Genomic DNA, 71,266 nt, shown 5'->3' with positions numbered 1-71,266 from the left:
TCTTCCTCTTGCTCTCTCTAACACTCCCAGTAGCCTCCTCTTCCTCTGTATTTGTCCATGTAATTTCCTGGGAATTCTTTCTTCGCCTTTTTCTGAAGCCACTTAATGCCGTGGGGCTGTTGGGAACTCCACTGGTGTCCTGATTACCTGTCAGTGGTAAAAAGGAGGCACACTTATCTTTCTTTTTCTTCTTCTTTCTTTTCACGTAACTCTCCCCATCGTTCTGGACAATCTCTATCCCACGGTTCTCACCCCTAAAAGCTTTTTCCGGTGAAATGTGTTTGTGTGGTTTTTTATGAACTTTTTCACACAGTTTATGTTCGCTGTCCTCTAATGAAAAACACAAAACGCCTTTCTTCTTTTTCTTAGTTACTTCACCATCCAGTCCCAAACTCAAAGCAGTGTTCTGTCTGCTTCGTTTAAAAGCAAATTCGTTTTCCTTAGCAGCACCTGTCGCACGATGTGAGAGCTCCACATCCCTGCTCTGATTGTTCTCCAGCGACAAGGAACAGCGGCACTGGGCCTTCTTTTTCTTCTTTTTGAGAATTTTAATTCGTTCCTGCGATTCTTGTCGAGATTCTGAATCCGGATGGCTCTCTATACTCACAAAGCTTTCTGAATGTGCTTCTTTCAGTAATTTAGAGCCAAGTTTCTTGTTCTTGTGTTTCTTCTTCTTCTTCTTCTTCAGTTCTAATTGGTCTAAGCATTCATCTTCTTTTAATTTTTCCTTTTTCCGTACCTTTGTTTTTGTCTCTGCCTCAGTTCCAATGTCGGTTTGAACACCTTTCTCGATTTCAATGATAGTCTGGCTCTTGCTGCTTTTCACCCTTTTCTTTTTCTGTACAGGTTCCTCAGGAACTCCTTTTCCCTTTGTCTTTATTATCATTCTGAAAAATGAAGCAAAGATGTTAGTGCGCTGCTGCAGCAGGACCACACAACAGCTGCTCGATTGGGTCTTCCTTTATTCTGAAGGCATTCCCGCCATGTCATTATCCCAACACCCTTTTTCCCATTTCATAACCTGCTCTCCACGATGGGAGGAACCAGAACTGCCCGCAGCACTGAGAAAATGCTCTACGGGAGTCGTCAAGGGGGATTTTTGGTCTTTTATTGCTGCCCTAGTTACCTTGTAACTCTGCATTTGTCTTTTTGACAGCTGCTGAGCGTGACATTTTCACAGAAATAGCTGCCTGCTCAAAATCTTCCCTAAATGACAAAACATACACATATATAAATCACTAACTATAGCTAAGGTGGTTTTTCACATGTGTGACTTCTCCCTTTTTAAGAGTGAAGTCCACATCACTTTATTGCCCACTTAACATTACAAGACCCTCTCAAGGCACCTCAGTTGTTACCTTGAATTAGATTCCATTTGCCGTTTCTCATTCTTGCTGTTCATTCCCTTTCTGGGGACATTTATGCCTTGAGCAGGTTACGGCAGAGAAGCCTTTGGTACCTGCCTGGTGACCTCCCAGCTGAGAAACCTACTTATTTCTACTTGATTTCCTATCTTTTAATCAATGACAAATGCACAGGATTTAAGTGCCTTCACAGAATCCCAGAGTGTCAGGGACGGGAAGGGCCCTGGAAAGCTCATCCAGTCCAATCCCCCCATGGAGCAGGAACACCCAGCCGAGGTTCCACAGGAAGGTGTCCAGGCGGGTTTGAATGTCTGCACAGAAGGAGACTCCACAACCTCCCTGGGCAGCCTGGGCCAGGCTCTGCCACCCTCACCAGGAACAAGTTTCTTCTCATATTTCAGTGGAACCTCCTGTGTTCCAGTTTGTACCCATTGCCCCTTGTCCTGTCACTGGTTGTCACCCAGAAGAGCCTGGCTCCATCCTCCTGACACTGCCCCTTTCCATATTGATCCCCATGAATGAGTCCCCCCTCAGTCTCCTCCAGCTCCAGAGCCCCAGCTCCCTCAGCCTTTCCTCACACGGCAGATGCTCCACTCCCTTCAGCATCTTGGTGGCTGCGCTGGACTCTCTCCAGCAGTTCCCTGTCCTTCTGGAACTGAGGGGCCACAACTGGACACAATATTCCAGGTGTGGTCTCCCCAGGGCAGAGCAGAGGGGCAGGAGAACCTCTCTGACCTACTGACCACCCCCTTCTAACCCACCCCAGGTACCATTGGCCTTCCTGGCCACAAGGGCCCAGTGCTGGCTCATGCTCACCCTGCTGTCCCCAGGACCCCCAGGTCCCTTTCCCCTACACTGCTCTCTAATAGGTCATTCCCCAACTTATACTGGAACCTGTGCTAAATCCCAAACACAGCCACGGACCAGCTGCTAGGAAAACATTCACCATCCCGGCCGCAACCAGCACCCTGACACCATCCTTCAATAAACCTGCAAACCGCGCTGCACCGGGAGCAGCGCTCATGGGCCAGGCGGCCGCTCCGGCGCTGCTGAACCCGCGGAACCGCCGGGCCGGAATCGCCGGTCAGGGGCCCCCAGCCCGGCGCTGGGAGCCGACGGGTCCCCCCAGCCCGCTGCGGTTCTTCCCCGCCGGATGGAACATGCAGACCCCGGTGCGTCCCGGAGCGCCCCGCTCACCTGCCGCGGCACACGTGCAGCCGCCGGCCCGCCGACCCGGAAGGGATCGTGGCCGCCCCGCCCCGCGGGGCTGGCGGAGCGGTTGCCGCGGTAACGCTGGGCGGCATCCGCATGGAGATCGACACGGGCATGGAGATCGACACGGGCATGGAGATCGACACGGGCACGGACACGGACACGGGCACGGACACGGGCATGGCGGCGGGCGGGCAGCCGGGCCTCTGGGAGCAGGTGTGCGCAGGTGGGACCGCCCGTCCCGCCGCTGCCGGGGTTGCCGGGGCTGGGATGGGGCGGCCCCGGCCCCGAGCGGGCTGCGGGTGCCATGAAGGGGGCCCTGGTCCCGAGCGGGTGCTGCAGCCCCGCGGGGGAGGGCCCGGGGCCGCCCCTGCCGCCTCGGTCACCCGGGTCCTCGCCGCCTCAGTCACCGGGGCTCTCCAGGGCCGCCCCCCGCAGCCGCCCGGGCCCAGGCCGGTGCCGCCTCTGCACCGCCCTTGCGGCTTCGTTCCCGCCTTAGCGCCGGCCCCGCTCTGGCCGTGCCCGCCTGGAGAGCAACCTCCCCGGCACACGGCGCCGGCCCGGCAGCGCTTTGCCCCTCAGCCTTAGTTACTTGTTGCTGCCACCTCCTCACAGCAGCACCGTGTGCGTGTGTCCGTCCCGCGCCTGCAGCAGCGCCAGAGCCTGGCCCAGGCTGCCCAGGGAGGTTGTGGAGTCTCCTTCTGTGCAGACATTCAAACCCGCCTGGACACCTTCCTGTGGAACCTCAGCTGGGTGTTCCTGCTCCATGGGGGATTGCACTGGATGAGCTTTCCAGGTCCCTTCCAACCCTGACACTCTGGGGTTCCGTGATGGGGTGCCGGGCTGTGGTGCCAATGAACACAAAACTCCCGTTACCAAAGGCCGATTCTCATAGCAGAAGTGTTGGTCTTCTCCTAAGAAACGAAAGCTCTGGGATCAGTGGGGAAGCTGAGCGGCCACAGCTCCGTGGTGCCCCATTGCAGGTCTCCCTTAGAACTTTGCGATGCCTTCAAGTAGGTATTTTGCATTAAAACGGCTGGTTTTAGTGTGGGAATAAAGTAGCTTATTTGAATGTGACTGAGCTGAGGCATCTGCACTACACATGGGAATTGCGATGCACGTAAACCTCCTATTTATAATGGTAAACCTGCTGGGTTTGGCTGCATGAATTTTCTGTATTCCGTAATCTGTTTTTTCATATCAGGTCCATTGTCCTCCTCCTTTACTTTTCATATCTTGATTCACTCAGTCATTATGTGAATTGTGTACGGCTTGTTGTTTTTTGTTGGTTTGAGGCAGTCATACTTAGCAATGTCCTGGGGATTTCATTGATTACAGAGGAATTCAGGTTGAAATGCGCTATTATATACTGGTAAAACAATGGTTAATTCTGTGCAAGCATCTGAGAACCTTGAGCTTGACTTGAACAAGACAAGAGGCTCGAAAGTTCTCAATTGTTTTAAAACATTAGATTTCATGTTAAACAAATATATATTGGGTACTAATTTTGATTTTTTTCAAACCAGAATAAGAACCTTTAGAAAGTTGTGTTTGTTTAGGAGAAAAATAAATGTGTTTTTAAAGTCTTCTAGGTAAATGTTGTATTTCTTTTCACTTTCAGAGTATGAAGCAGAACAGCCTCCGTTTCCAGATGTTCCTGAATCAAAATGTGCATCTGTGAGTGTCATTCGAGTCAAAAAATCTGCATAGGGCTGGTTTAAAAACATTTAACTCCATGTGAAAACCAGGTACCCACAGACTAGACTCGTCCATAGAGTGGAAACAAAACTACATTTTGCAAATAACTTTTGTGAATCATCGACTGTAATATTCCAAATCATTCCTTTGATTTAAAGCACCGTGGGTAGCACTATCTTAAAATGAGATTCCCATTCACGTGAATAGGAAATTAGTGGAATTAAACCTGATGGAAGTGGTTTGAAGACCAAACAAATTCAATCTAGGAAATTTTGGTGAAAAGAAAACCAGAACACATCACTTTAGATCTTTGCCCCCAGCAGTTCCAGGAGCAGCAAAATGAATTCTTTTGGGCATCACAGACTTAACTTTCATTTAAAATTGGTATTTTTGTAGACATTTCACCTTGTGTATTCAGGTTACTTTTTAATTTTAAAACTGTTTAAAGACTTTGTAGTTTAAATGGCCTGTTTAGACCTATCCTGCTTCCCCACATGAAACTGGCTTTGTTACGGGCCATTACTAAGTTTGAACAGTGAACGCTGCTTGGGGCATTAGTCTGGGCACAATATGTTGATATATTTGAGCACCCAAATGCAATAACACGCCTGTTTATGTTGTTGCACTTCTAAAAACGTTTCCCAAAGGATAATTTTGGGGTCTATCCGTGCTCACTGACATGCAGCGTGTTCTATGTGCAGCGACCTGATCCCACCACCTGCTTTTCAGTAGCTCATAAATCCAACTGAATTTTCCTAAAAACACACGTTAAATTGTGGACTATCTGTCTGTTTTCCTGATCTCCATCATTATTTCACTATGGGGAACCTTCACACTTGGATTTGCAACTGCTCTGAATTTATCTGGCCTTGTTTGGAAGTAAAAGTTTATTTTCTCTACAATTGTGATATCTCACTGTATTATCTTAAAAGCAATCACATACCTTCTGTTAGTTTTGGATGTTTTAATTGTGCTGGGAAATACAGAACTTTTGAAAGTGTAGTTGTTTTTTTGAAGCGCTCAAAAAATGCTGAAATCATTTAATATTTACATTAGAAGTTATAATGCTGTCTTTTTTAAGTTGGCCCTATGATTCTTCCTGTTGAGTTGGCATCTATGCTATTTTGCAGTCTGATGGGGGTATTTATATAGGTTCCGTTCCTCTTTAGGAAGTGCCTTTGGAGGCAGGAATGTTGCAGCCAGCACATATGGAACAATCGTATTCAGCCCCTGCCGCTGATCCTGTTGTCCAGCAGTTGCTGCCCTGCCCGGAACCACCCGACCCCCACACATGTAAGCAGGAGTCGATGATCATGAACCCTCCTGGGATGATTTTTCTTCTCTCATTTGTTGCATTTAAACCATTAACAGCTACAACACCTTTTCTTAAGTGGAATTTGCATGCTGAGTCCTCCGGTCTGTGCACAGGGAGCCAGTTTGGCTGCTTGGCCAAGGGAAGAAAGCTCACCTGGTGATGACAAATGGGTGGCATTGTCCTGCTGTTACGTTAGTTCTGTTCTCTTCTGAATAAATGACTTTTATTTAGCCACTAAAATCAGAGAAATGCGAGCATTTCTTCCTCTAATTTAATAATGAAAGACAAATAGACTACATAGAGACAATTGAGTTTGAAAACTGCTTTCAAACTATCTGATTACAAATTACGATGGAAACAGCTCTAAAGTTTTGTTCTTCCATTTTTATCAGTCTGTACTTTATAAAATTTACCAAGTAGCAATGCATTTTTATTACGTATTTTAGAACTCCTTTTTGTCTTTTCTTCCATTCAATTCACTAAGAATTCCTGTTGCTAGTCGGAAGCAGCTTTTATGTCATGTCACAGTATCACAGTATCACAGTATGTTTGGCATTGGAAGGGACCTCAAAAGATCATCTAGTCCAATCCCCCTGCTGGAGCAGGAACGCCTAGGTGAGGTCGCACAGGAAGGTGTCCAGGCGGGCTTTGAATGTCTCCAGGGAAGGAGACTCCACAACCTCCCTGGGCAGCCTGTTCCAGTGCTCTGTTACCCTCACTGAGAAGAAGTTCTTTCTCAAATTTAAGTGGAACCTCTTGTGTTCCAGCTTGATCCCATTGCCCCTTGTCCTATCATTGTTTGCCACTGAGAAGAGCCTGACTCCATCCTCATGGCACTCACCCTTTATATATTTATAAACATTAATAAGGTCACCCCTCAGTCTCCTCTTCTCCAAACTAAAGAGCCCCAGCTCCCTCAGCCTTTCTTCATAAGGGAGATGCTCCACTCCCTTAATCATCTTTGTTGCCCTACGCTGGACCCTCTCCAGCAGTTCCCTGTCCTTCTTGAACTGAGGGGCCCAGAACTGAACACAATATTCCAGATGGGGTCTCACCAGGGCGGAGTAGAGGGGAAGGAGGACCTCTCTCGATCTACTGACCACCCCCCTTGTGATACACCCAAGGATGCCATTAGCCTTCCTGGCCACAAGGGCACAGTGCTGGCTCATGGTCATCCTGTTGTCCACCAGGACCCCCAGGTCCCTTTCCCCTACACTGCTCTCTAATAGGTCATGCCCCAACCTATACTGGAACTTGGGATTGTTCCTGCCCAGATGCAGGACTCTACACTTTCCCTTGTTAAATTCCATCAGATTATCCCCCGCCCAACTCTCCAGCCTGTCCAGGTCCCGCTGGATGGCGGCACAGCCTTCTGGCGTGTCAGCCACTCCTCCCAGCTTAGTGTCATCAGCAAACTTGCTTTTCATTTCTGTGGCTGAACTTCTTCTGGTATCTGAGTTTCCTCATTTAAAACCGACGTCTCTGAGGCACACTGTAGTCTGCGGTGTTGATGCACCTTTAATTGGAAATTTACCCAAGTTTTTCTTGTCTTGGCTGAAGAGAAGTGAAGACAGACCTGTGGCTGTATCCGAACTGAATGAATCTCTTTAGTTCAAGCTGTAATGGTATTGATAAAATGACTGAGACATAGTTTATGATATGTAACATTTGTCTTTTTGTGAAATGTAAGTGCTTACCTGTAAGTGACGGCTGTACTGTTTTGCTCAGGTTCTCCTCGAGAATACTTGCAGTATTACGTATTTCCAGTACTCCTACCCGGCCTGGCTGAGCTTCTGCATCAAGCAGAGAAGGAGAAGTGTTTTGAGGTTAGTTTTCAGTCTTCGGTTCGAATCACTCTCAGGAAGCCACAGCCTTTTCTTTCACTGGCACTATTTCTTTATTTGGTCTTTTCAAGAAAACCAACCACAATAATATGAAATAACATATCATGAGTTGTTTTGGATCTGGCCTTGAATGTTGTTTTCTCCAGTAATTCGGAACAGATTGCATGCTACACACACTTGATCGTTATGACAGTCTAACTCGTAACAAACCCTCTGTAAATATCTGGTTGTATCTAGCCTAAGTAGTGTTGTATTTTAGAGAAGCGGGCTTCCTTTCAGATTAATACACATCACCCATTTGAGGGTGACGTAAAGAACTTGAATTTTACTTCATTACTCATTATTTTTGCTCATCTGGCATCCTATTAGAGGATGCTTTTTAACATTCTGTGTAAATTCCACTTAATTGGAAAGCAAGGTATTGGGCATTAATGAGCTTATAAAAATGGTACATTTTAAAAGTCATATATTTTCATAAATTTGTTTTCAATACGTGTGTGTGTAAATTGTATATAGGGAATGCTTAAAAAGACAGTAGAACCGGTGCAAAATAGAGCTCATTGTATCATCGTAGCCTCACTCACAGACCCCCAGCAATAGATACTGGAAGTATGGGGTCTTCCATCTTTTCTGCTGTTTTCTCCAACCATAGAAGTAATTATTTTTCTATTTCTTTCCTATTTTCTGCCTGTCATCCACACTTTCCAATGTAAAACTTCTCTATATTTTTATGCCTGCAGCTGAGCCTTCTTTTACTTGCAGCTACATAATATAAGGAGCAATTAATGCAAACGACAATGAAAATATCTCATATGTCCATTTTTCTACATGATCACATCTGAGGAATACAGTCTGTGTTTGTGGGGTTATAGATTGAAATGACAGCGAAGTGAGGAGGACTTTCTGTTACTAGTGGGTTATTAATCATCTCAGGTCTTGATCTACCTCCTCTCCAATTACGACATCAACGTATGATAACGGACATTGTGCAACAACTTGTAAAAAGTCCATGTCAAAAATACCCAAAGCTTAACCATGAGTACCCCAAACTTGCATTTCAAACCCAGATCTGTACATTTAATAACAATAAGTTATTTCAATTTTTGCTCAATCTTCACGAGATTTGTGTATGTCTATACACTGATTGATTTATAGGTGTGTGAATATATATCTATAATCCGGGATTAATACAAGTGAAATAGGAAGATGGTTCATTTACATGTCGTTATGGCACGACATCATTATCTTCATTCCTGCCATCACATTTACAATACCTAGCCAAGAGCAGAATGAGCATATATATTATTCATCACACTTTTAATGAAATCTATATTGATTTTTTTTTTTAAAGGAAGCACATATCCTTTAATAGGAAAAAGGCATGGCTTACAGCTGGTTTAAAATACAGCCCGTGATAGATGTTACATTTTTTCTGAAGGCAATAAAACAGCACTTAACACAAAAATATGAGACTTCTTAGAAACATTTCAGTTTTAAACTCAGGACAAATCTAAGGTTACTTTGTCTATTTTCAGTCTGAGAAATTTTGCAGAGCTTCAGTAGTGTGTAAATTAGAAAGTACCTGTTCTGAAAATGGATTGGATATGGGTCTGTGTGTTGCTTTATTTTCTAATGTATAGACGCTTCATAAAAATGAGCACATCTTATATAAAAGACACTGAGTGATTTATGTGTTGTATGAAGAGATGTCCTGCTACTAGGGAACACATTCAGGAAAGCAAGCTTGTGTCACGGGATCATTTTCCACCGTGACATCATTTCTTCCGGCTTTTGAACAATAACTAGTAAAACAATAGCTTTTTATGCTTGCCATACAACCAAATATTTGCATTATTTTCCACTGCTGTCCAGGTGCTCCATTTAAAATAGGCTTTCTTGCATTGTGTAGAGCACACGAAAAATCCGAAAAGCAAAACCTAGAGAAACCACCAGCTGCTGGATCCATTTGCAGACCTCAAACTGACATAAGGATAGGAACAGTCTGCAGAAGCTTTGTTTTTAAATTGGACATGAAAGAAACCGATTAGGCTGCCCTTGCTGATTTTTTTCACAGAATCACAGAATGGACTGGGTTGGAAAAGCCCTCAGAGCTCATCCAGTCCAACCCTTGGTCCAACTCCAGTCCATTGACCAGATCATGGCACTCAGTGCCATGGCCAATCTCAGTTTACAAACCTCCAGGGCCGGTGAGTCCAGCACCTCCCTGGGCAGCCATTCCAATGCTGACCACTCTCTCTGCACAGAATTGCTTTCTAATCTCCAGCCTCAATTGCCCCTGGCAGAGTTGAAGCCCATGCCCCCTTGTCCTATTGCTGACTGCCTGGGAGAAGAGCCCAGTCTCCCCTGGCTAGAACTGCCCTTCAGGTCGTTCTGGAGAGTGCTGAGCTCACCTCTAAGCCTCCTCTGCTCCAGACTGAACAAGCCCAGCTCCCTCAGCCTCTCCCCATAGGGCTTGTGTTCCAGTCCCTTCCCCAGTCTTGTTGCTCTTCTCTGGACCCGCTCCAGCACTTCCATCTCTTTCCTGACCTGAGGGCCCAGAACTGAACACAATACTCCAGGTGTGGCCTCCCCAATGCAGAGCACAGGGGAAGGATCACTGCCCTTGTCCTGCTGACCACGCTGGTTTGGATACAGGTTCCTAGCAGTTCTCCTGTGCTTTATCTTGTCAAATGTCTCCAGGGGGGAGACTATTTTCTTAAATCTTTTTTTGTATGAGAACTTACTAATGCATTTGTTTTTCAGCATTAAAACCAAACAATGTTTAAATGTTTTTATTAGCATAACTCTAATTTTTCTTCTGGTTAGCAACCACAGAACGAGTATGGGCAGGAACAACCCCAGGTTCCAGTATAAATTGAGGAATGACCTATTAGGGAGCAGCGTAGGGGAAAGGGACCTGGGGGTCCTGGGGACAGCAGGGTGACCATGAGCCAGCACTGGGCCCTTGTGGCCAGGAAGGCCAATGGTACCTGGGGTGGGTTAGAAGGGGTGGTCAGTAGGTCAGAGAGGTTCTCCTGCCCCTCTGCTCTGCCCTGGGGAGACCTCTGTAGTGGAATATATTATCTTTAAAAGTGTGATAGATCAGGGAAGTGAATGGAAGAAGGTTTCCTAGTGACTTTGCCATCTTCTGATCATCAGTATTTCTGCATGATTATTACCAAGCAAATTACATATAAAGTGAAAAATGGAAAATGAATTCTGAGTATAAATAGTTTATAAACACATCTGCGGATTAACAATGCACATTGTGCAGATATTTCCTGTGTTTATCCTGATTCATGCAGCACAGGAGGAATGTGTCAAAGGCGGGTCAATTGATGTCATTTTTTCCCTTTTGTAAATGTTGACTGCTGTGCAAGTAATGATTTAATTCGCTAGCAAAGTGAACTGTTTCCTGGCAAAATAATAACAAAATAAAGAAAATATTCAGCTTGACCAAGTTCCTCCCTTATAAGTTCACTGCATCTAACAAGGATAAAGAAAGATGATTTTGATTCCTTTGGTGATGACTGTTTTGATACTACTGTTCTGATTTCTTTTTTTCTCTTGCAAAGGAAAAGCAATTTACTTAGATTAAATGACAACTGCTAGATTAAATTGAATTTTGTTGTCAAGGTATAGAATTTATTCTCTGAAACAATTCACTAAGTAAAGGGACCCAGTTTCATGCAGTGATTGAGAATAGCTGGACAATCTATTTGTTTTCAGGTTCTGTTCAAGCCAAAATTGGTCCATGTAACATCTAAAATACCTGTAGAAAGCTCTCCATGTGTACGGAGGATAAGATTAGAAGCTTTCCTGGCTGTTGTCTGGAAATGCTGTGCAGTCTCGCTCCAAACTTCACATCCATCAGCACCTCACGGCCAATGTTCCTCTTCTTGTTCACCTACGGCTGAAGTCATGCACCAAATTGTGCCAGTGCCCCAAACTGAAACTGTTAGCCATGCAGAGCACTTTGGTATTTTTGTTCTGCCTCTCTGTACACATCCCTCAGTCCTTCTTGCATCAGATTGTTGTAGCACAGGGAGAAACACAGGTAGTCAGGGTAATGCCTGGAATAAAGTCATTCATCACGCAGTAAGCTTCCAATTACATATTTATTCTATTTTTTTTAAAAAGTGGTAGTAATACCTGGTGGCAACCAGTGACAGGACAAGGGGAAGTGGGTGCAAACTGGAACACAGGAGGCTCCACTGAAAGATGAGAAGAAACTTGTTCCTGGTGAGGGTGGCAGAGCCTGGCCCAGGCTGCCCAGGGAGGTTGTGGAGTCTCCTTCTGTGCAGACATTCAAACCCGCCTGGACACCTCCTGTGGAACCTCAGCTGGGTGTTCCTGCTCCATAGGGGGATTGCACTGGATGAGCTTTCCAGGTCCCTTCCGACCCCTGACATCCTGGGATTCTGTGATTCCATTTTTCCAACCAGAAGTCTGCGTTATGTTCTCCACATAATGGTTGCTCTGGTTTGTGATAAGCAGCATAAGCACCTGTTCTCATTGATACATTCCCTCTGTAAAGATGGAATGTGGAGAGGAAATGTCTAAGTAAAGGAAGGCCCTACTCAATTCTGTATTGAACAAAATTCATGCTTTGAACTTTGAACTTAAAATGTGTTTTCCAGCATGCAGCTAAACAGGCATTGACTTCACGAATCCGTAAGGATAACCCGCTGCAAAACATTCTGCAAAATTCTCTTTAGTGGTGAAGAAGTCTGAGAATTGGGAGCAAAGGGCACAAATGTTTTGCTCCAAAGCTCCAGGTTTTGACCTTTTTACCCAATTCTCCATAACGTCCATGGTGTCTGTGGTTGTGCACGTCCATATGCCTTGGTTCTGATTTCCTTTCTGCACCACCCAACAGAGGATTTTGTCTGAGCAAAACAGATGTGTATTCACAATACCTTCAAGCTGGTTCCATGCAGGAGGAAACATATTCCATTGGAGTTCCTTCTGTGCCTTGGAAGGGATCAAGTATTTTAAGTATGATAATAGAACTTCCAACAAAATGGCAAGTAATTTACAACATATTTTCAGATGACTTGTATTAAATTCTTTGCAATGAGATAGATTGCCGCTTAGAACACCAATCAGAGACATTTCTGATAGCTGTACTGCAGAAAATATTGATAGTATATGTAGAATTTTCGCTTTTTACTTGATTTGAAAGCATTCATCCAAGTTTGTAACATTTTGGTTGAGCCACTGACTGTTGGTGATAGCAAGATTAAAGCAGACAAAGTAATGTATATTTTATTTAATGCAAGCAGTCAATTCATCTTCTGTTCCTCTCCAGTTGTAAAAATGTGTGACCAATCCAAAGACAATAAATAATTTGAAACTATCTTCTTTCTTTAGAGAAAAAGGACCAAATTTATTGCCTGTGACTTCCTAACTGAGTGGTTATACAAGTAAGTTAATCATGGCTTTTACTGTTAATTATACTCAATGATTCAAAGGCAAAATTTGCAAATAGAGTAGCTGAAATTTAAATTAATATGAGTTTTCTTGGTTTTTTTTTTCCTGTTATCAGCAAGAACCCGAAGCGGAAAGACGAGTCATTCACAGAATTCTTTTCCATTCCCTTTGTTAGCAACTGGCTGAAGGACCAGTAAGTTACTGCAAAACTCAGAGTAACCTTTGCTTCTTCGATTCTTTTTTCCCTGCTATTCCAAAAAAGTAACAGAGTGTCGATGCATTACAATTGTGCCCTCTAAATGCCCTTTTGTGCATGCAACAAAGAACTATGTGATGTTTTCTAACTCGGTGGTGTATTCGTTACAGGGGATTTTGTACCAGAATTTTTCACAGCGAAATTAGTTTGGAATTCTTAAACATTTTAATTGTGCAGTGCAGGGCATTCAAATAGTCTGGTAGTATTATGAATATCTTTGTAGTAAGGAGCAGAGCAGAGTTTCCAATGCTGCTTCCTACTGTGGAAATCTTTGAGGATACAGAGTCTAGAAATTGCTCCGCTAACTGTAAGCAGCTGTCCTCAAAACACCTGTCGTGATCTGTGGTGTCGGGATGCATCTCTGACACGTGGACGACTTTGTGTCTGCGAATGGTGGGACACTTGTGAGAGTTTCCTTCTCCAAAGTTTGGCTCTTCCCAACAAGGTTCCCATTTTGTCCTTTGGGAGCTGGTTCTGACCTGCAGCGCGGCTGTCGTGCTCATGTCTGAAGCATTTTGTGGAGCCAGCGGTTAGTACGGCAGTTTTGAGACCACTGGATTGTGAGGATGGGTGTTTGTGCCTAAGGTCAATATCCAAGATCAGTTCCACAGACGTTTCTCCTGATAGTAAGGCTGACCGAAACGGTTCCCTGCGCCCTCCTGTTCTCCACGCCAACCTGCCTGTAGACCTGTTTGGTGGGCTCCGTGGTTATTCTGATCGGGGCCTAACTTGGAGCTGGAAATCTGTCTGCCAAAAGGAGGCTTTGTCTAGCTATTTATTCATAAAATATAGATAATTTCTCCAGTCTGGTTCACCTGGTAAACCTTTGTATTGGCACAAGTGAAGGATTAAACGAAGGGCTCGGGGCAAGGTGACGGGAACAAAAGAGCTGGTACGAGGTAGCGGTGGTTGGCAGCTTTACCAACAAGAGAAATAACCGTGAAACCACCCCCTGAGTGCCTGATAACTTCCGTTAGTGCCTGTGCTTCTAAATAACGTCATGCCCGCTCCACAGGGACACCAAAGTGTCCAAGTCTTACTTAAATTGATACACGCTTGCTCTTAAGTGCTCTAAACCAGTAGGCTTTTAAGAATTAAAATCATTATTAAACCCCAGCTTTTGGTGACCTTATCTTAAAATGGCAATTTCTTAACAAATATTGCTTTTGAAGTAGGTGTTATTAGGGCAATGTGAAAGATTGCAATATTAAATAAGAATAAAAATGAGAGAATCTATTATTATGTCCTTCTGGATATGTCATAAATAGTTTATTATTATATCCTCCCAGATATTGCATTTAAAATGCCATTGATTTTATGCTTTTTATTGTAATTTCCATTTTTATTTGTAACGGAGTTTTCATTTTTCAGCAGGATTTATGAACATGTAAGAGACAATATGCAAAAAAGCGCTGGTCACATTTTGATGGGAAACATCCTTATCCCAGCTGGTTGGGTGGTATAATATAAGAAGTTAAAACATAAGTGTTGCTGCAGATTTAAGGAGTAAACTCTTGTGTTGCTCTTTCAGTTACTTGTCTAAATTTGGAAAGCATTCTCAAAGGAAGGAGCTTGGAAAATTAGAATTTGTTTCCAGCTTTAGTATTTATAGTAATTGCTGTGTCATCAATAAATCAAAGCCTCAGTACAGGTACCTTATCTTCCACTGGGTTCGGTATTAATATATTACCTGTAGCACTGACAAAATATTCAATCCCTCGAGAATCCTTGATGTTCAGAAGCAGGAGGAGGAGCCTCAACACTGACTGATAATCTACATTTAGCATCCAGGAGAACAGAAAACATTTCTCTGTCTGGAAGGGCAGCTCTGCCTTTCCGCACTTTTCATGAGAAAGACACAGAAATTTCTGGAAACTTGCTGAGATACACACTGATGTCCCTGTTCCTACGTTCAGAACTGCTGATAGAGCCAAGTCAAGTAAATAGAATTAGAGCCTTCAATGTTTTGTACTCCAATAAATTTGCTAACGAGCAACACCGTTGCCTTTTGTCGGCATTTTCCAGCCATGATTCTATCGCAATAACCAAATTCTATGTCCTGAGCCAGGGACAGGGAAAGAGAGTGATCCCTATTTATGGCCTGATCCCCCTTAAATGTTACTTTTTTGGTATCAATAGGCTGAATCTTTATTCTGAGTATCCTGGGGGTATCATTACCCAACTTACTTTAGCATATTAATCAAAGAAATGTGAAAACAGTAAAAAACAAGTTCCACAGCTCTGAAAAATCATTATCATAAAAGTCCAGTGTCACATGAATTTCATAAATGACGGTATTGTTCAAGTTCGCCTTCAACCCTTGCAACCAATGAAAGAGAACGGTATATGAGCCTAGGTTAGGAATAAGCATAAGTATTTTTGTGTCTGTTGAAGATCCATCTGTGTGCATGTTCTACAGGGTTTACAGGAGCTGGAGGTGCATTTTATAAATAAACATTTGCTCACAATAATTTATTTATCTGCATTCTCATTTTCTCTATAGAGCTATTTACCCGACAATCAGTTCTGCAGGACACATTTTGTGGTTTAAACTACCTGTGTGTACCAAGAGAAAATAACTTTATTGTGGCTTTAATGAAGTGCACAGCTAAGATAAATATATACATATATATGTCTATAAATGATTACTAAATCTGAAGTAGTCGCTTTTTGCCACATATCTGTATATGTGTATACATACATTGATTTTTTTTTAATTATTTCTTTTTCCTTCCTCCCCTGTAATATTTTAATTAGGTGAAATGTGCTGGTCTCAGCTGCCTTTCCAGTTCGCTTCGTTGTCAGTTCTCAGATGGCCAATAGGGGTAATTTTGCACGGGTGACTGATTTCTTTCTTTCCATAATGTGCCCGGTTTGCACAGGCATTGCTTTCTGCACACTGCGATATTTCACTGGTTCGGCTCTAAACAAGCCATGGGTAGAGTAGATTTGATTTGCATGATGTAATATAATTAGTAAGCATCTCACATAATTGAGATCTATACAAGTTTGCTCAGAAAGCAAGAAACACATTTGTGGAATTTAACTTTCCTCTGATCGGTGGCTGCTTTATTCAGTGAAGCTTTATTTGAAAAATGCAGTGCTTAAAAACCATTTTACTGATGCTCTTTTACAGGTGCAACTTACCTTAAACAACATATCTATCAAAATAGATATCAGTGTATTTAGCGTGTGGGCTTTTAAGATTGTGCATCATCAAAGGCTGAAGAAGCAGAATATAGTTAATGTACGTTTTACTGTCAGTTTTAACCTTCTTGAGGCACACAGCTGGCTGCTGCCACAGATGATCTATTCCCTTTTATCCTCGTTTGCTGCTGAGATTCTATTTTTATTTGACCTGAAGCCCGTTGTGTATGTTCTCTCAGACAAAACTGGACCTGGCATGACTTGTCTTCTTTAAAGCTGCCCCGTTGAAGTGATTGATATTGCCACTGACTGCCATGCTGAAAATGAAGTCCTGTTCTTGCTTGATTTTTTGTATTGGTTTCTCAAATTGAGAGTTGTTTTATAGACCAGGCATTTTTATAACTTGAAAGCAAAGGAATGCTCGGGTCGGCCTTGCAGGCTACAAGAAATCTCAATTTGTTCTTTGAAGATTAATCATTCTTAGAGAAAGTTCAATGTCTATGTTATAGCTGCTGTAAAATATGTAGGTCTTCCCGCGATTTTCCCGCTCTAAATTTTGGGTCTCAAAAAGATCAAAAATAGAAGGGAGGATGAAAGCCTATCAGCCAAACCAGCACAGTCCAACTTTATAGTTTTAACTCTGATTATAAGAAGCCATTAGCTCAGGAAGCTTGTCCAGCACTTAGGATTTCCCTTGAGCAGCAGAAGTGTTAATTAACGCTCAGAGAGCTCAAACTGCTCAGCTTAATGGAAACACTTCTTTTTATTTTTGTCTGATTTCTACTCTTCCAAAATGACCAAGGTTTTCTTTCATGTTAAAATAAATGTAGGCCAAAGCCCAGCTGACATGAATTTAGCTGAGAATGTGCGCTAAGCTGGTGCAGTCAGGGCAGCATTAGATGATAGTTAAGATTGTGCTCTAAGTCGAAATGATCCCCCAGTGAAGAGAAGCTCGTCAGAGGAAGCTTTATTAATATGAACAAAATTAAGTGAAAGGGGAATGCAAGCTGTCAAGCCTCCTAGCTTGAGCTGTAATATACTGTAAAATAAATTTCCAAAAGAAATGGCAGAAGTCATGTTTTACCCAGAAAATGTAAGACTTACTAATTATGTTACATTATGCAGGTAGAATTTGTTCTGTTTTAGTGGCAAGATCATGGAGCGCCATTGAGAAACCCAGCTCCTGCCCACGAGCAAATCACATACACATCTTCAACAGGAAGCTGGGGTGAAATCGGTGTGCTCAGCTCAGCTCGCTCTCTGAAATGCCTGTACACCAATGCGTGCAGCATGGGGAATAAGCAGGAGGAGTTAGAAACCTGTCTTAGGGCAGGAGATTATGACCTAGTGGCAGTTATGGAGACATGGTGGGACAGCACACATGACTGGAATGTGGCCATGGATGGCTATGTCCTTTTCAGGAAAGACAGGCCAGCCAGGCGTGGTGGTGGAGCTGCTCTTTATGTGAGAGATGGGGAAACTAATGGAACGACTTCTCCTTGATGCCATCTCACGGCATATCAGGGATAAGAGGGTCATTAGGGGCAGTCACCATGGCTTCACCAAGGGGAAGTTGTGCTTGACCAACCTCATTGACTTTTATGAGGACATAACAAGACGGATGGGTGATGGCAGAGTGGTGGATGTGATGAAATATAACAAGAAAGTGTAGAGTCTTGAATCTGGGCAGGAACAACCCCAGGTTCCAGTATAAGTTGGGAAGCGACCTGTTGGAAAGCAGTGTAGGGGAAAGGGACCTGGGGGTCCTGGGGACAGCAGGGTGACCATGAGCCAGCACTGGGCCCTTGTGGCCAGGAAGGCCAATGGTACCTGGGGTGGGTTAGAAGGGGGTGGTCAGTAGGTCAGAGGGGTTCTCCTGCCCCTCTGCTCTGCCCTGGGGAGACCACACCTGGAATCTTGTGTCCAGTTGTGGCCCCTCAGTTCCAGAAGGACAGGGAACTGCTGGAGAGAGTCCAGCGCAGCCACCAAGATGCTGAAGGGAGTGGAGCATCTGCCGTGTGAGGAAAGGCTGAGGGAGCTGGGGCTCTGGAGCTGGAGAAGAGGAGACTGAGGGGGGACTCATTCCTGGGGATCAATATGGAAAGGGGCAGTGTCAGGAGGATGGAGCCAGGCTCTTCTGGGTGACAACCAGTGACAGGACAAGGGGCAATGGGTGCAAACTGGAACACAGGAGGTTCCACTGAAAGATGAGAAGAAACTTGTTCCTGGTGAGGGTGGCAGAGCCTGGCCCAGGCTGCCCAGGGAGGCTGTGGAGTCTCCTTCTGTGCAGACATTCAAACCCGCCTGGACACCTTCCTGTGGAACCTCAGCTGGGTGTTCCTGCTCCATGGGGGGATTGCACTGGATGAGCTTTCCAGGGCCCTTCCAACCCCTGACATCCTGGGATTCTGTGAAGAACCTTTTTTCGATGTCTCATACATTCATTTAACACTGTTTTACATTCAGAAGTATACTGTAGCATACCTAGTGAGATATGGCTTGTTAATTGATGGTCTTTGCAGTATATGTGTCTATAGTATAAATATTATAAATAATGTTCCTGCAGGGCTTGCAGGTATCTGGAGATGATTGCTGCATCCACATTCTCGATTTTGGGGTGTTCCAAGTGCAAGCTGTGCTCAATCTGTTTGCCATGCAGGGAGGGCGGCTCCAACTCTCTGCCAAGTCTACTGGGTACAATTGCTGTTTTCATGAGTTGCAACACTATTGCCCTATAGCTCATTAGCTTTAAATTACATTTATTATAAAAGAAATGAATTTCCCTTGTCCTGTCCAATGGATGCTTTCTGCTCATTATGCATAAGAAATAAATCAATATCTATAGAAAATGGCTTCTGGGAAGCAAGATTTGATATAGTGATTTGAGTTTTTGTTAATGATGGCTGAATTGTAATTATAGGTTAGAGTGTTTCCTATTAAAATTGGTAACAACAGAATCACCAAACATGTTTCCAAATTACTCTGTATTTTGTCTCAAAATGGTTGATTTTACATATATAGTACTTTCTTTTATCACCAAAAAACCATGTATTTGCTATCAAAAGTAAAATTTCAGCATTTTAAGAACCTGTTTAGACATTTCTAAACATGGATCCATGCTTATGCAGATAGGATAGTCATGATTTTTTCCAGTACATTTTAATTTCAAGTGAAATAAATTAATGTGCTAAAATCCATTTACATTCTGGGTATTTAATAATTGTTATAAACATTTATGTTGTAAGCCTGTTTGTTGTTGCATGCACACTAAAACCTCCTCTGCTTTACAAATGGCAAACCCACCACCCCCAGCCTTACCATGACAGTGGGAATCTGACATCAGGGTAGAAGAATAAGAAAGGTTATTGCACTTGGTGCGCTGTGTGTATGTTATTATTATTATTATAAAGAAGTGATTGTAGCATGCGTAAGACAGGATATATTTTGAAAGGAGATATTCTTTACACATTTTATCTTTAGAGCAATGAGAAATTGTATCTTTCAAGCTCCTGAACAACCTTTCTCTTCTTTGTAAAATACATTTTATGTTTATGGGCTGTCTATTTACAAAACATTTTCTTTTAAGTCCTAGGCCACCAATTCCTCTGTCTCTCCTTCTATCGGAAGAAGAAGCAAGCCTAATAATTCAGTCCTTCTGGAGAGGTTATCGGGTAAGAGTAATCCATAATTATTTTGCTTGATGTTGAAAACCGTAGGACTGCGAAAGCCCCAGGGAAAATCCTTACATAAATTTTAAGTAGGGGATACTATAAATAGCTGCTGAAACCTCCATGGTTCATTGGCTTTGGATGCTGCTCTGCCTTATGCCTACTGACTGCGATTTTTTTACAGTGATGTAGTCTCACTGTTTCCCTCAACAGCAGAAAATCCACAGAAATCGGATTTTCAAAAGTACAATTTACACGGAGCAGTTTTCATTGTTTCAGTTGATCTTTGGCGAGTTGCTAAATGACGGCGTGTTATTCGCTTCACGCGGGGACGTGTGAGCGAGTGTGGGGATGCACGAGGGAAACTGGTGAGGTCTGTTAGGAAATAAAAGCGCACAGAAACTAAGGAGCAAAAACCGAGAGCAGGAATGAGCCAGCGGATGTAGGAGAGGCACGAAGGCTGTTATTCAAGGAAAGGGAAAACAAAATGGCAAGCAGATGTAGCGAGCCATACTGGTGATACAACACTACCACAATCCCCAATTTAAGGGGGAAAAGCGAGGCGCATAAAATAAGTACAAAGAAAATTGATTAATGCTGTTATTTTGGAGGGTAAGAGCCATGCTAACCCTAGGGTATGAAATAAATGATTTTGAAATTCCTGAACAAATTTTGTCAAGTATTTCTCTGAAAGGCTCTAACACCTTCACTCCTTGGACAGAAGTGGACTTGAAATTTAGGTGACAAACAATTATCGTTGACTGTGGTGACAAAGAAATGTCCTTGACTGCCTTTATCAAAATTTAAGCTTGTAAATAGCCTCCAGATATAGCAGTAATTTCACTGTGATGGACAGTGGGACGTGTCTGTCTGTACATCAGGTGTTCTTTAAATAACAGTCAGTATAAGACACTCTGTTAAGTTCTTCTTGACTACTTTTACCGAGCATGAATACAAGAGGCTGCCGTAATGTGCTGTGCAGTCAAAGATGCTGAAATACCTTGAAATGATCTTCTCAACGGATAGAATTTTGCGACGCTTTTTGCTTGTTCATTTTCCTTTATTTTTCCTTCTTTAAACAGAGATGGCATTGACAGGAACACTAATTAGCACTGACAGTATCACTGCAGGCATCCTTACAGCAGCGTATTGCACAGGCAACTGCTCTCCAATAATGGTTGTTTGCTGAACACTGCAAGGTTGCTCAGATATCTTGTGCTCCCGCCAAAGCTTCTGAAGGGCACTATCTTTCCTTGCTGTATGTATTAACACTTTTTACAATAGTATTTATCCTTCTAAACCAGTTCCCAGACATGAGAGACTGTAGCTATAAAAAGTAGGAGATGCCAAAAATAATTCGGACTATAAAATTAGTTGTTGCATATTTTAGCTTGCTAGAGCTGAAGGAAATTCGGTTGAAAAAATTAAAATCGGAATATAATATAAAATCAGAAGTAAAGAGTTACGACATAGGGCAACGCGTTATCCTCGGGCTTGTAAATTAGGAGAACATGAAGCTTAGATGGGATTTCATTGTGTTAATGATAAAGTATAGTATGAAAATTGACCAAAGAATTCAGATGATTTGCTTTTAAAACAAATAGCTCTGTCAGCTAACACTGATTTATTGTGGTAATAACTGAACACTTTGCATTCCAAAGATATTATTGTGTCTGTATTTTAAACACCTTCCTGATGTATTTTCATTAAACCTTGTTTTATAATTCACAGAATTTGGACCTTTTAAACACTACTATTGAAATAAAGTTTTACGAATTGTGATAACATTGAATAATTAAGCACTGTGCTAAAGGAACGGTGTGCTCCACTTTAAAGACCACACAATCACAGGCCACAGGTCTGGAAGATGACAGGAGGATTCTGGATTTAATGTTGTATTTCAGAAAAAACCAGAACTCAGAAATCCTGGCTGGATAGTATTGACTTTAACAACGCTATCCCAAATGTCAATTTTTAAGTTTTTTATTCTTAAATAATGTCATATAAAGCGTGAGAAATCACAGCAAGTTATTTTTCTTGGCCGCATCTATGGACTCTGACCATTTCTGAGATGTTTCGTTGTCCGTATTGATCTGGGCAGTAGAGTCGATCTGGTATAGAACTCACTGACTGAGCATCGTGTGTTCTCAGATGCTTCACCTGATTCTGAGTGTGCCAATATCAAACCCACACGCAATCAGCAAAAGTGATTCAGGCAGTAAGGGGGTTTTGTGTAAAGGGGAAAAAAAGGCTATAGTTGCAGAATATTGAGAACTTTTTGATAATAAAGCATGGTCTAAGTGGTACATTCATCAACATCTGAAGCAAATTTCAGAAAAATACTTGTTTTGGTTAATGGCTGCCATCAACAAAGTGCTTTATACAGTCTTTTCATACAAGTTCATATAAGTTGGGGAATGAGCTGTTGGAGAGCAGCGTAGGGAAAAGAGACCTGGGGGTCCTGGGGACAGCAGGGTGAGCATGAGCCAGCACTGGGCCCTTGTGGCCAGGAAGGCCAATGGTACCTGGGGTGGGTTAGAAGGGGGTGGTCAGTAGGTCAGAGAGGTTCTCCTGCCCCTCTGCTCTGCCCTGGGGAGACCACACCTGGAATATTGTGTCCAGTTGTGGCCCCTCAGCTCCAGAAGGACAGGGAACTGCTGGAGAGAGTCCAGCGCAGCCACCAAGATGCTGAAGGGAGTGGAGCATCTGCCGTGTGAGGAAAGGCTGAGGGAGCTGGGGCTCTGGAGCTGGAGAAGAGGAGACTGAGGGGGGACTCATTCCTGGGGATCAATATGGAAAGGGGCAGTGTCAGGAGGATGGAGCCAGGCTCTTCTGGGTGACAACCAGTGACAGGACAAGGGGCAATGGGTGCAAACTGGAACACAGGAGCTGCCCAGGGAGGTTGTGGAGTCTCCTTCTGTGCAGACATTCAAACCCGCCTGGACACCTTCCTGTGGAACCTCAGCTGGGTGTTCCTGCTCCATGGGGGGATTGCACTGGATCAGCTTTCCAGGTCCCTTCCAACCCTGACACTCTGGGATCCTGTGACAAAGACGTTGATCAGTACTCTGAAAATCTGTTGTGGGCCGAGACAGTATTCAGTACCTGATGAAAACCCTTGATTGATAGGTATCAATTCTCCAGTCACTTTTCCAATAAAAGAAGATCTAATCCTCCACCCCTCTACTGCAGAATCTCTGCTCGGTGCCATTTGTTTTATGGGGTCTTTCTAATCTTTACAATTTGCATAACTAGTCTAGACTGGGGGGATTTTTCATTAATACAATTTTCTCTGCTCTCTCCGGTCAAAGCTTGCGTGTTATCCTTCTGCTGTTGTGCAGCGTGTTCTCACCTAGCATAAAAGTAGTTTATTTTTACTTAATCTTGTAATATCATGGAGTTTAAATCGGACAGGAATATGTAAATATTCAGTGCTATTTTATATGTAAATATTGTTTGAGCAAAAGTTCAATCAGAATTAAAGCAGGTTAATCTTTATATCTTACAAGGTGGTGTGCTTTCGCTATCCCAATTTATATTCCTTTTTGTGTTAGGATTGCACTCTGATTACAAAATAGAGACTACTGGCTGAGAAATTATCTCTACAATGCTACATTACGATCTGTTAAGCATATTTGGAACATGTTGATAGCATTTCGTTAAGTTCCCGTTACCTGTTTTACTGCAGGTGACGTTCCTTTTTCTTTCACTTTTCTAAAAAATCACTTTGTTCTAGGAGTTCACTGCTTGGATTTAATGTTGGACTTTGGAGTATTTGTGTCTACCTGACTATGCCTTTACCTCAGAGCCCTGTATTTTGTTGTGTATTTCGTGACACTGTCACTGGTTTTTTTATCTGGGGAGAGTATACACAATCTACTATACTTGCTTTTTATCTTTTAACTGTTCGGAGTCACTGTCTTAATTTTCAGTATACAGAGATTGCAGTGGCCCTGTCACGGGCCAAAATCCAGGTCTTACATAGTTATAAATGGACACTTCATTTTTTTCCCAGATTTTATAGTTAGAGGAAGTGATTTCTCTCTCTTCCTGCCTCTTTTCTGGTACTGTCATTTATAGGTCCCATAAGCATTCCCTTAACCCTTTCCTCTACCGACAAGCTGACTCCATGTAATAAGGAATTATGGATTCTATTCTCTCTTGCAAGTTTAAAGAAACTGTCCTGTGTTTGGGATTATATTGTATTTTTGGATATCGCATTGTATGGTATAGTATCACAGAATCACAGAGTCACACAATCGACTGGGTTGGAAAAGCCCTCAGAGCTCATCCAGTCCAACCCTTGGTCCAACTCCAGTCCATTGACCAGATCATGGCACTCAGTGCCATGGCCAATCTCAGTTTACAAACCTCCAGGGCCGGTGAGTCCAGCACCTCCCTGGGCAGCCATTCCAATGCTGACCACTCTCTCTGCACAGAATTGCTTTCTAATCTCCAGCCTCAATTTCCCCTGGCAGAGTTGAAGCCCATGCCCCCTTGTCCTATTGCTGACTGCCTGGGAGAAGAGCCCAATCCCCCCTGGCTAGAACTGCCCTTCAGGTCGTTCTAGAGAGTGCTGAGCTCACCTCTAAGCCTCCTCTGCTCCAGACTGAACAAGCCCAGCTCGCTCAGCCTCTCCCCATAGGGCTTGTGTTCAAGTCCCTTCCCCAGTCTTGTTGCTCTTCTCTGGACCCGCTCCAGCACTTCAATATGGTTTAGTATGGTTGAGATTTTTTTGTATAGCTGAAAAGATCACAGGTAACAAACCAACTTTTTTTTTAAGGTTTAAAATTTCATATCAACCTTGTAAGATCTTCATCTAACTTTTATAGAAGATAATACAGAACTGTATTAGTATAATGGGATATTATTAGCGGCCTAAAAGGCGTCTGATGTCAAGTCACTGAGTAAAAGTCTTGCCTGTCTTTATTGATCGTGTAACCTTGTATTGTATTACTGCACCGCCAGTGCACTGTTAGCTGAAATACAGAAAGTTGTGTTCTCCTAAGTGGATTGGAAAGTGCTGTGGGAGCTGAGCTGCCATATTGCATTCTTAGCTGCGCTACACAGGAGACATTCTGGGCCGGAAGAACACTTCTGATAGATCATTTGTATTTTCTTTAAGTTGTGTTGCTTTGTTTTTCTTAACTAGAGGAAAAATAAGTCTCTTGCTCTGTGTGTATCTCAGGAAAGCGGGAGAAAACCAGAGTGTGATGAAGTAGAGTTAACTGAATTCAAATCACAGAGCAAACTCGGTACCAAATCACGTAAGAATAAAATAAATATAAGAAATTTTCTAGAAAACTAAATACTTGGCTTCCTGAAAGCAAAAACATGGCAGGAGAAACCAAACTTATGGCTGCTTGTTTCCACCATGTTATTCAACCTCAGCCTGAATTACTAGCCATTACGTCCTAAAACATAAAGACATTTTATACATGTAACATTTAGAAAAAATATAAAAGCTGTATTTTAATAACTCTGCTGTAATTTGAATGTGACTCCAGGAGCGTAATCACTTCCCAATGCCCAGGTTGATACCTGCATGTCCCCTTCCCACTGCTCTTCTGGATCCCCCAGCACTGGAGGCAATAATAGTGGGAAGGCTGAGGTATACAGCTGAAAACATGCTGCTAATTAATCAAATCCTGCTTAGAACAAGCCTAAGTGGCAGAGTGGTAACAGCTGTTGATGCAAAGTTAGTTCTTTCTGATATCAGGAGAACCCAGACAAGTACAAAAGCAATAACAGAAGAATTCAAGTTAAATGGAGTGACTGTTGTCATTTTATGTGGAAGCAGAATTATGTCCTTCATCGGGGTGACTGACAAAGAATAGACCTCATGTAATGCATTCCAGTTGCTTTAAATAACAGGTGAATGGCTCCCCTGGTTGTACAAGTGGTGTGGCCGGGGTTGCCCCGAGCCTGTTTGCAGCGGCAGCAGGTGGGAATCAGTTCGCTGGAATAAATGTCCTGCTGGATGACCTTCTGTGCTCCTCTGCTGTGCTATTGTGATGGTTTTATAGTCTTCTGGTTTTCTAGAGACACTAATACCCCTCAGCATAATGCTTTACATTTTAATTAACTCAAAGAATAAGCATCTCGCTGCAGTCACGTTCTCAGGAGTCCTTGGTAATCAAAATGACCCCTCAATTGGTGTATTTATGTTTTCAATGTGGTCTGTCAATTATGTGAGTTTTAAATCTGTTTAAGTTGAAAACTGTAAACCTCTGGGATTGTGCTTTTAGATCAGGCCCTGCAAAAAGGATGGATGTCGTGTATTTGCCCAGCCACAGCCCCACGAAAAAAATTGTCTCATCGTCTTGGGTAACATGAACATGTATAATTTCAGCTGCATATTCTGCTTTCCCTTTCCCAGGTCCGCTGTGATAGCGAAATACAAGAGCTACGTCAGTGGCAAAAGCAGTTGAGAGAGGAAAGAAACATTAATAAAAGAGTGAGAGAATTCTGGGCTAAGCAGGAAGCCAAAGGTAGGTGAATTAAGTTATCTATTTTAATGATTTTTGTTTTTCCATTAAGTGTTTAATTTTTATATTCCAAGTTGTATTAAGATATAGGACACACAGTAAGACCCGAATCATGAGCGAGAAGGCAATGTCTGTTTGGGAATGGCCGGCTGTTTCTTTGCAGTCACTGCTGTAAGTTATTTGCCTGTATAGCTGAATGTGGCAATTAAAAAGTCAGTACAGCACCAAAGCTCCTTAATTTCAGAGGACTCTGACAGCATGTGGGCACCGTGTTTCCTAGGGCAGGATCAGACCTCTACTGGCTACACAACATGTAAATAGTGATTTTTACCCGGCGGGTTGTTGTACAATATTTCTGCACTGTGGGATTTCTATTTGGTAAAAGTTCTACTGGCATTTTCATGTAGTTAGTTATAGAAGTTGGCCTGTACAGTTCTTAAAAAAACCAAAAGGAAATGCAAACCACCCTGTATAATTGCCAGGGGGAATGACACGGTAACGTTTCCTTTTTGCCCTGCTTGTGGACAAGGCTTTACTGACAGGGCCAGAGTTATCATTCACTTGCTCAGGCATGAGGGTGTAATTAGGATTATTTGCCCAGCTGCTTGGTCTGCTAATGGGACAGGATTGACCCGCTCTTCAACTCGTCTGCGTTGGATCAGCCTCTGTGGGCTGGATGCGGCCGTGATGGGCTGGGGTGTGACCTGCAGGCCAGGGATGGGGCTGGGAACACCTGTCCAGCTGGGGTGTTCATGTGTTGGAGAGACGAAAAATTATTTTTTTTTAAATTAAAAATCTGGGCAGGAACAACCCCAGGTTCCAGTGTAAGTTGGGGAATGAGCTGTTGGAGAGCAGTGTAGGGAAAAGGGACCTGGGGGTCCTGGGGACAGCAGGGTGACCATGAGCCAGCACTGGGCCCTTGTGGCCAGGAAGGCCAATGGTACCTGGGGTGGGTTAGAAGGGGGTGGTCAGTAGGTCAGAGAGGTTCTCCTGCCCCTCTGCTCTGCCCTGGGGAGACCACACCTGGAATGTTGTGTCCAGTTGTGGCCCCTCAGTTCCAGAAGGACAGGGAACTGCTGGAGAGAGTCCAGCGCAGCCACCAAGATGCTGAAGGGAGTGGAGCATCTGCCGTGTGAGGAAAGGCTGAGGGAGCTGGGGCTCTGGAGCTGGAGAAGAGGAGACTGAGGGGGGACTCATTCCTGGGGATCAATATGGAAAGGGGCAGTGTCAGGAGGATGGAGCCAGGCTCTTCTGGGTGACAACCAGTGATACAACAAGGGGTAATGGATTCAAACTGGAACACAAGAGGTTCCACTTAAATATGAGAAGAAACTTGTTCCTGGTGAGGGTGTCAGAGCCTGGCCCAGGCTGCCCAGGGAGGTTGTGGAGTCTCCTTCTGTGCAGACATTCAAACCCGCCTGGACACCTTCCTGTGGAACCTCAGCTGGGTGCTCCTGCTCCATGGGGGGATTGCACTGGATGAGCTTTCCAGGTCCCTTCCAACCCTGACACTCTGGGATTCTGTGAAGGCACCTTGTACCGGTCTCCATCATCCTGTGGTCCTTCAGTCCAGCAGCGCTGTCATAGACCTGTTCTCAGTGGCCGATCTCTGCCCTGAGCGATGTAAGAGCAGTCAGGGTTTGCAGCCCGGGTGCAGTTCCATGCGGTCAGTTGGATCCAACTGGGAGCTGCCAGAAGGGTTGGTCCTGCTTTATAGCTCTTGTATCAATTTTAGTGATTGACACCAACTAATTCTGCAGTCAAAAGTGGATAAGTAGGTATTTCCACTGGGTGTTTTCTAATGAATGCAGGGTTCAGTAGCTATAGCATGAATCTTTTTATACCACAATACATAGTGCTATCGTACACAATTTCTCCTCTGTTGTGTGAAGTGGAACAATATTTAAACGCTCTCTCGGACAGCAGCTATGTGGCAATCTCCCGCCACTCCTCCTGCCTTACCTGCTCCGTCTTGTTTGCTGCTTTCCCTGTGACGAGAGATGGTGACTGCGGCAGCAGCTGCTGCATAATTCTGTGGTTTGTATGTTTGCAAGTGCAAGGAAAAGCATTTTCCTGTTGGAGGAGCTTTTTCTGCCCAACAGCCGCTCTTCGTGATCTGTAGGGAACGTACGTGAGCTGGAATGAAGCTCTCCCCGGCTGGCTTCAGCTGCACTGTGCTATTTCATAGAACGTGTCCAGTCAAATCTGCTGCCGTTGTAACATTGCAAGATTCATACTATATGTATAATGAACCCTGAGTTCGTTAGAAAATATCCAGCACATAAATCTACTTTTCCAGTTCCAATTGCAGAATTAGTTGGTTCTCTGTGTACACTTAAAAATATTTGACATTCTTCCATTGTTCCCAGTGTTAAGAGTTCTTGTCATAAGGAGGAATCTGCATTGATCCCAGTGCCGATACTAATACAAATAGCAATAGATCTCTTTGAGTAGCTATTTAGATCCATTGACATTGTGAAATGGTGAGAGCGGTTTGTTACAAGCGTTGCATAGATTTTCCAAGCATTTATTCATATTTATATTGCCGTTTTAATCCTCGAAAGCTCAGATTTTATTTACCAACCCATGCAGTTACCTAGTGGATACTTTATAGCTGAAAAGACTTCATTCTGAGGAGCAAAACCATGTATCACAACAGGGAAAAACTGCATTTATATGTGTATATATATATGGGGGGGTGTTTGTATGACGTAAGTGAAACAGAATTCTTGGCTTTAGTAGCTTAGAGCTAGAAGATTAAACAAAATAGTAACTAGTAACAGTGTACAAAAATGATTAGAAATAAAATCCATGAGGCTTAAGGTGTCTTCCAGCAGACCTTACTGGTACATTAAAAAACTTTAGCAGAGCAACCAAGGTTTTCTTCAAGCCTTTGTGGGATTTCATAGCCTATTTACTATGGTTTACTTTGCAAAAAAAACCACATCAACAGATCTGGTTTTGAAGATCTGAAAACAGTGGATTCAAATTTACTATGATCAAATTAATCTCATCATAAATTTAAAAACCAAAAGCCAAATTCTCCTCTTTGCAACACGTGTTTAATTCAGTCAGTGTTAATTGTTGAAACATTGCATTCCTGAACGTGATGCTGGAAGCCGAGCTAGCAGGCTTGCTAATTCATTTTTAATTATTGTAGTTTAATGTTTGTGTCTCGGACTCTGTTTTCAGTTCGTTAGCACTTACAGCATCTCATCGAGGGGGGTTTTTTCACATGTTCCATTGCCCACGATACGGGTGAGGTAATAACTACCTGAAGGGCAGTTCTAGCCAGGGGGGATTGGGCTCTTCTCCCAGGCAGTCAGCAATAGGACAAGGGGGCATGGGCTTCAACTCTGCCAGGGGAAATTGAGGCTGGAGATTAGAAAGCAATTCTGTGCAGAGAGAGTGGTCAGCATTGGAATGGCTGCCCAGGGAGGTGCTGGACTCACCGGCCCTGGAGGTTTGTAAACTGAGATTGACCATGGCACTGAGTGCCATGATCTGGTCAATGGACTGGAGTTGGACCAAGGGTTGGACTGGATGAGCTCTGAGGGCTTCTCCAACCCAGTCCATTCTGTGATTCTGTGAAGAATTACAAATGCATACATTTCCCCGCTTATTTCTAAGAAATAAGCTTATATATTTACAACATACCACTGTGAGAAAGGATATATTTGATAACAGATGATGATATGATTATCATAGTTTACAGTATTCATGCATGTAAGACCCCTAAGGTGAAAATTACAAGTGTATTTTCAGAGGACAAGATTAAACCATTTTCAAAATGGTTTCAAAACTAAGGAAAGCAGGAGCCATGGGTGGAGTGAACTGTGTTATTTGGCAGCTGAATTGATTAAAAAAACTCCTGTTTCTGGAAAATGTTTTGTTTCTATCAACTGTATTTATATTGTTTCGGAGAGTAAATGTAGCGATAAGATTTCCTTTGCCGCCTTTGCCAATTGTTTCAAAAGGAAAACCAAATCCCTCTCATAGAGATTTCCTCTCATCAGATCCATTATTTGAGATCTCTTGGACACACAGCTGTTTCACCGCTTCAAAGAAAGGTGTAAAATTGCCCCTTTTCAATTTTTTTTTCTTAAATCAGTGCAAGTTCATATTGCTTTCTATATTATCCCATTGTTTCTGTCATTCCTGAACTGAGCTCCGCTGCGTTAACTGAGGAGCACCCCGCATCAAACAGCCTGCGGCCCAGGCAGATGTCTCTGCAACAGCTGCACTGCTCGGGAATCGCTGTCCAGGGGTTTCATTATCGATCTCATCTTGATGCCATAATTAATTTTGTCAGTGCTCTAGCTGCTCTTGGTTTTGCTGTTGTTATTCTGCTGTTTATTAATGTTGTTAAACACCATTTCATTGTGAAGTCAACAAACTGCTTTTACCAGTGATTCAATCTAACCCAGCTGACTTTGCACTGAAGTGGATTTTGTGAGCACACACACAATAATGAATAGTATAATGCAACTGCTTCTTAACCTTTCCTTTCTGTGCATTTGGTTTGACCGAATTCATTAATTCAGTTCATTCTATTAATCCCCCTTAATTAAACCACTGAGCTCTTCACAGCAAGCAGGACAAAGCATTCATTGTTACTAAAAACTCAGATGTCACAAATAAAGCCTTGAGATTCATGATCAAAAGAAAAATAGATACATCTACTTCTTGCAAAGTTAAGAACAACAATGACATATCTCCTGAATCTGTGTATGACTCTAACCCTGTTTATTAGATGCTGTAAACAGTGTAGGGGATGAATGGTGAGCTGCGAAATAGCTCGTAGGAAATGCTGACTCGAGCAGTAATGTGATTCTGTTGACACTACTAGAAAGATCAGCATTCCAGCCCTGAAAAGATCAGCCAAAGTCTGGCTTACCGCGAGCTGACCGGCAGGTTCGGCTTTGTTGTGGCTTGCAGCACAATGCTGTGTGTGCCGTCCTGCACGGGGGGATGTTTTAGGCAACGCTGTGTAATTTTATGAAAGTATGTTTGTATAATCTTGACCAGTGTGATATTTAAAAAGGGCGTTGAGAGGAAGTTAGAAATGTAAACTGATTGTAATTAACGATCCAAAAGCATTCTTGATTTATTTTTCTGGTTTCAGAAAGCATGTTGCAATGTGTTCATTATTATTGAAACAAATAGCGATGTCCTAATTTTCATTAGTGTGAGTAGAGAGAAGGGAAGGGAGCTGGTGAGGGGCAGGAGCACAAGTGTGATGGGAGCGGCTGAGGGACCTGGGGGTTCAGCTGGAGAACAGGAGCTGAGGGGAGACCTTCTGATCTCTGAACTGCCTGAAAGGAGCTTGGAGCCAGGGGGGTCGGGCTCTGCTCCCCAGGAACAAGCGCCAGGAGCAGAGGAAACGGCCTCAAGTTGCGCCAGGGGAGGTTGAGGTTGGATGTGGGGAACAATTTCTTCCCCAAAGGGCTGTGGGGCATTGGAACAGGCTGCCCAGGGCAGTGCTGGAGTCACCATCCCTGGAGGGTTGGGCATATGGAGATGAGGTTCTCAGGACATGGGGCAGTGAGTGCCAGGGGTGGGTTGTGGTTGGACTCCATGATCTAGAGGGTCTTTTCCAACCTAAATGATTCTACGATTCATGTCCTGCTGAAGCAATTTTTAGCATTAGCTACCATGAACGTGTAGGACAGATCACAGAATCATCAAGGAAATTATAGGAGGACTTCACAGAGTAGCTGGACTAAATCTCAGCTCTGTTGCATTACTTTCATTAATAGTTAACTTTGAAAATATGCTCTGAAAATATGCTTTTATTAAGGGGAAAAGTATTTCCATCAGTCACCCACTAACCCACCAGCAGCCTCAGCATTTCCTCGCCTTGACAGGGGTGGCAGGAGGATGGAGTGGTGCTGTGACCCCAGTGGGCTGTGTGGTTTTACATGGTGGTGGGGTGGGTTATGGTTGGACTCGATGATCCTGAGGGTCTTTTCCAACCAAAATGATTCTATGATTCTATAACCAGAAAAAAAACTCTTTGGGTTTGGGTTTTTTTCCAAGTAGGGACCAGAAGTGTGATGATCATGGGGCAGCTGAGGTGATCCAGAAAGTCTGAAAACTGCATACAAATATAAATTAACAGCTACTTGCAGGGCAGTTGAGCTCTTTGAATGTATATGGCTGCTAAATTTCTTTATGAGTGCAAAGAAAAAGGTGTGTTTCTTTCAGATTTTACCTAAGATCGTAATGCTATATCATTCTTAGCTGACATTTTGTTTGCTGTACTGCTACTGCTGTAACACTACATTCCACAACATTATCTATATTTAAGGTGTGATAGTCCTTACTCTTAACAGCTTCTACTTTCAGACTGAAAATGTAGAGAGAAGCACAGCACTCAGGGCTCGCTTTAGTGACTCACAGCTTGAGACCTGTAGGGAGAAAGAATTCTCTCCAGTTTCTGATTTTATTATCCGATTTAGTGCAAACGTGTTCAAATAGGTGATTCAGTAACCTGCATGTTATTTGAGATGCCGTTTGGCAGGATGGGACACGTGTACAGCAAGACCTGCTGTTTGTTTCATGAGGCTGACGATCTCCCATGAGAACTTTTCCCAGTGTGTGTTTATCTAGGGCTGTCAAATCTGCAGCCCAAAACATCCATTTGAAACCGGACAAAATTTGCTGCAGGACATAAAAGATGGATGGATGATGGCAGAGCAGTGGACGTGATCTACCTTGACTTGAGTGAGGCATTGGACACAGTCTGCACAGCATCCTCACAGCCGAACTGAGGGAGTGCGGTCTGGATGAGCGGGAGGTGAGGTGGACTGCGAACTGGCTGAAGGGAAGAAGCCAGAGAGTCGTGGTCAATGGGGCAGAGTCCAGTTGAGGCCTGGATCCAGTGCAGTGCCTCAGGGGTCAGTGCTGGGGCCGGTATTATTCAATACATTCATCAGTGATTTGAACAAGGGAATAGAGTGACTGTCAGCAAGTTTGCTGGTGACACCAAGCTGGGAGGAGTGGCTGACACTGGAAGCTGTGCTGCCATCCAGAGACCTGGACAGGTTGGAGAGCTGGGCAGGGAAACATTTAATGAAATAGAACAAGGGCAAGTGTAGAGTCTTGAATCTGGGCAGGAACAACCCCAGGTTCCAGTGTAAGTTGGGGAATGAGCTATTAGAGAGCAGTGTAGGGGAAAGGGACCTGGGGGTCCTGGGGACAGCAGGGTGAGCATGAGCCAGCGCTGGGCCCTTATGGCCAGGAAGCCAATGGTACCTGGGGTGGGTTAGAAGGGGGTGGTCAGTAGGTCAGAGAGGTTCTCCTGCCCCTCTGCTCTGCCCTGGGGAGACCACACCTGGAATATTGTGTCCAGTTGTGGCCCCTCAGTTCCAGAAGGACAGGGAACTGCTGGAGAGAGTCCAGCGCAGCCACCAAGATGCTGAAGGGAGTGGAGCATCTCCCGTGTGAGGAAAGGCTGAGGGAGCTGGGGCTCTGGAGCTGGAGGAGAGGAGACTGAGGGGGGACTCATTCATGGGGATCAATATGGAAAGGGGCAGTGTCAGGAGGATGGAGCCAGGCTCTTCTGAGTGACAACCAGTGACAGGACAAGGGGCAATGGGTGCAAACTGGAACACAGGAGGTTCCACTGAAAGATGAGAAGAAACTTGTTCCTGGTGAGGGTGTCAGAGCCTGGCCCAGGCTGCCCAGGGAGGTTGTGGAGTCTCCTTCTGTACAGACATTCAAACCCGCCTGGACACCTTCCTGTGGAACCTCAGCTGGGTGTTCCTGCTCCATGGGGGGATTGCACTGGATGAGCTTTCCAGGGCCCTTCCAACCCTGACATTCCGGGATTCTGTGATTCTTGTCTTCTAGCTGGTATCCCACATAGCTCCCATTATATTTTTGTGAAACAGGGATTTGCTTTTTGGTTAATGATCTGGTTCATTTGATTTGTGGCTCCATGCAGTGACCAAACCCCAGCTCACCGTGATGCTGAGCGGTGCGTTATGTAGGTGCAGTACTGATGACACATCACTGGAAATGGAAAAGCGTATGTCCTACAATGAAAGGAATTTGAATAGCTGACCTTTTTAATGAAAATACCTAAATCTTCATTGGTAGCTTACACAAACAAAACTTTGTCTGTTACAGTGATTTCACTGCTGGAAATTCAATTGGTTCTGTATGCAGTCTAGTACTTGCAGCTCTTCTATTTCCTAGGGGATTTCTTTTCTTCTTCTTGCTTGCATAAAGTTTAATTTTAAAAAGGCATTGTTCTTAGGGAACATAGGAAAATATATCAATAATCCTGGGTTTATGGCAAAAAAAATTGTCACCCTATTAGCCAGAAGTTCTTACAGATCACCCGTAGCCTGGGCTCTGCAAGGTACTTCAGTAACAGTGAATGTACAGGGTGCCTGGAAAATCCAGTTAAACCAAACGGAGACAGCCAATAATCTTCAGAGCAGGTGGGGGATGATTTCCAGATACAGCGGGGAATATTCCCTTACATTCCGTTCAGTTTTCAAGCTGTGTTTCTCCTTTGGCAGTTCTTACCTATACGGAGAGATTTTAAAAACACTTCTTTCATAGACTATTTTCCCTTGGGAAGATGCAATGGGGAACGTGCTGAAGAGCTCAGTGTTCTGTCGCTGCGATATCCTCGCTAATATGGATGAGGCTGCAGATAAAGGGGAGAACAGAAGCGGAGCAGGAGCAGCTGCGAACTGCCAAGAAGCAAGAAAATGCAGCGGTCGCTCTGGGATGTGGCTGCACCTGAATGATGAGGAAGGATCTGAAAGCTCAGTATGCTGAACAGGGGCAGTCCAGCCTGCGTACATTTGAAAGACGGCCGTATGTAATCGTATGAAAGCGAACAATCAGATCGCATCAAAGCAGAATGGATTGAGGAAGGGAAAAATGTTCAATTCAGTGCCCAGAAAAAAAAAAAACGGCCACGTGCTGAAATTACTTGGAATTCATTCCATAAACGAACAAACACATGAGTATTGTCATGTGCTCTAATGGATCCTTATCAATGGGGCCAGAAAGGAAGTTACAGTCGCATCCTTGTTTGCAGGCCTGAGTAGTTTCCCAAGGAAAATACTGAAAACGGGGTGTATATAAATGGGACGTCTTACACGAGGCTTTAAAAATCTATTTTAAATGTAATGTAGGTAATAATGTTGGATGTAGTCTGAATAGTAAATGGGTTTCTTAAAGACTGCACCTCTCTGGTTTATTCAGGAAAATTCAGCTCTAAACTGTAAGGAGTTGATCAGTTTTATTCAAGAGTTTGTTTGTTTGGGTTTGAAAGGGTGGTTGAAAAGTAGCCACGTTTTAGGAAGATTTTAACAAAATTATTTGTTTCTAATTTAATCTTTTACTGTACCTCAATTTTTTAATTAATGTCATTATAAAGCCCTTTTAAGTGGTTACCTCCCCAAATTCCATGGTTTTACACTTTGAATGTATCCGTTATATTAAATAACCTACATGTATGTTGAGATCTGACATGTTGAAGGTATTTCCTCAAGTTATTTTGTTTCACACTATATAAGCCGGTTTAAAGTGGAAGGCTACCTGCTGTCAGTAGGACACTACAATCAAAAGAATTAGACCCAGCCTTTTTATTTAAACATGACTGTATTTACAGATAGTCAGTTGTATCTTCCTGAAGACAGAAGTCCTGCAGTCAAAATGGTTTAAAATGGGTTTATCTATGCGACGGCTTTTGATTTAAAAGCACATTTATATGGCTTCGGTTACATTACAGACCTTTTTTGTTATAAAAAAGGAGAACTGAAGAAGAAAGCAGTGCCGATAGCGGGGTATGCGGTGCTTTTCATCAAGCCTCGTTCAAGATGCTTGAGATGCTTCTGAAGGTTTAATCTTGGCACCAACAGCTGAGAATGTGGCGCTAAAAGTCATAAGACTCATGATGCTGATGCCGCTTTATTGCTCCACACCCCAGACCCCGACGTCTTTGGAAAGGTCTGAAGATGACAGTAGCATTTCATTTCTGAAGCTGTGCAGGGAATGTTTGGGGGAAAAAAAAGAGTAATAAAAAGAAAAAGGAAAGATGGTATTTTGGATAAGTTACAGAAGACGTGATCTTCTGAGCTGTGTGCGCAGGGACCTGGACTCACCCTCCAGCACCAAAGCTGCGCTTTTACCCATCACTCCCGGTTTTTAATAATGATTTGTAATGGAAACAAGACAATTGCAGTTTGTTGATTTTTCCTGTGACTATAGAAACATAAAACTTTTGTGTTTGTTTTTCTGTTTTAAAGGAGAGGAGAAATTCTTCCTGAGTTTTGCCTTATTGTTTCTTCTCCTTTTAACCTCTTTCAAGGTAACAGTGGGAAAAAGGGGAGCATCTTTCTGGAAAATTCCCTTGGTGTTTTTTGTTAGTCATTTAGATGCACAACCCCAAATTTCTCTTTATAACTACGAGCTGCATGAAAAGCCTGGAGAAAGGACTAACACCAGTTAAAAAGCCGAGCTCCAAGTAGTCCTGCAGCAAAACTAGACTCTGGATTAAAAAATAAAGCTGGGGGTGGAGGGAAAGAAAGACCATGAACTGTTAGTCTGGAATGATGACCCAGAGATCAGCGAAGAGGTGGGTGACACATTGCAGAACACAGGGGCTGCTCGTCCCCGGCGTCCCTTCCAGCTCCTCGGGTGCCTTTTTCCATCGAACTGCCTGTTTTTTTCAACTGCTCATTTGTTTTAGTCCGTGTAAAGGTTTATAATTGGTGACTTTACAAAACCGATCCTATTTTGCAAGTAGGAAACATTTCAGAAATGAGAGGGGCTGGTGGGTGTAGATGAGGTTGTCATGAAGGAGATCTGGCGTTCTGGGTTTCTGCCCACGTTGGCTTCTGTCTATAAATCCCCAAATGCTTTTTGCTGGGGACTTTTCCTGGCGCTCCAGAATTATTTCTCCCCATTTCTGGTCAGTGCTTTCTATTTTCACCGTTCTCTTTTTCTATCTTGACTATTCACATGGAAAAAAATGCATTAATCGGTTGCTGGATTTTTCTCTCAGTCCAGGGCCTTGTGTTTCTGTGGGTGTCTCTTCGTGAATCTCAGGTCACTGAGTGATCTTGAGGACCCTTGGATAATCAGCAGCAATATGGTCTCCAGCGTATCTAATTCTGTGTCGTCTGTTCTCTCCAGAACTCAGCTGTTCATGTCAGTTCAGCTGGTCTAAGGCTTGTGCCTTCCAATATCTCATTGTACACCTTGAACTGTAAAAATGCCATCCAAATGGATTCTTAATCTCTCTGCCAGACTCTTAGGAATGCACGGTGCATTGCACAAACTAATTCTGCTGCAGATCTTCCAGCCCTTTTTTCCCATCTCTGTAACTGCACGTTGCTGTTTGCGAGTCTCCTGTCAGTTCTTGCTTCCCCAATCTAATCCTAAATGAATTCAAAAAATACCCTGAAACTGTTTGCTCTCTAAAGTCATGGAGGGAAGACCGAGCATTTTACCAACTCCGTTGCTGCTTTGAAGAATAACATTTGTCCCATCACATTTCTATATCCATTTTGCAGAAGTGTTTTCTGATGCGTGCCCCTCTGACAGTTCCATGCAGACATGTCTGTGGACATAACGTCCCATTTATTGTTCTGTTGTTTAACAGATCTTCTTTTAATAAATCATTTTCCTATCGCTAGTGCCTGAAGATCTCCTGAAGTGACAGGTTTCGCTAATACTTGCCTACATGTTGACTTCCAATAGCGAGAGGCTAAAATTATACACACTTCATCCAGAACTGTCTCTTTAAAAGTCAGCTCTTATTTCAGAGACATTGCTGGTGGCTCCAGTTTCCCGTTCAGGCTTCTTTGGCATTTCATTGGGAGGCTGGAGTGAAACTCCTTACTAAATATATATATTACTCTAAGCCCCTGCTAATAAGTTATTCCAATAGGTTTTCTTTAATGGATTTTCATCTTGTAGTCTGAGTCTATGGTATTTTTCATTACTGTTTTCAACTGTTTAAATTACTAAATGTAATGGTCATAGTTCTTATGATATAAATACAATGAGGAGCGCGGGTGTATAAACCTTTCATAAGCTCCTGTCGCAGACCAGCTGCATGACACACCAGTGTATAAAGTAGGTCATGGTTTGTTCACCGCTCTGCTGAAACAACCGAGTCTCGAACCAGAATGTCAGTCCTGCTCCTGTATTAGTGCTTTAAGGTGAGGCAAAATTGCCTCTGTTATCCAAAATAGATGGTAAAGATGTTTGAAATTAATGCATAACTGAATAGGACAAAGGCCAGGCCTCAGATGTCTAACAGGAATTTTGCAGATTTTTGATGATTCCACTCCCAGGAGCTGACTGAAATAGCAAATCCAAATGCATTCCAAGCCAGAGCTTCTTTCAGCCATCATCTGTGCCTCAGCATTGCAAGACATACATGATAAACTATGTCAAATGAGCTGCATTTCCAAGGAACGTGGCAGACAAACTAGTGGATAACTTTATTATAGCTGGGAGTAGCAAGTCAAAAATAGGCATTAACAGTTGTGCTCACCTCTTCAGAGCAGCCCCCACCTCGCGTCCAAGGAAATTAATCAGTCTCCACTTGTGCTTGTTATTGAAGTGATGGTTGGTGCCCTCTAATTTAGAACACGCATGTGACTAAAGCATAGTTTAATCAGGTTTGCTCTGTATTGAAAAAGAAGAGTAATGAAACTAAAACATAGTCCTGACAGTAGAAACCATATGACCTATATAGGCAGAATCCGTAATACCAGAAATAAAGTGAGATGTGAGATTTTGGTTGTTTTTTAAAACGACACCATCATAACACGAACACCATAACATCAAGGCCTCACTTGCTCTGTATCTTAGGACTAAAAACAGGAGCTGATGTTTTAAAACTATACAAAAGACTGTGATCCTGCTTGCAACATTCACGGTTGTGTTCCTTCTATTTAAATCTTAGGTTTCACCTCCTTAAATTAGTGGTTATGTATTCTCTGTAGACAGTTCACACATTCTGTTGCACACACATCTTGGGAGCGAAGGCGTCTGCAGGCTCCTGTGCGGGTGTGTGTCCTGGCGCTGCAGTCACCGCTGCAGGGCTGGTGTCCTCCGGCAGTTTGTCCTGCCCGGTTACGTCCCTGCACCCTTCCCTGGCGTGCAGGAGTAAAGTACAAGAGATCGGCTCCACCACAGCACAATGACAGGTCTGCAGCGGTAGGAACCTGCCAGCGTCACTGTGCATAGTGACAAGGGAAAGAGATGGATAAATGAGAGCTGTGCTGTTCAAGTTCATCTTTACTTTTGAAAAATGAAACTGAAAATAGAATCACAGAATGGTTTTTGTCAAAGGGCCCTTCCCAGCTCCCCAGTGCCCCCCTGCCATGACAGGGACATCTTCACCAGCTCAGGTTGCTCAGAGCCCCGTCCAGCCTGGCCTGGGATGTCTCCAGGGATGGTTCATCCACCACCTCTCTGGCCAACCTGGGCCAGGCTCTCACCACCCTCAGGGCCAACAATTCCTTACTCATGTCCAGCCTGAGTCTCCCTCCTTTAGTTTAAAACCATCAGCCCTTCTCCTGTCACAACAGGCCCTGCTAAAAGTCTGTCCCCATCTTTCTTATCGGCCCCTTTTAAGACCAGAAAGGTGCACTAAGGTCTCCCCGGAGCTTCTCTTCTCCAGCTGAACACCCCAACTCTCTCACCTGTCCTCCCAGCAGAGCTGTTCCAGCCTCGGATCATTCCTGGGGCTCCTCTGGCCCTCTCCAGCAGGTCCATGTGTGTCCTGTGCTGAGGACCCAGAGCTGGACCAGCACTGCAGGGGTCTCACCAGAGCGGGGCAGAGGGGCAGGATCCCCCAAATCTGCTGCCCACGCTGTGGGGATGCAGCCCAGGGCACCACTGGGTCATGTCCAACCTCCCAACAGGCCTGCTCTCCAGCCCTTCATCCCCAACCTGTATGATACAATAGAAATGGGTCTTTCTCTTGCTCCATTGAACAAATGACAGAACTTCAAAGACTGAAGTGGTGAAAATCCAGCGTATGAATGGCCTGGGTGAAAGCTGGTGGTTTGTACTGGCAGTTTTAGGTGTGTGTTGTCTGAAAGAAACGGCCTGGATAATATAAGTTGTTCTAAACTTCATGGGCGCTATGCTAATACTAAACACCTTCCTTTGGCATTTCAAAATATTTTAAGCTAGTTAGTTCAATTTACAGTGTCACAGCCTGAAAATACAGTTTTCTAAGGGCAATTTCTCATGAAAAGCCTTAGCCAAGCAGCTTCTTTTCCCATCTTTCCAGCTTATCTGAATCTCGAGGACATGTTTTCTGTCTGCACAGGAACAACCATACATCAAATACTATCGCAATCACTGCCTGAAATGCAGATTCGTGCCGACAACCTGTGCTTCCTGGCCCGGGTGATGTGATTTGAAATTTTTATGCTTAAGTAACACAGGTTTTGATGAGACATGGATGCTCCTGAGCAAAAGCACTGCTAGCAGCTCCCTAAAACACCCGCTTGTTTTAATAGGAAACAGCGTGTGTGAGCCCTGCGGTTTTGGAACTTGTTGCAATTTTTATGAAATATTTGCAAAAAGGCCAACCTCATCACATCAAGAAACATTAGGTAAAATTCAACACAGTAGTTAGTATTTTGTATATGGGACATTCAGTCACATGCGATATTTAAGCCACTGTGATTTTAATCCTTACCAGCCGTACAGCCCTATAAAATCCAGAAGTGTCTTGTGCCTTGACCATTGTAGAACATGGGGCGTATCCTGCCCCCGCAGTCATGTCTTGGGTTTCTAAGCTGTTCTCTGTTTAGGATCGTACCTCACTGTTCCTGCATGTTCTCTAAGAGCTGAGATCTTCCAGGCTGGTAGCACATCGTGCACCTTAAATAAGCACATGGGCCCCTTGCCACCCGGTATTGCGGGTACGTACCGGAAGGATTTGTTTGCTGGTTTTCAGTTGCATGCCTTGGGAGGGTAACTAAACTCTCCTGAAACTGCAGGTACAACGGGGGATTTTTTGGGGGGCTTATCTGGCCTTCTTTGCCTCTAGCACAACTCTTATGTATAAATCTCCCAACAAACTTGCTTGATGTTAAAAGTGTGCCACACCGAAACACCTGCTGAAGCGTAAGGAGTAGAAAACCAGATTTTGCTAAGTTAAGAGGCATTTTGTAAAACATTAAAATATTAAGAACAGGATATAACTGCTGAAATCACAGCAGCAGACTGAGGAACCAGGCTGTTGTATCAGCAGAAGAAAAACATTAGCTTAATCTGTATTGCAGCACGCTGAAAGAATACAGAGCTTCGCAAACAGCTTTCGCTAGGGGGTGGGACATTTGACTTTTATGTAGAGCTTTTGTTCGCTTGGAATTGTTTACTCCAGCAAGCAACCCTGTGCTCTTTGCTCGACTGATTCTTCCCATTTGGCAGCCCCTTTGCAATCACATGGATAACATTCCTCTTTCCACCGAGACATAGACAAACTATTCTTCATTGACCTTGCTCGTTGTCCTAAATGACACAAATACATTTCTATGCTAGGTGAAGTGTATGACTTCTTTCAGTGAGAATTCTTCAAAGGAAAAAGCTCAAAGAGCCGCTTTCATTTTGTTTGAACAATCCAATAACTTCTTACTAGCAAACAGCTCAGCAAAACTCCCCCCAAAAATACCATGCATAGAAGAAATAGGCCTTTTGGGTTGGGTGGGGACTTCTGTTTATTGAACAACAGAGTATTTGCTGTGGAAGTATGGATGTTTGCTTTTCTTTGTCTAGGTGGATGCTTTGGAAAGTGAAGTATTTAGTGTTTTATCTTGTATGTTTGCAGTGGGAAGCAAATTGGAAGACTCAGAAGAACATGAAGAAAATCACTGAGCCTCTTGGTTTTAGCTTTCTCACCACTCTCACAAAACACGGCTCATGGACTGAACTGTGTAGCACTGATTTAGAAACGGTTTTACGTGTGAAATGTTGTAAATCAAAGGACCCAGCATGCCCAGGCAAAATGCGGTCCCAGGTAAGTGAGCACAATTCTGTTAAAACAGCTGGAATTGTGCACATTTAGCCCAAACTTTTGAGTCTGTGTTTAATGTGCGTTCCTGACTGCTCACTTTGCAAGCTCTTCTGACAGGGACAAAACTCTGGATCAAATAAATGGGGCTAAACACACACGTATGCAAGCGTTACACCTGAGGCAAAAATCTTCATTTAGGATAAACCGGAGTATCGTCACGGATGCGTGCAGAGCCGTGACACACAGCCCGGCTCTGTTCCCCACGGTCTGATTTTCAGACACCCGGTGCCTCTGCAGTTCCAATTGAAGGCCATGAGAGCCAGAGTCGCTCTGCGTTTCTGCACAGGAAAACAAGTCAAAGGCTCTTTTGTTATCACTTAGCACGTGTGCTGAGAAAGTGTAAAATAAAGAGCACAGTGACGGCGTTTTCAGTGAACTTGTGTATGTGTGCTTACTTACATAAGGTGCAAACAGAATAAAAATCAGATTGGGCCCCCTGCTAAGAAGCCCTCATTATTTTTGTAACTCAGTCTTGTCAAGCATAGTCCTATTTAGGCCTTTATAATTTTACAATTAGAGAAGATAGTTGCAGTTCTACTACTAATTCCATACAAGTCAGAGGTCTGGTTGTTTGGAATGAAAGAGTGACAAAACACAGATACCCTCCAGCTCTCACTGGGGTTCAGTGTGGATTCCTCCCATCACTGACACAACTTTTGCAGTCAGACCAGTGCCCACCCCTCTTTTTAACCTGGTTGGTGATCCTAGTTAGTGGACCAGATCAGGAAATCAAAGCATTTGAAGAAAAGCCTCCCGAGCTGCATCCTTCAAGCCCAGCTGTGTCACCTGTCCCCTCCTTTTCACAAGCGCAGGTGACTGCTGAGCCAACTGGAATAAACAGTATTGCTCACAGCGTGAAGAACTGGGCTGCTCAGCTCCTTTACTGGCCAAGGTGGGTGTGAGAGGAGCCAGAGCTACGGGTGCAGGTGGGAATGTGGCCCCAGCCCCTAGGAGCCCATTTCCCTTCGCTTAACGCCGCTTCTAGTGCAGAACTGCACCCACGGCAGGTGGATTTTAACACCAAGTTAACACAAACATTGTAAGTAAATAGTAAAGCCTTTATTCTTGTTAAGAACAGCATTTTGAAAATAAAACATTTGCCCATGCTTTACAACCTTTGTAGTTTTGTATACTTATGTACAGTCATCGTGGTACACATTGATTGTCTTGAAAATCCTTAATACGATACCAGTATGCAACAATCAGCGGGAAAAAAGGGTATGTTATAAAACACGCATTAATACATTTAATAAATATATATTATCTATGAAAAACGAGCTTTAGTGCTCATCAATTAATAAAAAGCACCTGCTTTGTAATCCTGTCAGTTGGTAGCATAATCCAATTGTTTTATTATAAAAGCTACAGTGCTCCCTTTTGCATGGCCTTTGGTTAGATCCAAGGCATCGAGCTCGAACAAAGCCAACCAGAAACCAGAAATGTCTAGTTCTATAGTATTTCATGTACCTTGTCTATAGAAACAACTGTATGTATTGAGTGTTCCTCTGAAGAGGCTACAGATCTCCTGGCAAGTGCCAAACACCTTCAACTCATCCGAGAGCAGGACAGGACCTGTGAAGTATGGCTTTGACCTTTATTCCAGCCAATCATCAAAAGGCAGTTATTATAAATCTTGGCCTGGTAGGAGTTTTTTCAGATGCTTTATGATTTCATTTTTTGGTGTGGGAACACCATGAGCACAGAACCATCAAGGGACAACATAGTAGCTTTTATAGTATAAAAGCTAATTAGAATTCACTGAACTGTGAGAAGCTTGTGCTTGCTTACGCTGTTCACAGATGCTCTGCGTTCTAGGTAACTGTATAAAAGGCAAAAGTAAACAATTTGTTTACTGCAACAAAAATATAAGTTAACATAAGGGTGCCTTTCTTCAATTCCAGTTTTATTGGGGCATTTTACATCACAGATTAGTGACTTACCAAAAAAATGTTGCTTATTTCTAATTGTGTCAAGCTGGAAAATAAAGACCCTCCTAATCTATTGCCAACACCTTCAGCACCACAAACTACACCCAATCCTGCTGATGTTTAATTTTTGGAACAACCCAATGAGACCAGTTTGTAGGATCTGCCTATAGCTTTGCATATACAAATTCCAAACAACTTCATCAGGATTGGGAACTCTATTTATCAATTCAGTCACATCTAGAAGAATAAAATAATGTTTCTTAACTATATCTTGTACAGATTTTGTCCAAGGTCTGTAAAATGTGTATTAGAATTCATAAATCTTGGGTGTAGCATGATAAACTTTTTAAACCATTTATGCCATGGTCATCTTACATGTTTTTACAGTACAGTTTTGGAGGTCTGGGGTTTCTTTAATTCTTTTTTAAAAGCAAAATTCTGCAGGCAAGTGATGGTAATAGGTTTATATCGTTCCAAATGATGCACCTTCTGGGTAACTATCATTATCTTAAATACTACTTTATTTGATCAAAGCTTTGCTTCAAACGAGCAAAATGTATTTCTAAATGGCTGGATAGCATGCAATATCCATCCCTACCCTACCTGCTTACCTACAACATCAAATCAGCGACCCGGAAAATGAGCACGTGCTTCCTTTGCCTCGAGGAGAGGAGGGCAGGCCGACGCTCCTTTGCTCATGCGTGACAGCCAAACCTTGCCTGGGGAACAGAAGGGCTTTCAAGTAAAACCCCATAAGATGACCATGGCAAGAATGGCCGTATATATTTTTTCCATCTATATATATGCGTGTATATATATATATATATATATATACACACACGTATATACCTCTTTGCAACACTTCAGGACTGCTCTTTCAGCCTGTACCTGTCTGTAGGCCTACGGGTGTCGGTGGGAGCAAAGTCTGCAGGACTAGGTTCCTAATTCGGTAGAAAGGGAGGTACGCGAAACATCAGGAAGACTCTTGGAAAATAAAAAGCTTGTCTTTCTTTTGCATTATACAGCATGTAACTTCTTTCTGTGAAGCTACTAAGCTATTCAGTTATTTGTATGCTATATTTTTTTTAGTCTGAAAATATATATTTTTATTACAGCATATGTAAAGTTTAATTGTTATACGTCTCCTATGGCCACAAGTAAAAACTATTAGCTTTTAGTATAGAGGAAAGCTATGGTTAACACTGGCCAAACAGTGAGGATACAATGATGTTTTCAATGTCCGATATGTATTAAATGTTAAATAAAGGAATGATTGCTTAAACATAATGAAAAACCATGGCACAAACAATGGGCAATGGGAACCTGTTAAATAACCTGGAGAAAACAAAGATAAAAAGCTTTGTATCAGCTCAAAACAAACGAGGGGAGGGGCGGGAATAGGCAAGAAACCACCCGGAAGAAAAGCCAAACCCAACAACAAACCAGCTCCAGCACGGAGGTTCTCCCGGCCGGGCACCCCAGCGCACACCCGCGCCGACACGCACGCCCGCTGCAGCCCAGGGGACCGCGCTGGGACCAGGCCTGGGACTGCAGCGCCTCCGCCCGCCTGCTCTGCATCTCCTGGGGTGGTCGGCACCATCCCACCCACCTTTGCCCACCATCGCAACCAGCAAACCGCAGTCCCGGCCTCTCGCCAGCTCCGGCTGTGCAGAGAACGGCAGAGAACGTCCCTGCAAAGCTTCGCTGCAGGTGCGAGCGGCTCTTTGCTCGCCCCGGGAGGCCCGGGTCCCAGGACAGTGGCCTCTGCGCTGGGCCTGCGCTTGTCCCTCTGTCCCAAGGAGCTCCACAACGCGTGTGAAGCACGCAGAGACCTTTCATCCCTCCAGAACTGCATCTCCTGCACCAGCTTTTGCAAGAGAAGAGGATCAGCCTACAGTGTAATGGGATTTTAGTTGCCACAGAGTGACAGTGCTTGGCCACACATGGCTGCACAGTGTGGCTCAATAATGAAGCAAACAAGGTACTTTGCGTGATGTTTGAAATGAAGGGAAAAGGAGCAGAATGGAAGGAAATCCCGCATGGTTTCACACCATAGTGGCAATTTCTCGTGGCAATGTGAAGGAGGTTTAGGTGAGAGGAGGGTATTTTGCAAGCAACTGGCAACCAACATAAACAGCCTCACCTTGCACACTGAGTTACAGACAAGGGAATATCTGACATTTCAGAATACAACATTCCCCTCTTCCAATTTCAGGTGTGCCTACTTCTATTTTAAATTCGATTCAGCTTCAGTTGTACAATTTTGGTTTTGCAATTATCAGTCTGGTGGTGTTCACATTGAGACAAAATCCTCTGTAGGATTTCGAAAGCTCCTGGACGTTTTGTTGCTTTGTTCTGGTACTGTCACGATTCCTCCCTCAAAGACACACTGCCAGGGAACAACATCTGCAACAAGGATTCTGCTTCCCTACAGCCTCTCACCAGAGGTGTCGTCCGGTGTAACTCGGCGGAGCGGTTGGTATCTGGAAATAAGGACAATAAACCCATAACTGAGAGATCTAGTCTGTTGGAAATCAGCGTTATCATGCTACGTGTACACGACAGCTTTCCAGACAGTAATTCCAGAGCAAAGTCATACAGAGAAACTCATCTTTCACCCACGCGGTACATTGACCTCTCCGTAAAAACCATGATGACACATCCATCTCCCATTTCGCTACCTGATGTTCTGCGTTAAGCTTTGCGTCCACCTCAAAACCAAGCCAAACAAGCTCTCCAGCATCTCATCCTTAAACTGCCTGCTCCCTGAGCTGCATATTCTGGTATCAGCAAACACAGGCATAAATCGCAACCTCAGAGGATGCTATTCATTATGGACAGCAAAGCACAAGCCTTTTCATTTTATTCAAGTTATTGATTTCCCACTGTCTAACCCAGGCAGCACAATCCTTGTATCCAGTCCCTCTCGTTCACTGAAATCAACGAAAACTTTGCGGATTTAAAACAAAACGAGACCTGTAATCAGCTCACGTTACTGGGTTGTAAATGTAGAGGTCGAGTTATGGAACCAGCTCATGATTCAAAACAAAGAAAACCCAACTCTGGCTCATGTTTTAAGCAGCATGTAGGTATGCATGAGAAATATGGGCATGAAAGCTTTTCCAGCAGTATGCTTGCTATATGAAATGTCTTCAAGTGCAAAATGCACAGCATGTGAGGAACATTTGGAAAGCCTGTTTGGCAGCAGATCACTAAGCCATTCTTGTAACAAGCAGGCTGTGGAGAAAACGGCTCTATCAAAGAATGGCATGCAAACTATTGTCTAAGAGAGAAAAATCAACGCTATTAACATTAAAATATTCTATATCCCTCTTTTAAGAATCCCTTTCCCAGAGACATACACATTTGTAACTTACAAAGAATTACATACATTTCAAAAGAAAATGGAAGATATGTGAGAGACGACCGCTATCTGCAAGGATGATTCTTATTTAAGGTTATGTATGGGCCTGTACACACTTGTGCGACTCACATCTTGGAAAAAAATCAGGTTAGAAACTGCGTCACCTCGTAGTTATGTTAAATACCTTAACACAAATTTAATTTGAAAGGGCCACTGAGTGTGTAGTCTCACCAAAGAACTCGGTTCACTGAAGCTACACTGCAAAATGTCAACAGCCAAGAAAAGAAACGCAAAATGCTTTGTAATCACATCTTTTCTACAGGGAAGGGAAGCATTACGTGCATACTTGCTGCCCAAGTTTTCATTTATAGCTTTTGCCCCTGTTGTGAATAAGCTAAAGGTAGGTTTTTCAATTAGCAGTGCTTATATCTATCAACACAGACTTTGTTTGCACATCAAACGATCACAGTTTGATACTTACAGTCCCACCATTCAGCACAACTGCCATCTCAGTGGGCTGGTACACGTTGCTTCGGAAAGGAGCGCTGGGGCGGCTTCCCAAGCTGCCGTTCCGGAATCCCGCCGTCCGGAGCGCTGCGGTCGGAGACAGAGACGCGTCTGAGCAACACGGGTAACGCTCCGCGCCTCCTCAGGGCACCCAAGCAGCTCCCTTCCCATGCAGCTACCGAGAACCACCCGCTCTACCTTCCCTGCTGCCAGCCCGCTTTTCCCGTTGCTTTTGAGCGGCTGTTCTTACGCAGCTGGGGAGGGATCTCAGAGAATCAGTTTTACATCAAATTCACTGTTTCCGGTGGAATGGGACAAAATTTTTGAAGTTTGCTTAGTCACATTTCAATAGGAGCTCAATGTCTTCAATCAGCGAGCCTTCCATGGATCTTGTGCAATGTGTTTTGGAAAGTGCTTACTGTAATGGTCTGGGTACTGTGGGGTTAAGTAAAATGATATTACATCTTGCTGTGTATCAAGGGGTTAAGTAAAATGATATTACATTTTGCTTCCTATCAGGGGGTTAAGTAAAATGATATTACATTTTGCTTCCAATCAAGGGGTTAAGTAAAATGATATTACATTTTGCTTCCTATCAAGGGGTTAAGTAAAATGATATTACATTTTGCTTCCTATCAAGGGGTTAAGTAAAATGATATTACATTTTGCTCCCTATCAAGCTCAGAGCACAAAGATCCAAACCATCGCTGGAGCCAGCAAGCATGCTCACACCCCCGAGCATGACTTCAGCATGACCAGCGGATAAGGATTTTCCAGATGTTTCAGATTATATTTACTCTGAGAAACTAGAAACATGAAGTAAATATTGCTTTTGAATGGCTTAAACATAGCAAATGACTCAAGCGAAAGAGATACTGATTGTCCTTCTGAGTGTTTATACCAGAAACGCATCGGTCTCTCCATTAGTTTTAGCACAAGTTTGGATTCGAGGTGTATATTCTGAACATGAGGTATCCATAGTTAGGGATATACCTCTTTCTCTCTAAACCAGTGCGGGGATTGGCACAGACAAGCTCTCTTTTCACTTTCTGGGTAAATAATGGCTCCACTGAACTCCGCCGTGGCCGCGGAACAGAGCCCGTTTATCCCCGCACCGCGTTCCAGCGGGCGATGCTCATCCCTGAGCCGGGAAACACACACACAGCCAGTTCAGGCACCTGCGGCAACAATTCCCCTTCGATTTAATCCAAATTACAATTCTGTGCTCTGGCTGGAATCACCAAATAGCTGAAGTTTATAAGAACTTGAGCACGGAGTGGACCGAAGCCGGGATTTAAGATCGGACTGAAATGGATGCTGCTGCTCCTCTCTCGGAGCCGCGCACGGACATGAGCAACAGTGCTGATTTAGCACAGCAATCAGAAATCCAGCCCCGCAAATGCTCACCCATTGTCCTCAGACACACACAGACCTGTATTGCTCTGTATTTTAAAATCAGGTGTTTCTGAAGAACACCCGGCGAGCAAAAGATGAAAATGCCTAAACTAGAATGATGTATTTTGCATATTATATTTAACCATCTGAGGGTCAATAGCATTCTTTCTTTGTAGTCTGGCTTCTTATTGTGTGTTAAACACAAGGATTGCACTGGTATTTGCTGGTACACATAAAGAAACAAAATCTCTCTATAAGGCTATGCTTTACTAACATTTTTACATGAAACAGGTACGACAATAAATTCTAAGTAGATATTTCAACTTATCTATCATATGAATATTAAAATCGCAGATTAGTGTGTTGTTTAAACGATGTTTCAATAACTGACTTGAAAACAGTTTGCTTTATTAACACTTAATGATAATTGCTGGGATTGCACAGCTCTTGTTCTGTGTAACTTGGAGCTACATTTTGCTAAGAAAGAAAGTAGGAGAACACAGGCTTGTTTGAACCTAGAATTTAAAGGTTGTTCAGATTCTTAAAATGCTGATTAGAATCTTAAAAAAAAAATCAAAATTACTAAATTACTTTATACAACTATTAATGGAAATAACAAGAATTAATGGAGAATGTTTCCTACTGAAAGCTGACTACTTACTAAACAAATATTACAGTCGAGGAACTAAGAGGTGTTTTCTGGTTATCATGTCTTCCAAAATGTTACAACTAGCAGCCCTTACATTCTTAAACATCATTCTTAAGTATACGTCAAGAAAGCACCCTTTGTTTAATTCCTAGACCCCTAATGATGAATTCTTGGCTTGAGGTTAATTAAGTGAATAAAAGAAGAGAACATTCTCTACATACCTGCGGAGAGCCAATTGCTAATGGATTCCAGGTGCCTGGCCACTGACGGCCATCAGTGCACTGATCTGATTCAATTAATGCTTCAGGAGCCACAATATGCCACTTGAATATTATTACCTGTATTTATATTAAGTCTCTACCATACTAGTAAGTTTTGTCTCTCCAAACCCTGCTGTCATAAGTGTGCACTTAAAGAACAGCTGCAAACGAGTAATCAATCAGTTTTGATTTATTAAAAATGTATGTGTCCTTCTCCCACAAGCCATAGGAAAAAATAATTCATAATAATGGCATGCATTTATAAAGAGAAATATTAATAAGGGCATCAGATAAGGAAATCTATTTTGTGTTCTACTGCATAAGACTCAGAGATTAAAACAGAACATAAATTGCGCTATAATACACACTAAAATGATTGTATAGCTATGTCTATCCATTTCACTAAAAAATTACGGAATGATTAGATCAAAAAGGCGCTTCCAGCTCTTTCTTAAAATCTATCTGTGAATGGGGTAATACAGAGTGAAAGATCCAGTTTTGTTCTTGGATCTGCCTTAGTCAGAAATAGCTCCACTGAAGCCGCTGCAGTTACCTTACTATGAAATTCATTTAATGGGGATGGAGGACACAGTGAAGCTGCCTCTGCTCTGGAATATCAGTAGTACACAACCTTTCTTTTATCCATGTCATTTTTATGTTTGTTTTACACTGCCCTTGGTAGTACACACACAGAACTCAACTCCTTTCTGCCCAAAGCTTCCATACCAGAAGGAGACTTTTTCAGTTCTTGCTAAAAGAGAGGAAAAATGCCTTCCTGAGCCAACCAGTGCCAAACAGGAGTGCTGGTTCCCTCCATGTCTGCTCCACGGCCAGAGCAAACACCAAACCCAGGGAAACCAGAGACATCAGAGCAGGAACATGAAGTGCCTGGAAAACATGTCCCACAGCTTCACAGAACCCCAGAGTGTCAGGGTTGGAAGGGACCTGGAAAGCTCATCCAGTGCAATCCCCCCATGGAGCAGGAACACCCAGCTGAGGTTCCACAGGAAGGTGTCCAGGTGGGTTTGAATGTCTGCACAGAAGGAGACTCCACAACCTCCCTGGACAGCCTGGGCCAGGCTCTGCCACCCTCACCAGGAACAAGTTTCTTCTCATCTTTCAGTGGAACCTCCTGTGTTCCAGTTTGCACCCATTGCCCCTTGTCCTGTCACTGGTTGTCACCCAGAAGAGCCTGGCTCCATCCTCCTGACACTGCCCCTTTCCATATTGATCCCCAGGAATGAGTCCCCCCTCAGTCTCCTCTTCTCCAGCTCCAGAGCCCCAGCTCCCTCAGCCTTTCCTCACACGGCAGATGCTCCACTCCCTTCAGCATCTTGGTGGCTGCGCTGGACTCTCTCCAGCAGTTCCCTGTCCTTCTGGAACTGAGGGGCCACAACTGGACACAATATTCCAGGTGTGGTCTCCCCAGGGCAGAGCAGAGGGGCAGGAGAACCTCTCTGACCTACTGACCACCCCCTTCTAACCCACCCCAGGTACCATTGGCCTTCCTGGCCACAAGGGCCCAGTGCTGGCTCATGCTCACCCTGCTGTCCCCAGGACCCCCAGGTCCCTTTCCCCTACACTGCTCTCCAACAGGTCATTCCCCAACTTATACTGGAACCAGGGGGGCTTCTCCTGGGGCATTGCCACAGCCAGGTGCCACCATTGCTGAGGACACCAAAGTCCTCAGCTCCAGTGAGTGAAAAGCAGCATGACCAGCACCACAATCCTGCCCAGCCCACGCTGCAGAAACCCGGAGGCCGGGGCTCCCCACAGAAGCATCCTGGGCACCTTCTGACAGAGGTTAAACACTCAGCAGGGGTTTAGAGCCCTCAAGCAACCAGTTGTTGCCGGTCCGTTCAGGAATCACTCAAGAACATCCTCACTGAAAACTGCAGCAAGGTGTCACCACAGGGAGGTCCGCATCACCCAGCAGCTGCCACACGGAAAGCGCCCGACCCTGGCCCTCCCTGCACACTCGCTTCAGACGCCAAAGCCTTGGGGACAAAGACCGTCCTTGAACTCGTCCAGATGCCACTTTGCATTATTTACTGTCCAAAAGTGGCACTAAATCCCATTTTAACGGAAATATCATTAATAATTATTTTGTGGCTCAAAAGGCTGAGTTTTATAACAAAGAGCACTTTCTTTTTTTTCTTGGGGTTCTTATTTGAAATATTTCATATTAAATGTTGTTAACCGATAATGACAAAAAATGTCATTTAAACTATTTTTAAAATAAAGGCTTTTTTTTTTTCCCACAGTGAATTTTTTGGGCTTTCAGTGTTTGCTTCGCATTTGAAATTGTTTGTGAAAAAAACGACTTGCAGAAGAACCTTTTTAACCAAACACAAGTATTTTTCTGTATTGCGTTTTCTTCACTTTTTTCCCCCAACTAGGTGACATCTTAATGAAAACTGTCAAAGGGAACACTACCTAGCGTGCAAAATACAGCATTTGCCATGACCCTTGTTTTGCACACCTGACAAATGTCTCATACAGACTGTTTTATTGGCTACTACAGAAAAATATAGCCCTCTATATGAATTCTTACCTGCGTTGTGTTCATCCATTGAAAAGCCTTTATTTTCCATGTAGCTCCGAGGAAGCTGTATATCCTCCTCGAAAGCAGTTTCACGCATCCGTGGCTGCGAAGTGTCGAAATAATTGGGAGCGCTTTCCTGCTGTGATGGAAGGATGGCGCAGTGCACCTCCGGGATGGCGTGAAAAATAACAAACACCCAGCCACTGGACACCAGTGCAATAGCGAGAGTGGGATCCCTCCACTTGTCTCTTCGCTTTAGTGCAGCGTTACCAAAGAGGTACATAGTCATCCAGGCTACCCAGATCAGGATGGAAAATAGAAGTGTTATAATAAGGCATACTCCATTTTTCTTCCATTTCTTAAACTTTCCACAGAGAGTGAAAAGAGAAAATCCCATTGTAAATACCATCAGGAACATAACGTAAATCAAAGCCATCGCAAAATCCATCGGTTCGTAGCTGCAAGCCAACTTGTTATCTCTGACGACTGTCAGGATTAACCACTCGGTGGCAATAATGACCTGAACGAGCATCAGGCAGATTGCCACACCAGCCAGATGCCAGCCCGAGGGACTCTTCCCGTGTCGAACCAGTCTGCGGAGTCTCCAGGCTTGAGCCAGCAAGCACGAGAAGCACAAAGCAAAGATAACTCCCCACAGAAACCTCCGGGTCGAGCACACTGCTTCATCTTCTTGAATGATGAACGCGAACGTCAGCCCAAACAGTCCCAGCGTGCCCAGAAGGAACAGGAAGTGCGTTCCCAGGGGGCTCTTCTTCTCCTTCTCCTTGATGAAGGGCAGCCTCACCAGCAGGATCAGCATGAGCAGCAGCGTGGTCAGCACGCCCGCCCCGGCCACCGCCTCCACCACGATGCCCCAGACGGCGTCCAGGTCGCACAGGGGAACATACTGCGGGAGCAGGTCCAGCCCGCAGCCCCGCGACGTGCTCGAGTTCTCGGAAGAGCCGTAGCTGATCACCAGCAGGAGGAAGAAACCGACGGCTGGGTAGGTTTGCATCTTTCCTGTCTGAGACAACAAAACATTGGTTTGTTTAGCTCCGGCTCCCTTTGGAGGGCTTCACAGCGGCTTGTTCCACCAGCCTGCGGCCCCCGGGTTTGCAGCCCACCCGCTGCCCTCCCCAAAAGCTGTTCTTGCAATGCAAACTGACTCATTTCTGTGTTACACAGAATCAGAGAATGCCAGGGATTGGAAGGGACCTCCAAAGCCCATCCAGCGCAATCCCCCCGCCGGAGCAGGAGCACTCATTGAAAACAACAGTTCCAAACACTGCCCGTGCAAGTATCCTAAAACAAAACCAGAAGAGATTATGTATCCTGTTGCAAAATAACAGATTATCTACAGTATTTTATCATTCCAATTCAGGTGCTTAAAGTATGTGTAAATTGCAGTGGGCCTGATGCAAGTGTATCAGAATTAGATTGTTCCACAGCCTTGCTCCTTTTACTAGAATAAAGGCAGAGTCAAAACCACTGGGTTTTTTTGGATAGAGCAGTGCCAGGAAAATAAACATTGTGCTTTTTTAAAAAAAGGAATATCTTGTTTTCATGCTCACGGTCAATAGACAGTTGTAGTATTCACCCCCTTCCAAAGTCTGGGTATTAGATATCATTTACAAACGGGAACAGTTGGCTAGAGAAATCCCATATTCTGTGACAACGGTGCAAACACACAGTGTCATCAATCAACTCATCAGAAATGAATGACCCATTGTGTTTCTTCGCAAGTCTAAAGCCATTCAAAGGAAACAAACAACAAAACGCAGAACACGGTTTTCCCCGATACAGAGAGCAAAGAGTGGTAAACCCTCCAGGAACACAACACATCCCACTGGACCACCAGGACCAAAAGCTGGGAAGAATCCCAGCGTCAGTTTTGCAAAGAACACAGGTTAGGTGCTTTAAAAAGACAGATTTACGGCATTTGCTTTTATTATGTAAAGCAGGGCAAAGGAAGTTGTTGAAATTGTTCCCTTTAAACGAGGAGTCAGACGCAGCGATAGCCGCCTGTGAGGGCAGCAAACACCGCACGTACCGGACACGAAACCTGATGCTGTTAACCTTCACTGGCACGAAACGTCCAGGGTAAGGCTCCCATCTGTGTGGTGTGACTGTACGGAAGAAAAGCACCATATAAAGAGGCAATAATGTCAGTCACAGGAGCTCACGTGACGTGTTGAAGGTATAAAGTGAGAAGCAGAGAAACTACGGGTAGCTCTTCTCTAAATTTGACAAACAGCCCTAAATGATTGCCCAGCTAAGGATATTACCAGAAATGCATTTAATGAAAACATCAAGAAGTTTAACAAGAGTTGAAAAGGAGAGTTTAGAGTAATGGTGCCCCGTTGTTGCATTGACTATTATCAGTTGTGACCAATACAGAAACTATTTACCTAGACGGTCCGAAGCAGCACAGAATCTCTTACAGCTGAGAACTATGGGGTTTACAGCCGTGTAATGATCAAACTTAACTTAATGATCTCAATCCTCAAACTAATGTCCTTCTACCCTTTCACTGAGCAATGACTCGGCCCCATTTTTGGCCTCTGCCAGGAGGCAGATGATGGAAATTACACTCTTTCCTATCAGAGGCACCAAGACCGCAAACGTGCTAATATAAATGTGCAATGACTTTATGGTCTTCTTTCATACAAGAGACAAAACCAGCTTAAAACAGACCTTCATCTCAGAAGTGGAAGGTGTGACAAATAATGCGATCGGGGACAAGAAAAACAGGAGAAGGGAAATCGATGATCTTTGCCTGCCCCAGAAATTACAGTATCCTTGTGCTGTTGAAAGGGCTACAACGTTCTAACCATGCAATGACCTGCAGCTCAGGAATAATGATTCTTTTTTCCTACCTAGCTGTAATTTACTTTATAGTGAATTGGTAGAATATTTACTTGTTTATATCTGATTTGTACAACAGGTTTCTCAATGACTCTGTCACAATGCTCACATTAAAAACACCGACTTTACAGACAGAAAACTAATCATCAGTGAAACATACTCTTTTTTGTATTGAATATGGTCACGCTCAATAAATCTCCTTGCCTCATGAGTACCTAATTGACTAGAACGAAACATTCTGATGGTAATTTTGCCATTCTTTCTATGCACAGGCAGTTCCTACTTCAACTTCCAGCTTCCACATTTACTGCTTAGAGTATGCAAAATGTCCTAAGAAGTGTAAACTGGTCAGTGCCTGCCAACGCAAAGGGAGGAAATCCACCGGGATCTACCACGGCAACGCTGCAAACCACTGGTACCAACTTCAAAAAGTCATGCGGAAAATCACTCAAAATTCATTCTACATGTCTCCCAAACTGGAAACACTAAACAGCCCTCAAGTGAGGATCATGTTAATTTTCCACTATCCTAACACTTAAAAATTATGATATGTATGTACTAAACTGCCTTCAGTAGCAGCTGAGCTGCTCTCCTGGGTGGTCAATGAATTCAGCGCAAGTATCTCCAGGTCTAAGATATTTTTCCAGTTTTCCGGTTACTTTATTCATGTCATGTAACCCTCATGTGATTGAGCTATTCTAGGCCAGTCTGTTTCCATGGCGATGGTGCTGCATGGGTAAGCAGTCATGTTGTCAGCCCATCATTTATTTCCCCTTCCTATCTGGAAGTGTTGGGGGGAACGCGGTAAGGGAGGGTCAATTAATTTTGAGTATTTCCCCCTCCATGAAGTAGCTCCTTTTGGAATATGGAACTAAGCTGTGGCAAACTATATTGAGAATTCAGACAAAATATATATTCAGAAATGCTGAGATGTTCAACTCAAGAGGCATTTTCCCAAGTTACTTCCATTTGTGGACCGACTTTTGGGACAGCTGATGGAAATAAAGAGTGGTTCTCTCAGAAAGCGCCCTGCTAGCTACAGTACTGACCAAGGAATGTCCAGGACGGCTGACAGGTATTCGTGATGTGAATTGTATTTCCACCAAAGGTCAGGAAGACTCGCCGAAGCTCGCAAGCTGGAAATCCCCAAACAACGGATCTCCTCCTCACCACTGTTATCAACATAACCTGCTTGCTATGTGTTTCTGCCCGACTAGGTAAAAACTGGCAATGTGAATGCTCAACCCCCACGAGGGTACCAGCGCAAACCCTTCCTGAGCTCAGACAGCTGCACGGACAGGGACGACGCTTCGCAACACCCGGTTCGGCAAGGGAATCCCACAGCTTTAGTTGAAAACGCAGGTTCAATAAATGTAGGAGAAAAGTACAAAGTCTTTTTGTCAGAAAAATTATTTTGGAAAAGTGTATCAATATGGGGTTTTTTAACTAAAAGCCTGTGTTGTGGTAGAATGGCAGAGTCCCGTGTCTCTCGAGATTCTGTACTAAAACGTTCTATCTGCACATTATCCCCTGTAGTTACCTACATAAGTAGCTGTAGAGGAATAGTGTTGTTACCTCTGTGTCTAGATTAGCTCTTAGCAAAGTTATGCAACCTCACCGTGGTACCAATAGCACTCTATTTGACTGGCACTTCACTTCTACTATTACCCGAGAGCTACAGCAATAGGAATATAGAAATGTCACAGAAACATTCCAGCACAGCTATAGTAAGCTGCACTGATACAGCCCCACATGGCTGAATGGAACTGTTCATACAGAACAAAGTCAACTTGAGATTTATTTATTTTGTTCCCAGATTCCCCTCCAAAATTCTATTTCATTGCAGGTAGTCAAGCCAACGTACCCTAACGCAGAGCAATCACAAACACTTAAAATGAATCAATAAGCCTTAGACATTTCAGGCAAAAGCAGCGAACAATTAGAAGGACAGCTTGCAAACCCAGTCCTCAATTTGCTCTCAATGACAACAGCAATAACCCCACTGTTTTCGACAGAGTGAAGTCCCCTGCGTTATCTGGTGTAGAATCACCACGGCAATGGCAGACACAAAGATGCAGCACTGGGTACGAGGTACAATCACAACCAACTGAGCAGAAACAGAAAATTTCACAGTTCTCATCAAAAAGTTGTCACGGTTAAAAATCAACGAGGCTTGCAATAGCTAAAGTCTTCCAACCAAAGACTGCAAGTATCTCTTACCTGGTCAAAAAGCTATCGCTGTATGCTGCTAGACATTGTATGTAAAGGATAAAACTGAAACCACACAAAGATTTAAGGTTAGGCTATTCATGGATGGATGTATTATCTGTTCCCCTTTTTAGCAACCTAACGTTAATCAACTGATGCATCCACTCACAGAGAAGAGAAACAATTTTGTAAATAAAAGCAATAGTAGCACAAATAGTAACCTGCTCTCCCACATGTATGCAAAAGACTGATTCACTGTACAATTTCCAAAAGAAACCCGCCCCCACCATGAAGTGTTGCGGAGAGATGTTAGTGAGCGAGGAATTAATCACAACATGGGATCTCTGCCAGCTCCTTTTGATCAGATCTGAAGAATGAGCTTCAGGACTGATAACAGAGCAGCAACAGCCAAGCCGAGATCAGACTAGTGAAGAGATGTATTTCCAGAATAATAATTAAGAGTGCGATTGTGCTTTGTATGCAAAAATACAGCAGTGACTTAGACATCCCCTGCATTAGAGTAATACACATCATGCTATGTACAGCCTGGCAGTTACAGAATGCAAGACCCCACTCCAAAAAGGACATGCAGAAAAAGTAGTTTTCATTCAGAAATGCTTTGCAATGCTAAATATAACATGAAATGACCTTTCTAATTTTTAGGTGCTCACAATTCCCTTGGGTCAGATTCTGACTATAATGCCTGATGTTCGTTATACTACTGAGAGCAATCAATGATAGCACTCAGTATCTTTCCTTTGCTAATTCTCAGACTGTTTCTATACATCACAGCGTCATGACACCTGATTTCTTCTGATGCAGCAAGAGAACACCTCAACATTGATATTCGCTGCTGGTAAGCAGCACGCGTATCACTGACAAATAGATACTCAAGTGCTATAGCGATGATAACCAACTTGGGTGTTTAGGTTCAGCACACTGAAAATCTTGTTAGCCTTGGGATAAACCTTAGGTCAGGAGTAAACAAAGGGTTCACATAACTGCTAAATCCTATCGCTGTTTGGCTTTGGGGAGATGTAATACAGAGACAGGGCTTTTTATTAACTAGACAGAAAACTGCCAGCGCTGCGCAGCTGCTGCGGGCTGCACCGCCCCGGAGCTGCGCACCCCGGCCTGGGGCTCCCACCTCCCACCGGCAGCCGGGGGCCAACAACAGGCTCTTCCCCTCGGCCCAGAGCCCATCGCCGCTGCCCTTGAGCTCCCGCCGAGGAGCACCAAGCTGGGAGACCAGCACCAAGGTGCCGGGCTTTGCTGCAACTACCCCGCGGAGGACCGCGGGTGCGGAGCGCAGCAGCCCCCTCCTTGCCGCTGCCTCCCCTCCGGCCTCCCCTTAATCCGCCTCCAACCCCCGCCTCCCCTACCGTGTCTATCCCGCTCCAGCCTCTTTTGTCCCTTCGCTCATTTCTGTCTTCGTTTTTTTCCAGTCTCTCCCTCCTCCGCCTGGCCCCGCTTTCCTTTCCCGTCCTGCCTCTCAACTCCTCTGCCCTCCTCGCCGCTCTTCCTCCTCTCGTCCCCCGCGGTCCGCAGCCCCCTGCTCCCGCCCCCCCGTCCTGCCCTATATCCCGTCTAATCCCCCTCCCGGAGTCCTACAGCGAGCCTGGTGGCTGCTACCGGCCACGGGCTAATTCTGCGGGCAGCGCACGGAGCAGATCCCGGCGATCGGCTCCATTGTGCCCTCCCGGGGGCAACCCCGCAGAGCCGGACGGGGGGTCAACACCCCCCCCCCCCCCATTCACTCACCCGCTGGCTGCTGCTGCCGAGGGTGGCGGGGCAGCTCTGTCCTCCACTCGCTGCAAGTCACATCCCGGCCCCGGCGGCGCGGCGGCCCCGCGACGGGGAGCGAGCGCAGCGCCAAGCCCCCCCGCGGCGGATCATGGAGCGCCCGGCCCCGGTGCGGTGCGGTGCGGTGCGGTGCGGTGCCCGCCGCGCTCTGCGATCACCGCCGCGCCGCGCTCCGGCCCGGCGGTCAGCGCCCTCCCACCGCCCCGCCCCGCCCCGCCACGGCTCGGCTCGGCACAGCACAGCCCGGCACGGCACAGCTCGGCAGAGCACAGCACAGCCCGGCTCGGCACAGCACAGCCCGGCACGGCACAGCCAGGCACGGCACAGCTCGGCAGAGCACAGCACAGCCCGGCTCGGCACAGCCCGGCACGGCACAGCTCGGCAGAGCACAGCCTGGCGCAGCTCAGCACGGCACGGCTCGGCACCGCTCAGTGTGGTCGGGTGTATTCCCGGGGGCATCGCACCCTCGGCACCGGGGGTCGTGGAAGCACAGGGCTGCTCTGCACCCCGGGCAAGGGTGTACGGACACACGCACATACACAGCTGCATGTGCAGCTTGGCACGTATACACCTCTATAAGCGTAGACTTGCACAGTTGGACACACGTATGGTCACAGCTCTACGTGCCTCCTGTGCTGCCCAAATGAGCAGGAGAGAAGTGCGGACAGTGTGCATTAGGAAAACGCCTTCCAGGCGCGTTAGCTGTGCGTGCACCCCAGTGACCAATCTTGGCACTTCGGAGCTGGGAAATCTGCTGCCCTGGGGCAGTTAGGGATTTTGCAATGAGCAGGATATGTTCACCAAGTCTACACTGAGTGCCTGCGTCCAACCTGCTGCTACGTTAGAAAGCAGCTAAACATTTGGAAGAGAAAAATGCTAAGTGGCTCATTATTGTGCAAGTGACATTTTGTGGTCTGCTTATGCAGCAAAATTCAGGAGCAGGCCCTGTGGGCGCATGAGGCCTGGCAAAGGCAATGCTGGGAGCCATTCCTATCTGCCTCTCGCCCCCCAACCTGCAGCCAGTGTCCTGCTTTCCAGCTTCAACTCTGAGACAGTTGTAACTTGTGCACAGGACAGGGGTTCCAGCAGGCTCCAGGAGGAGTTATTGGCAGCAGCGTCTGGAGCCTCCCCAAGGCAAACCTCTGCTCTTCAGCACAGAAGAACTGTAACCTTCAAACAGACTCATGCTAACGTGTGGGTTTAGTTAGATGTCATTTATTATGCTGGGGGGGGCTTGTTTGAACTTCCCGGCATGGCTGACACAGAGTAAATGGGATGGTGTGGTTGGGCTGTAATTGCCTGTATTTAGGCAGGGGTGGCGGAACAGCTGAACCAGAGGAACAATTTCGCATTTCTGCTCTTTTCTCTCTCAGTTTCTCTGCCTTGCTGATTGTGGGGTTTAGGCATTGGCTTTATTTGTGTCACGTGTGAGCAATAATACCCTACTTTTGCATCAGTCAATATCTATGTGCTATTCAAAGTAAACCAGGATAATTTTACAGAAACTAAGGTGGTAAGTGGTGAAGCAGCTGTAAACTGCCTAAAATCACTCACCGGCCTGGCCGAAGAGTAAGAAACGTTGATTCACCAGATCAGTCTGTATTGCTCCTCTAGCTTGGGAGCCTGAGCCAAGCATTCAAATACTACAATAACAAGTGAATACCTTTTTGTGTATAAAACACAGAGTTTTCTGTGTCATGTTGGATACAGAGAGGTAGAGCAGAGGGAAGGGTGAATCACAAGAACTCGTGCGCTGGAGGTCTTGGCCTGCTCACAATGGAGCAATGTACTGAGCCCTTCAGCAAATGCAAATCTTAGGCATTGTTCCCAGCTTTCTGTGTGGCTCTGACACAACCCAGGTAAAGGAAATGGCCTCCCCAACTTGCCTTTTGCTGCTAGAACAGAAAAGATAATGCCCCTCTCAACCATTACTAGTGGATCATTAGCGAATAAGGCCGATTTAGTACCCAGGGGTACTGAGGAAGCTGGAAGAGGTACAGACCAAGCCGCTTTCCATCATTTATCAGCAATTCTGGCTCACCGGGGAGCTCCCTGTTGACTGGACGCTGGCAAATGTGACACCCGCCTACAGGAAGGGCCAGCAGGAGGAGCTGTGGAATTACAGGCCTGTCAGTCTGACCTCGGGGCCAGGGAAGCTCATGGAACAGATCATCCCCAGTGCCATCACACGACGCATACAGGACAACCTAGCAATCAGGGCCGGTCAACATGGGTTTATGAAAGATAGGTCCCTGGAGGGTTGGACAGACGGACATGAGGTTCTCAGGACATGGGGCAGTGAGTGCCAGGGGTGGGTTGTGGTTGGACTCCATGATCTAGAGGGTCTTTTCCAACCTAAATGATTCTACGATTCATGTCCTGCTGAAGCAGTTTTTAGCATTAGCTACCATGAATGTGTAGGGCAGAACACAGAATCATCAAGGAAATTATAGGAGGACTTCATAGAGTAGCTGGACTAAATCTCAGCTCTGTTGCATTACTTTCATTAATAGTTAACTTTGAAAATATGCTCTGAAAATATGCTTTTATTAAGGGGAAAAGTATTTCCATCAGTCACCCACTAACCCACCAGCAGCCTCAGCATTTCCTCGCCTTGACAGGGGTGGCAGGAGGATGGAGTGGTGCTGTGACCCCAGTGGGCTGTGTGGTTTTACGTGGTGCTCCCAGCTCCTACAGCCTTTCCTGGGACCCTGCATAGGAGCACTGCTCGGAGCAGGCTGGGGAAGGAACGAGATGTGCAAGGCCGAAGGAAAGGTGAAATTCAGGGAACTCTGCTTATGCCGTGCAATACTTCTCAGAGCAGATGACTTAAAAAGATGGAACCTCAGTGCTTTTGTTTATCTTTGAAATAGTGGAGAATACATATGTTATCTATCTATGTTACACCGGGCATATGGTATGCTCAACTTCTAAACATAACATTTTTCAGTAATGTTACTCTTCCCATTTCCTACCACACACATTTGGTCATTTAACAGATTTTTAGCTTTTTTTTTTTTTTTTCAATATTTGGTGTCGTGCTTATGACAAGAGGTCAACAGAGAGGCCGTGTGTTGCTGTACACACACAATTTTTCCCCTTCTGCAGCAGCATTCCCGGCAGGATTTGGCAGCACAGAGAGTGTGTTAGAGCAGCGCTAAGTGGAGAGCACTCACCCATCAGCAAATGCCAAATCCACAGAGCCACAGACTGTCATCCTCATTTCAGAATTCTTTCTGTGTCCTAACCTGAGATAAAGGCAAATTCCATCCTCTGTTCTCTTCTTTGCCTTCAGGAAGCCTGGAGGGGTCACACTTGCTGCAGGAAGAGGCAGAAAAACTGTCAAACAGTATTTCACCAACAGCTTTCCTCTTGTATGGCAGGTCCCGCAGAACCATTTCACTTGGTGGACTGATTTTGTGACTCCTGCCAGCATGAAACTGTGCTTGTGCCAGCACAATTTAAATAGAATAATTAATTAAGAGATCAGCAGTAGGCACATGGAAGTGACAGCGATCGTTAAGTCGGCATCGCTCTGGTTTGCGTTAGGGAGCCGAGGCTGCGGGCAGAGACAGGACTGCGCGGTGTGGGACGGAGCCAGCCCTCCTGCACCCACCGCAGCCCCAAAACCAGTTTGCTTTCCAGTGATCTCTCAAAGAACACCCTGAGACAAACCACGTGCCTTAATCAGCGGGTGACCAGGCTGTGGCATCGCTTCCTGGGGGTTCAGATGTGCTGATAATGAACACAACAGAAGAGAATAGCTACTGGATGGATTTGCCCCAGCCGATGATGTTTCACAGATTCACAGAACCCCAGAATGTCAGGAGTTGGAAGGGACCTGTAAAGCTCATCCAGTGCAATCCCCCCATGGAGCAGGAACACCCAGCTGAGGTTCCACAGGAAGGTGTCCAGGCGGGTTTGAATGTCTGCACAGAAGGAGACTCCACAGCCTCCCTGGGCAGCCTGGGCCAGGCTCTGCCACCCTCACCAGGAACAAGTTTCTTCTCAAATTTAAGTGGAACCTCCTGTGTTCCAGTTTGCACCCATTGCCCCTTGTCCTGTCACTGGTTGTCACCCAGAAGAGCCTGGCTCCATCCTCCTGACACTGCCCCTTTCCATATTGATCCCCATGAATGGGTCCCCCCTCAGTCTCCTCTTCTCCAGCTCCAGAGCCCCAGCTCCCTCAGCCTTTCCTCATAAGGGTTGATTTACACCGTTTCTGCCCCCCAAGCAGAGGTGCTTTTCATCACACAAATCCCTGCAGCATGATTAGTTGGACTAATACTTGCCCTGCTTTTTCTCAGGGCAGGATACAAATCCTGGTGCTCCCATTGGTTGGCAGCATTGAGGAGATGCCGAGATTTGTGTGAGCGCTGCAAGATGATTTCTCTGTAAGTGCAGAGGGTTTCACAAGTTGCTCCTTGTGCTGCCAAAGGCAGAGTCCACTCTCCACAGTTAAATGGGTCTGAGTGGCCACATGTGGTTAGTGGGGAGAAGGGGAAATGGAAGAAAGAAAGTCTTGAAATCAATAGGAAGCAAAAGATGGATGGCAGGAAGGAGATGTATACATGGAGGAGAAAGAAAGCGTTATTGAAACATTAAGGAGAAATGTAATCCAGAACTTCCAGTATTTATGGCTCAAAAGAAAGGTGCTCTCCGGATGGATAGCATGGGTAAAAGGCTGGAGTGTTGGATGTCACATCTGTGTTCCAATCCAAATTATACCTGTTTTTCAACTTAGGTTGGACAAAACGAGGTAAGAACACACCTTTTATAGCATTGTACCCACTAATAAATCTTGGACCGGTAATAAATATAACCTGTCCTGCGGTTCACCCCGTCACTCGTCTTGACAAATGCTGCATGGATAGGCAGTGAGTCTTCTCCGCTTACCAGTCACAGAGCTCAGCACCAGGGCAAGAGAGAAGCAATGCAGGCGAGATTTACAGTGCAGTCAATGTGATATTCGTTTGCTCTCTCTCAACACATTTCTTTGTCACATGAGCTGCCATGTGCAGGGTACAATCAGCTTCTGGGTTGCATCCCCACAGCGTGGGCAGCAGGTTTGGGGGATCCTGCCCCTCTGCCCCGCTCTGGTGAGACCCCTGCAGTGCTGGTCCAGCTCTGGGTCCTCAGCACAGGACACACACGGACCTGCTGGAGAGGGCCAGAGGAGCCCCAGGAATGATCCGAGGCTGGAACAGCTCTGCTGGGAGGACAGGTGAGAGAGCTGGGGTGTTCAGCTGGAGAAGAGAAGCTCCGGGGAGACCTTAGTGCACCTTTCTGGACTTAAAAGGGGCTGATAAGAAAGATGGGGACAGAGTTTTGAGCAGGGCCTGGTGTGACAGGAGAAGGGCTGATGGTTTTAAACTAAAGGAGGGAGATTCAGGCTGGACATGAGGAAGGAATTGTTGGCCCTGAGGGTGGTGAGAGCCTGGCCCAGGTTGGGCAGAGAGGTGGTGGATGAACCATCCCAGGAGACATCCCAGGCCAGGCTGGACGGGGCTCTGAGCAACCTGAGCTGGTGAAGATGTCCCTGCTCATGGCAGGGGGGGCACTGGGGAGCTGGGAACGTCCCTTCAACACAAACTGTTCTGTTTTTCTATATGCACTATGGGTTGTCATTTTTCCCTTAAAACACACATCCCAGTTCTTGTATTCCTTTAGATTTTAAACAAGCTGCAGCCACTCCAGAAGGAAGCATGTGTGTCTAGATGAACAAAGGGAAATGTTTTCCTAGCTTTTGCTACAAATGTCATCTCAGCCATCAGAAGCAGTCATGTTGCCAGCACCTGCCTGTGTTTGCAGGAGGCAATGGTGCTCCAAGCACACAGCCCTGTCTGGGGCTGCTGCAGGGAAAACGTTGCCATCACATAAAATGCACAGAGATTTCCTACACTCCGTTCCCTCCTCGAAATGCTGAAGTTATCAGCGAGTGTATCTGTGTCATGCTTGAATGTACTTACGTTTCACGTGAGCTTCATTTGTAAGTGCTTTTAAGTGCTTTTGTAAGAACTTTGCTGGCCTTCCTCTTCATTGGCATGTCTGGTAAAAGGTGTTACCCCCTGTTGCGGACTATGTGTCTGTCAACAAATAAATAACATTTACATCATGGCAATGCATTGAACAAACCCTCTCTTTGTGCGCTGCCGGGGGATTTTTGTTGTTGTGACTGTCACCTACTGGCCATGGAGCAGCTCACCAGGGTCTCAGTGACAAAATCATAGGCTGATGGATTAAATATTCAGTTTTGCCTTTGGAAATTACACTGCTGAGATGTTCCTGTTGTATCTAACTGTAACCCGGGTGGTAATTCTGTAAAAGGAGCTAGATCAAGAATCCAGAAAGCTTCCTTGTTGATAAAATGTCCAGATTTCATGGAGTTTTAATGTAAAGGAAACCAGGATCTCATCACAGTGGAGATGTGGGGTAAAATGTTAGTTCCAGTAAATTTAATGAGAGAAAAATAAGCTAGAACCAACACTCGAGGGAAAGGGAAGGGAAGGGAAGGGAAGGGAAGGGAAGGGAAGGGAAGGGAAGGGAAGGGAAGGGAAGGGAAGGGAAGGGAAGGGAAGGGAAGGGAAGGGAAGGGAAGGGAAGGGAAGGGAAGGGAAGGGAAGGGAAGGGAAGGGAAGGGAAAAGAGAGGAAACTTTAACAAGATAATTTTATTATGGATGTTTCTCATATGCCTTTTAGTTCGCATCTGTAAAAAATAGATTTACTGTACTTTAGAAATACTTTTTGACCATGTCTGAAGTCAATCCCCAGCACTGAATTTGTGTAAAATGGCCATACACTTATTTCTTACTAGAATTTTTAGTGAAATGGGTACCTTGTTTCCCTTCATTCCTGTGGTTGGACACTTACAAACTTCCGCTGTTGTCAGAGAACACTGGGTGCCTGGATGTCTCATATGAAAGCAAATGGCAGGTTTAAAAAAAACTCAGAGCGATTAGAGTGTCTGTGAAATGCCCCAAAGTTCAGTGAAAAGGATCATTTCAAAGCATTTAGGATCACATTGCAAACGCATTTCATGAGCCCCTTTGGACTGGTGAGGCTCAGTTCAGCGGTGTTCCCCTCCCCATCGGTCACCTCCCACTTCACTGGTGTAAAAGAGCAGAACAGCCCAAGGCCCCTGGGTGTCAAGCGGCTTGGAAACCTCTGGCTCACAGGCAGGTGGACCCTGGGACCAGCTCTCACAAACACCAGTGGGGACACCACAGCCCCTTCCAGCTTTGTTGAGAATACCAGACTTTGCCTGAAATGCTGTTTTTTTGAAGTTTATGAATGCAAAACTAGAAAACAATCCCCCTGCTATCCACCCACACTTCTCAGTAAGGCATTTCCTTGGAGGAATCTTTATTCCAGCAGAAGGCGGGTGGGGAGTGTTGTCTGTAGGTGCCGTGGAGGCTGAGGAGCACAGACACTCCATCGTGCAGCCTCTTCCATCACTTCATCGATCACATGGAGATATTCTCTCACCACTAGAGAAAGATTCCCTTTAAAACTGCTCTTTTACTGGGAGTTTTACTCTGCACTAAGACATAACATGAGTTAATTTGGTTTTTTGAGTGTAAACAAAGATTCCAGCCTAAAAAATGTAGCCTATGAATTTTATCCCTGCAATGCACATTTATTTTAATGGTCCTTGCTGTGTGTTTTTTTGAAGTTTGAGTCATAAGCAGATCTTACTGCTTTGGAAGGAAAGAAATGGAGTCTGGGCAAAAAATGTTCCGTGTCTCAAATAGATGCGGCAAAGAGAGGCTGCTCAGGCTGTGAAATGCAATGATGTGTCTCAGCAGAAGGGAGAGCTGAAGGTCAACGAGAAATTCCTTGTGCTGCATTAAAGTTTTCATCACCTGAAACTCGTCTGGGCCCAGTGATGTTTCTGGTGATAGGGCCATTACAGTGAGAAGAGCAGATCCTGCTCTTGTCCCACCCCTCAAAAAACAGTCCTGGAGTTGTCAGGACTCCCTCCTGGCTCTTGTATTTCAGTGTGATGATGATGATGATGATGAACGTTTGCTCACGGCTTGGGTCTGACACAGTTATTGACTTGGTCAAAGCAAAGCCTTTTTGATTGAGGTTGTTGAGGAAGGAAACAGAAACTCTTGTGTTATGGAGGCACCTCTGCAGGATGTAGGATGGGTCCTTTGCAGATGCCCTCAGGAGTGTTGCATTTGGCTGGGCAGGAGAGGGGGGAATCACACAAGCAGAGCTGTGCCCTTTGGAAGAAGGTGGTATCTGCTGGGCAAAATCAGCCACGCTGGGGAACGTGCAGCAGTGTCCAACCTGTCATTAGAAGTCACCTGCATCTCACATCACAAGCGGGACTGGACTTCAGTGTAGTGCAGAAGTCACGAGATTCAAAGGGAGAACTTCCATGCCAAACCCTATACTTTTTCTTTCCTTTCCTTCCTTCTCTCTATCTCTTTCTCTCTCTCTTCCTCCCTGCCTCCTTCCTTTCTTTCCCCAGTGACACTTGTGTTTCTTAAGGCAGGGACTGGACTGGGTGTTCCCTGGGGTACTGCTGAGCACATTCAGGGCAAGATCTGGGACCTGGGCAGGGAACACAACCCAGGAGCAGGAGCAGCTTGGGCACAGAGATCAAGGCACTGCAGAGGAGCGAGCAGCTGGGCCCGGGGCTCCCCAGGGACGCACTTGGACAAGTACAGCTGGCTGCAGCTCACAAAGTCACTGACTCGCAGCCAAGCCTTGAAATAGGGTAGGCAGAGGGCTGGTAGTTTGACTTTGAATTTGTTAAGAAAGTTGACTTCTTATTCTTTTTTTTTTCCAGGCAAAGCCTGGCTATTCAGGGTCAGAAGCTTTTTGATCTTCTTCAGGAGCGCACCGTGCGGCAGAGGTTTAGGTGTACCGAATTCAAAGCTCTGGATGTTCCATCCCCGTTTTTTTCCGCTGCAGGATGTCACTGCTCCCACTCTCGCAGAGGCGGTGGAAGAGCAGAGACATTCATTTGGCAGGATGGCTCTGCAGGAGCCCCCACCCCGCTGACCAGGGGCAGTCCAAGAGTGCTCCCTCCTGCCTCTGGGGCAGGGCTTGGTGGCCCTTGCTCTCACCTCCTGCAGTCACAGTAGGGCAGGTTGTCCTCTGCCACAGCCAGGCAGTGAAGAGCCTGAGGCCTGCGAGGAAACAGCAGCTTCTGAAGGATCAATCAGCATCACCACACACATGAGGCTATTTATTAAATTATTGTTACCCGATCTACTTATCAAACACAGCTGTGAAAATGTGGCCTTTTTCTCCCCCCCACTCCCTTTGGCCAGCTGGTGTTCCTCCTGCATGGCAGAGAGGATTTTATTTTGTTTAGGTTCAGATGCATGTTGCAAACCTGGCTACCACACAAAGGGCTTTGGAGGACATCTGATGTTTCTGAGAGTCCTGGCCATTGTGAGCCACGCTCCTCCAGGCTCCTGGTTCCTAGCTTCCTTTGGGTCTTATATTGCAGTTGTGAGGAATAAAACGCCCTTTCCATCTTTAGGATGTAGGATGAAGGAACTGAACAGGAAGAAAATTATATACTTGGTTTTAGAAATATTAGTGGTTGAGTTTCATGAACTTAAAGAATGATCTCCCAATAGGGCTGCACATACAGAATGTCTCTGGTTGAAATCGGATGTGTGCACGCAGACTGTGTTTGTAGCACCCCTGGAATGGGGCACTTTTAGCCCCTGTACCCCAGCCCCAGACTCTGTCACTGAGCAGGACCGGGAGCTCTGCACCAGGGCAGGAGCCGGGCTGCCACAATTCAGTAGATCAGAAACTGTAAGTGTATTTGAGATATCTTGATTTTGCAAATGTTTATACAAGGAGCATTGTGATTAGTTAGCGAGCTTCTGAAGTGTCATGACGCTCCAAGGCTTTTCAAACTCTGACTTTGCACCCTGGTAGGGCCCCGCTCCTGAGGTTGAGCAGGAGCCCTCCAGGTGCACCTGTGCTACAAATACAGCTCCAGGTGCTACAAATACAGCTCTGTACAGACCTAACATTTACACTTCTCTCATTTGGCAGGTGGGTTTGCATACCCATATGGAAAAAAACCCAACAACTGCATTTGACCGTTATTTTGTTAGGTTTGTGAGAGTATTTTCATTTCCCTGTTTCTTGCCATTGCAACCTCAGAAGATAAAGGTCTTTAGCCAGCAGGATAAAGTGTTGCTTTGCTTTACTATTTCCAGTGTTACATTTGGCTGGAGAGCATGATGCTGTAAGAGTGAAAAAGCAAGCAAATAACTTATTTATCCTCTGAGATGGATGCTTTGTGCTGTAACAAGCTGTGCTGTTGGTTTGAGCCAGCTCTGCTTTCCCAGAGCTGGGGAAGCTGACAAAGCTTGCTGAGGAAGACTTCCACACCTGCCGGCTTTTGGTGTCACAAACATGCATCACAATGCTTTGATCTAATGGTATCAATGACATGAGAAAGGAAAGGAAGACGGTAGATAAATATATCAAAATAAATTACCCAAATGCTGGCTGAAAAATCACACAAAAACATTTAAAGCATGGTTGAGTAAGCAGGTGGGTTTGTGGGATAAGTGGGGAAGCTGGTGACTGACCACAAAGGGTGGTTTGTTTGTTAAATTGTTTGTGATTTTTTTTTTTCAAGCCAAAGAGACCTTTTCATACTGAAACACACACACAAAAAATGATGTAAATGAAATATTTTAATCTAAAACAAAAGCTCAGTACCTTTTGCTTGCTGCTTGGCAAGTTCTGCACAAGGCACTTTGTACCTCTGCTGCCTGCCTCAGCTCCGTGAAATGAGATTAATGCTGATCCCCACCAGAGCTGCTTCTGAGCCTTAATCTGGTCTTTATGAATTTCAGTGGAAAAGGTCCCAGATGAGTTGATGTTGTAAGAATTATTCAGTTGGTTAGAACCTCCTTGTGTGGCAAGGTCAGAAGTGAATGAATCTCTTAAATAGCCTTCCCTCTGAAAGGAGTCTTCTCTGGTAGAAAGAGAGCTTGGGTGCATTGCTGTGCAGACCAGGTGTCACTCCAGAATACTTAGAGTCGAGTAACTGTGTCCATGTAACTGTGCTGGTGGAGCCCCCGTGCAGACAAGACCCTCTGAAGAGGGACCCGTGTTTGAGGCAGAGCTCACAGCTTGTGCTTGACAGGCAAAGTCATTGTACCTCAGGAAGAAGTGGGAGAACAACTCACTTTTCTGCTATTTGAACATAAACCAGCCCCACTTTCTCTTGTATCAGCAATTTTA

General features: G+C 44.8%; 2 protein-coding genes and 1 non-coding gene across 6 annotated transcripts in view; 1 reads left to right on the top strand and 2 right to left on the bottom strand.

Annotated features, from left to right (window-relative positions):
* KNOP1 (lysine rich nucleolar protein 1) overlaps positions 1 to 2,773 on the bottom strand; it is an 8,319-nt gene extending 5,546 nt beyond the window's left edge. Inside the window, exons 1-2 of the mRNA XM_065851051.2 lie at positions 2,562 to 2,773; positions 1 to 887 (exon numbers count right to left, since the gene is read on the bottom strand). The exon at positions 1 to 887 is cut by the window's left edge and continues 476 nt beyond it. Coding sequence (XP_065707123.2) covers positions 1 to 887; positions 2,562 to 2,758 — 1,084 coding nt within the window. The 5' untranslated portion in view covers positions 2,759 to 2,773. The remainder of the gene's footprint in view (positions 888 to 2,561) is intronic.
* A 31,380-nt stretch (positions 2,774 to 34,153) lies between these two features.
* LOC136108867 (uncharacterized) lies at positions 34,154 to 42,879 on the top strand. Of its 2 annotated transcripts, none has more exons than XR_011741489.1 (2): positions 34,154 to 36,761; positions 42,258 to 42,879. It is a non-coding gene; the product is annotated as an uncharacterized protein (transcript). The 2 variants fall into 2 exon arrangements; XR_011741488.1 differs by lacking the exon at positions 34,154 to 36,761 and adding an exon at positions 39,913 to 41,349.
* A 661-nt stretch (positions 42,880 to 43,540) lies between these two features.
* On the bottom strand, positions 43,541 to 60,173 carry GPRC5B (G protein-coupled receptor class C group 5 member B). 3 transcript variants are annotated; one of them, XM_065850946.2, is made up of 4 exons: positions 59,986 to 60,173; positions 53,161 to 54,175; positions 48,277 to 48,389; positions 43,541 to 46,914 (listed from the first exon to the last, which is right to left on the bottom strand). In XM_065850946.2, exons 2-4 carry the CDS (start codon positions 54,164 to 54,166, stop codon positions 46,870 to 46,872), a joined length of 1,164 nt encoding a protein of 387 aa, XP_065707018.1. In that variant the 5' UTR covers positions 54,167 to 54,175; positions 59,986 to 60,173; the 3' UTR covers positions 43,541 to 46,869. The 3 variants fall into 3 exon arrangements, with proteins under 3 accessions (XP_065707018.1, XP_071671244.1, XP_065707019.1); XM_071815143.1 differs by having other exon boundaries at positions 53,161 to 54,171; XM_065850947.2 differs by lacking the exon at positions 59,986 to 60,173 and adding an exon at positions 59,607 to 59,725.
* Between the last annotated feature and the right edge of the window lie 11,093 nt (positions 60,174 to 71,266).

Source organism: Patagioenas fasciata, chromosome 15 (assembly GCF_037038585.1).
Source record: "Patagioenas fasciata isolate bPatFas1 chromosome 15, bPatFas1.hap1, whole genome shotgun sequence".
Taxonomy (NCBI): Eukaryota; Metazoa; Chordata; class Aves; order Columbiformes; family Columbidae; genus Patagioenas; species Patagioenas fasciata.
This window is presented reverse-complemented; position numbering and strand designations above follow the sequence as displayed.

Coding starts and splice junctions, on each gene's coding strand:
- GPRC5B (XM_065850946.2), bottom strand. CDS start 54,166: ATGCAAACCTACCCAGCCGTCGGTTTCTTCCTCCTGCTGGTGATCAGC. Junction 48,390..53,160: donor AATGGATGAACACAACGCAG/GTAAGAATTCAT, acceptor CTCCGACCGCAG/CGCTCCGGACGGCGGGATTC. Junction 46,915..48,276: donor TTGTGCTGAATGGTGGGACT/GTAAGTATCAAA, acceptor CCTTATTTCCAG/ATACCAACCGCTCCGCCGAG.